Raw genomic sequence first — 72,089 nt, 5'->3', positions numbered from 1 at the left:
AATCTTGAGGTGAAGGAAGTTGTATTAGCCAAGTGCAAGTTCCAAGATAAGTTCTGAGAGCGCCAGCTAGATGACACTTCTGGGAATATCTTCCAGGTCACTCAGAAGACACCTAGCAAACTGCACTTGTTATTCCAAATCCCTTGGCTCCCTGCTGAGCAGAAGCTGCAGGAAACTGCCTGCCTGAGGAATCTGCCTTCCCATGGAATCTGCCTTTCCATGTGTGGTTGTCAAGACACACTTGTTGGCAAAACACATTGAGAGCAGGAATCAACAGAAAAGGTGACAATGACAACATAGCTGAGTTGAGAAAGCTGCCAGCTGTGGGTAAGAACCAAAGCAGAGCTCTTCCCATAAGAAATGTCAGCCTGGGGCATGGGGAGGTGGCTCAGTGGTGAGGCACCAGCCTTGCATGAGCAAGACACTGGGCTTACTCTGGCTCCACAGGCAGAAGGACATGAGCGTAGAACTGACCATAAACAGCAGATGATCAAATTTACAGCTTAAATTGATAATATTGAGGGTCAGGCTGTAGTGTACCTGATTGAGTGCACAAGGGCCTGGGTTCAAGCCCCCAGTCCCTACCTGCAGGAATAAAGTTTCACAAGTGGTGAAGCATGTCTGCAGGTGTCTCTCTTTCTCTCTTCCTCTCTGTCTCCCCTTTCCCTGACAATTTGTCTGTCTCTATCCAGTAAGTACATAAATAAGTATACTACTAAAAATAAAATAAAAATAAAAGTGGCACTATTAGGGCTTTGCTCCAATTTATTGCCACATCTTCTCCTTAACTGATGCCAGAAAATAGTTCACTTTTTTTTTTTTGCCTTCAGGGTTATTGCTGGGGCTCAGTGCCTATACTATGAATCTACTGCTCCTGGAAGCCATCTTTTTTCCATTGTTGTTGATGCTGTTATTATTGTTGTTGTTGCATAGGACAGAGAGAAACTGAGAGAGGAGGGGAAGACAGAGAGGGAGAGAGAAAGACAGACAACTGCAGACCTGCTTCACCACTTCAGAGTTAAATATCAAGTACATGTTCTGGAAGGAGATGTGGCAATAAATTGGAGCAAAACCCTGGGAGTGACACTTTTATTTTTATATAATTTTTAAATATTATATTTATTTATGTACTTACTGGAGAGAGAAGACAAACAAAATGACAGGGAAAGGGAAGATAGAGAGGAAGAAAAAAAGAGAGAGACCTGCAGACCTGCTTTAGACAACAACTTAATGGACAATATTAATGACAGTCTGTGTTTGCCTTTGAGGTATTTGTGAGACTTAATTAGGTGCCAGTATGAAATTCCTGAAGATCACTGGGTGAGGTCTAAGAGGGGGTTTCATGATTAAGTCTGCAGATCACCGCTTTCAGTTCCAATGTTTGCTTACAAGACAATAGCCCTGGATTTAAAACCACTCAGGTAACAGCTGCCACCAGAGACTCTCAGCGATGTGTTTCTGAGAGGTGAGTGTGGCAGCCGCATGGAGGCGAAGCAAACAGGAGCTGAGCTGTGAGCATGAAACCAAGGAGTCTGAATAACCCTGCCAGCCCCAGGCTGAATCACGCCTGCTGGTTAATTTGGATCTTATGCAAAGGAAGCTGGTCCCCAGAGAGGAAATGCTTTCTCATTAAATCCCAGCCAGGGGCCACTGGGGGCAGGGGGTAACGGGCCTCACAGCAGCCTTTGGAAGGGAGATATTGCTCCCAGGTAAACCTGACTGAACCAAAATGGAATCATTTATTCCTTCAATTATTCAGCAGGCTCTTATCGACACCCAGCTGTGAGGGGGCACAGGTAAACAGAGCCCAAGGTCCTATGCTGCCTGCCTGCAGTGAACACCTGTGTGTGTGCAGGCACGAGAGGGCACGGGGTCTGAACAGGGAGGACTGTGTCAGTAGCTAAGAGGAGGAAGAAGAGGAAAAAGAGAGAGAAGAAGAAAGAGGAGAGAGGCCAGGCACTGGTGCACCCGGTTAAGCACAGGTATTACCAAGCTCAAGGACCCAGGTTCGAGCTCCCCCACTCACCATCTGCAGGAGGTCCACTTCACTACAATGAAGCTGGTCTGCAGGTGTCTAGCTTTCTCTCCCTCTCTCTCTATCTCCCTGCCCCCTCTCAATTTCTCTCTGTTCTATGGAATAAGAAATAATAAGAGTGAGGGCTAGGAGGAGAAAGAAGAGATGAAAAATAAAAAGATGAAAGAGAAGGAGACGGAAGGGGAGAAGGAGAAGAAAGGGGCTAGAAGAAGGGGATGAGAGGAAGGAAGGAAGTAGAAGAAAGAAGAGAAGAAAGAAAAGAGAAAGAAGAGAGAATGATGAGAAGAGGGAGAAGGAGGATGAGAAGAAAGAGAGGGAGAAGGATGAGCAAAAGATGGAAAAGGAGAAGGATCTGGAAAAAGAGACAGAGGAAGAGATGGAAGAGAAGAAGAAGAATCTGGAGAGCAAAAAGAAGGAGACAAGGGAGGAGGAAGGGAGAAGGGGGAGGAGGGAAAAAAAGAGGAGAGGAGAGAAGAGAAGGAGGATCAAGAGAAGAAGAGGGAAAAGGAAGAGGAGAAGGATCTGGAAAAGGAAGAGAGAAAAGACAAAGAGAAGAGGAGGAGGAGAGAGAGGAAGACTGACAGTGGAGCCTCTGTAAAGGGGACAGCAGCCAGCAGAGGCAAGAGCAGCGCCACTGGTCCTGGAGGCCAAGCAGCCCCAGCAGGAGAGTGACAAGGTCCAGTGCGCACTAGCCAGGGCGGAGCCACCTTCCCTGTGGCTTGTCACTGTTAGCAAGTTCAGGAGAGTGACTCATGGGCTCTTCCCGGGAAGCTCAGTGAGGCCTCAGAGCAGGCCAGGCTATGGCTGGACTTGGGCTGGGGGGCAGCCTGGGGGCTCCAGTAGACTCTGCCTGCCTCTTCGGCAACCTAGCTTTGTGGAGAGACAGAGGGGCTTTGTTAAAAAAAATAAAAAAAAAAAAAAAAAACCACTTCCCCATGGCCCCCAGGGCTGCATTCATCCTGGGACTCTGGGAAGAACCAGGATGCTTCCTTCCAAGAGCCAGACAATGAGCAGTGACCTCAGTCCCCAAGGTTCCATGACGAGCATTACAGAGTCCCCCCAAACCTTCTAAACACAAGGCAATCCATGGCACCCCCACACAGAGGACACTGGACACTGACTGACAGTGGGGGTGGGGGAGAGCCAGCATCCAGGCTGCTGGTCCTCACCCTTCTCCCCCTCTGGCTCCATCAAGGGACAGCTTCCAGGCCACCACTCCCTCTCTTTCAACAGTGACCTAGTCTTGGGGGCTGGGTGGTAGTGCTTCCAGGTAAGAATGCACACGTTACCATGCAGGAGGACCCAGGTTCAAGCCCCTGTTCCCCGCCTGTGGGGATGGAAGGTGGGGTCTGTGAGTGGTGAAGCAGGTCTGCAGTTGTCTTTCTCTCTCCCTCTCTATCTCCCCCTCCAATTTCTCTCTTTCCTGTCAAGTAAAATAGAAAGAAAAATAAAGAGAGAGATAAATGGAGGGAAGGAGGAAGGGAGGTAGAGAGGGAGGGAAGGAGGAAGGGAGGAAGAAAGGAAGGAAGGAAGGAGGGAAGGAAGGAAGAAAGGGCTTCTGGGAGCAGTGGCTTCTCAGTGCAGGCACCAAACCAGTGATAACCTTGGTTGCAATAAAAAAAGTAAAGGAAAAAAAATAATAACCAGTGACCCAGCCTCATCACTTTCCTGTCTCCACTGCCCCTGAGAGAGGAAGAAGCTAGAAGATCGAGCAGAGGCATCTGGGCCCCACCCCTAGGTGGGGGCAGCATGCCCAGAGCCCTGGCACCTTAACCTTCAGTTGACCTGACACATGTGCTACCCCCCACATGCCCCAGACCTTCTCACCAGCTGCTCCAACTACTTTCAGAGCTAAGGACAGTGCCAACACATGCTCTTAAGGCCAAAGCCCACACCTGAGGGCCAAACCCTGTGTGCCAGCAACCGTGATGTTCCAGAGGAAGACACACAAAAACAGGTGCACACACTGACACAGGGCGACAAGATGCCTGTCTCTTGAGAACACTGGTGGCTGCAAGGATTGTGGAGAGATAGTAGAAATGCTGTGTAGGGTTGGAGTGAGGGTGGGTTGCCCACAGTCCCCTGCAGCCAAGCCCAGACACATACACAGTCATAGTGACAGGGAACATTGGACACAATGTTCTGATTTATTTCCTATCACAGAGGTCTCTGCGAAGGAGAAAGGGGAGATCAGTCCTGAAGGCCAAGAAAGATGTGGGTAGTGGTGCACCTGGTTGAGCACACACATGACCATGTATAAAGAATTGGATTCAAGCCCCCTAGTTCCCACCTGCAGGGGAAGCTCCACTGGTGGTAAAGCAGTGCTACAGATCCCTATCCATCTATCTATCTATCTATCTATCTATCTATCTATCTATCTATCTATCTATCTATCTATCCATCTATCATCTATCAATCTATTCTCTCTCCATCTCCTTCTCCCCTTTCCATTTCTCTGTCTTTATTAGAGAAAGATGGCCACTGATAGCAGTGGAATGATCATGCAGGAATTGAGTCGCAGGAATTGAGTCCCAGGAATAAACCTGGAGACAACATCAGAACCGGACACAGGAAAACTAAGGCTGGGGACCCAGTTCTGCCTTCTCCCTTGATAAATTGGAGTCTGGAAGAAGACTTTGTCTTCCAAAGACATCTCCTTTCTGACTTCAAGAACCCCTGAAGTTAACCTGGTACCAAAGACTTATTTTGAGGGTGGGAGATTTTCACCCCTACATAGTAGATCCTGTGAGGACCTACTTCCTCAGCCCCACTCAGCAGTATAGTAGCCGGTAGCATGGTCTGCAGGCAGTGGGCACCTGCCCATGTGGATGCTCCCCTACAAGATGAGGGTCAGGAAAGTCTCCCTCATTCACTTGATTGGGTGCCATTTGTGAAACTCACTCAAAATGCTGATTTCAAAAATTCAACAATCTTTCACCTTTTTTTTTTTTTTATCTCATCACGGATGGAGCTTGAAGGAATCATGTTAAGTGAGATCAGCCAAAAGGAGAAAGATGGATATGATCTCACTCGTGGACATAAGTTGAGAAATTAGAACAGAAAGAGGAAACACAAAGCAGAAATTGGGCTGGGTCTGGTGTATTGCAGCAAGTAAAGGGCTCTGGTGGGGGGTGGGGTTGTGGAGGAGTGTTCAGGTCCTAGAACATGATGGTGGAGAAGGACCTAGGTGGGGGGTTAGAGGGTTAGGTGGAAAACTGAAAAAATGTTACGCATGTAACAACTACTGTATTCTACCATCAATTGTAAACTATTAATCTCCCTAATAAAGGAATGTGTATATATATATATATATATATATATATTAAAAAATCAACAATCAGGTGAGTCAGGAAGCTATCTCAGCCTGTAAGAGCACCAGATTTTCTTTCATGTCTGAGGCTCCAGAGGCTCCAGGTTCAATACTCAGCACCATCTTATATTAGAGCTGAGCAGTACTGTGCTCTCTTGCTTTCTGATACCTCTGTCTCCCCCTTCGTCTTTTGTAATATATAGAAATAAAAATGGTTTTAAAAGAAAGAGAGGAAGGGGGGAGGAGAAAATGTCCCCATGAAGTCTTACTGCAGAAGGGAACCTTATTTTCCCATGAACTTCATTACTAATCAAGTCAGAACAATAAGGACAAACAAGATTAGGAAAACCAAATGGGTTTTCAATAGAATTAGCACCAGACAGGCTATAGGGAGGGGCTATCTCTAGCTTGTTGGAAGCTAGCCCAGGCTTGGGGAGAAGGGGGGTTGGGTGCAGGGGCTGGGTGGGTGGGTGGGTGGAGGGTATTTCTCTGTTGGCCCCATTGTCGCTTGTTCACTGAGCTGTGCTGAGCGTGGGCTTTGGAAGTGTGTGAGCTTCATGTGAACCATGAGCTAAGAGTTGAAATCCAGGACAAGACACTGCCTGCTGCCTTCCAGGTTGAGCTGTGTGGTCCCTTCAAGGGAAAGCTTCAGGAGCAGAGAACTTGAGGTGCTGCAGATATCTTTCTCTCTCTTTCGCCCTATGTCCCATTCCTCTTTCAATTTCTTTTTTTTAATCTATTTTTTATTTATTTATTGGATAGAGACCATCATAAATCGAGAGGGAAGGTAGGGATAGAGAGGGTGAGAGACAGAGAGACACACCTACAGCATTGTTTCACCACTTGTGAAGATATCCCCCTGCAGGTGGGGACTAGGGGCTCGAACCTGGGTCCTTACGCACTGTAACATGTGCGCTCAACCAGGTGCGCCACCACCAGCCCCCTCAATTTCTTTTTGTAATATCAGAAAAACAAAAACAAAAACCTTCTACCATGCAGGCATTGAGCTCCAAGAATAAATCTGTTGGCAATGAAAAAAACAAAGGTTCAGTCTTAGTTTAGTCCAGCTATTGTGCTCCACAGTCATCTCTTTATTTGGGATTTTATTTCTACTTAGACATATTGATTGAACTCTTTTAGAACTGGTCCTTAACATAGTGACTTCTATCTGAAATACGTATGCATACATATATACAGCACGCACACACACACACACACACACACACACACACACACACACACACACTTAACATGCCCGGGCCTCACACATACACAATTTCACCACTCTGGACTTTCTCAGCTCAAGAGACAGAGACAGGGTAGAAACAGAGAGAGGGTGACATGATGACATCTTAGCACTCCCATGTGACTCACCAGTAATGGCTTCAAAATGGCCTTGCCTCATGGTAAAACAGGTGTCCTGTCAGTTACCTCCTCAGCTCCATGGTTTTTATTTCTAAACACAAGTTATATTATTTCTGCTTCAAAGTTGACTAATACAGCAATAACCAAAAAGTCACTCTGTACTGAGTATGAGAGAAAATGAGAAAGAGATCCTAATCTAGTCCATCACTTACCTGCGGTCATGATAGGCCACCTTCCCCATGATGCTTTGCAAGGGGAAAATGATGGCTTTCTGAATGAGGCAAGTTTCTTCCTCCCTCTGTCCCTCTTTCTCTGCCTCATTCATGCAAGATCTGATATTTTAGTTGAAGGTAGAGAATAAGCAATTGTTAAGCCAAGAAGACATGTGTTGAAGTCAGAAAGGAGATGTCTTTGGAAGACAAAGTCTTCTACCAGACCCCAATTTATCAAGGGAGAAGGCAGAACTGAGTCCCCAGCCTTGTTTTTCCTGCGTCTGGTTCTGATGTTGTCTCCAGGTTTATTACTGGGACTCAATTCCTGCATGATCATTCCACTGCTATCAGTGGCCATCTTTTTCATATAAAGACAGAGAAATGGAAAGGGGAGAAGAAGATGGAGAGAGAATAGATTGATAGATGATAGATAGATAGATAGATAGATAGATAGATAGATAGATAGATAGGTAGATAGATAGATAGATAGATGGATGGATAGGGATCTGTAGCACTGCTTTACCACCAGTGGAGCTTCCCCTGCAGGTGGGAACTAGGGGGCTTGAACCCAATTCTTTATACATGGTCATGTGTGTGCTCAACCAGGTGCACCACTACCCACATCTTTCTTGGCCTTCAGGACTGATCTCCCCTTTCTCCTTCGCAGAGACCTCTGTGATAGGAAATAAATCCGAACACTGTGTCTGAGACCGCATGGAGAGTTGCTCAGCTTTACAGAAGGTAAAGCATGCCATTCACAAATTTCCCTTTTCTTTTTCTCTTACCACTCTGCCTCATACTGCTTTGATTCTTTACCCACTGTGAAGAGCCCAAAGGGACAGAAACTGATTCCTTTTTCACCCACATAGCAGCTGACAGTCCAAATAGGATTCGATTCCCTTTGCCCCTTTCTTCTTCTTCTTCTTCTTCTTCTTCTTCTTCTTCTTCTTCTTCTTCTTCTACTTCCTCTTCTTCTTCTTCCTCTTCTTCTTCTTCTCCTTCTCCTCCTCCTCCTCTTCCTTCTCCTTCTTCCTCTTCTTCTTTCTTCTTCTTCTCCTCCTCCTCCTCCTCCTCCTCCTCCTTCTTCTCTCTCTCTCTCTCACCAGGGTTATCATTGGGGCTCAGTGCCTGCATTACAAATCCACTGTTCCTGGTGTACATTTTGCCTCTCTCCCTCTCTCTCTCTCTCTCTTTCTATTTTATTGGCTAGGACAGATAGAAATTGAGAGAGGAAAGGGGAGAAAGAAAGATAGACACTTGCAGACCTGCTTCATCACTTGTGAAGTGTCCCCCTGCCCCAGTAGATGGGGAGCAGGGGCTCGAACCCTAGGTCCTTGTGCTTGGTAATACATGCTTAAACAGATGTGCCCCTGCCCCTACCCTTTTGACTCTTTAAACAGAAGCCACATGTATAAAATGATGGGTTTTGGAAGCTTCTGACCCCAAGTTGGTACATAGTGTGGAAACAGCTAAAATTTAAGGTGGAAGTGATTGTATTGAATACCTTGATGAGACTGACAATGGCTCCTAATCAGATGACAAACCTTACAGTTAGGCTTTTTCCCCTATAGATGAGGAGGTAACTCAGCAGCTAGAGTATAGGACATGTGAGCATTTAGTCCTCAGGTTCAATTCCTGGGGCCACATATGTCAGGGTGACACTCTGCCAGCTCTTGCATCTATTTCCTTATCAGTAGCTCTCTCATTAAATACATACATTTCCCTGAAAGGAGACCAAAACAGTTGAGTGTGTTCACATGCAGACTCATGTGGACACACACACATGTGCACATAACACCACCAGTCATCACACACAAAGATGCTGTGACATGATTCATGCTTTCCTGGGGCCTAGAAGCTGTTGGACTTTGTAGGCTATTTTAACTGATTAAAGAAATGTGGTATAAAGCATTATCACAGACAATATCTGAGAAGGTTTTCATAATCAAAGGAAACTCTAGGAAATCTGCTCTGTCAACTTTTGGAGCCTAGCAACTGGACCTCCAGCTCTTTGAATGGAAAAAGAAAGAGATATTTTAACTCCCCACAATGACAGACTATAAAACAACTAATAGCTCAAAACATCATTTCCCCCAGAAAACAACTGCTTTTTTGAGAACACAGCTAGAGAGGAAGCCAGGGAGGTTAGAAATGAAAAGATCTTTGAATAGCCTTTCAAAGGATGAATTAAACCCAAGCACGATTTCATGGAGAAGAAATAGCCACTAAGGGCAAAGCCGTCTTGGTGCAGAAGCAGAGGGGAGGCTTAAACTGTTAAGAGACACAAGGTCACCTTCCAGGCAAAGTCCCAATGTAAAGACCCACTGCAAGGTCTGTGGCCTGAGACCTAGTCCCTGGAGTCCTGAAGCCTCACACCACACAGGTATGTGACTCACCTTCCTCAACCCCTCACTTGTTTGTGCTTCCTTTGAGCTCAGCCTCTCCCAGGAAGGACTGAGATGACCCAAACCCTTGTTCACCCTGCACCTGTCCATCCTTTTCAACCTGGAGTGGTGCAAACTGGCTGCTGGCTTGAAGTGACACGGCTTATGGTATATCTGGAGGCCAGAGCACTCAGCTTTGTGAGTGAGCGCTGGGCTTTTACTAGATATGAAACAACCCATCTAGGTATTCAGTCATGTCTGTTAAAAATAAAATTAGTAAAGTCATGGACCCCATGGACTATACCTAAAATAGACTTCTTAGCTTCTTCCAACATCTTTCAACACCTCAAATCTGTTAAGTTCTTATGTTTAAGTTCCTGCTTAAAAAACAATTTTTTTCTGATTTATATCTTAATGCTTTTCAGCCACCAAGTTGCAGATGATACCATGATGCCAATCTGACTTCCCTGGGCAGACAGACTCACCAATGTGTCCAGGAACCTTAGTTCTCCAGAGCCCTGCACCACTGAGGAATGATAGAAACAGGCTGAGGGTATGGATAGACGTGTCAATGCCCATGTCCAGTGGAGCAGCAATTACAGAAGCCAGAACTCCCACCTTCTGCACCCCATAAAGAATTTTGGTCCATACTCCCAGAGGGATACAGCATAGGGAAGCTTCCAATGGTGGTACGGGATACAGAACTCTGGTGGGGGGAATTATATGGAATTGTACCCCTTTTATCCTACAATCTTGTTAATTATTACTAAATCACTAATCCCCCTCACACATACACACACAAATTCTTTTGAGTATTGCTCTCTCCTCTTTATTGACAAGAAATGTGAGACTTCAAAGTTAGTAATAGCAAAAATTAGTTATGGTGGCACCAAAAGTTGTCTCCAAATCCACTTCACTCAGTTCCCCAGAGAACCTGGATGAGGAGACTAAGCTGAGCTGGTGGCTATGCACATAAGTCATAGGAAGTGCAATCATCCCGTCACCTTAATTAATCCATACTATTCTATCTAACATCTAATATGAATGTGTGGTAATTGAACATTCACAAAACATATCCTTACAGAGAGAAATAAGATAGGAACAGTGAAAAGAATGAGCCAGGGAAATTCACTCTTAGTATAATTTAACTCCATCAGCACTGAAGCTAAGTAGGCAGCAGTTGACCAGTTGCCTGATCTGACTGAGGCCAGAGGGATACAGATTGTCTTGAAGAAGTGTATCTGTGTCAGATGGAAAAGCACTGAAACCTGGACTATTCAGTTTAGGGGTGTGAGATTGTGTTCTCACTCAGTAAGTAAACAGGTGACCTTGAGGAGCTCAACATTTCACCTCTATTATTTGCAATTGAGGGGTCTGTGATTAGTAAGAGTGGCATAGTCCTTGGGCTACCTTCTTAATATACTTAATATGTTCTCCCTAATGATAAGATAAAAAAAGAATATGGAGCCCCTAGAAAATATTTTCTATGCAGAACATGACATTAGGGTTACACAGTATTAAATAAAATTTGTAAATGCAGTTATAGTTGTGTTATTTCCTATATCTCTGGAGTTACTATATATATTAAGTATTTGGCACATTACAGTCAAAACAAAACTTTGTAAAGCAGAAACAACCAGTGCTAAGTTAACCACAAGTATAGAGAAGATGCTCTAATTTGAAAAAATATTTACTAATTGGGATAAGGAACAAGACATTGTAAAATAAGCCATTTTCACTTTTGTGGGTTTAGAGAAATGTTATAAAATTGTCTTCTAACATAAAATTCTTATATATATGCTTATATCTTTTGTAAGAAATAAAAAAGAAAACACTTTTTGGTGGTAGTAGTTGTACGCTGGCCTGAAGGCTTATTTTTTACCACTTGATTTTAAAGTCCTTGGATTTTCATTTCCAATTCAGTTTGATATTTTTGTTTGGAAAACTAAAATCATCTTAATTAGGACTATAAAAATTTGACAATGAGAAAGGGAAGGATTTAAGAAACTAACCATAATAGGGAATTCGACATTCCTCCAAAATACCCTCAAGGCTTTTTAGCAAATGAAAGATGTGCTATAAAATGTAATCTATGGTAAAAGGAGTGTCTAAAATATGAAATAAAGAAACATAAGTAAACTTTCTCAATGGTGGTGGAACTGTGAATACTCTCAAAGGCCCCTAACAACACTTTCCCTGGACAACCAGCTTATACTATTCCCATGTTTGGGCTAAAACTTCTGGCTTTGGACTTTTGTGAAGGAATTAGAGATATTTTCAAGAAGAAGAAATCTTGAAATTATTTCATCAAACAATCTCTTCTTGTGGAAGCATGAAACTGAGACTCAAAGTAACAAAAACAATAAGTTCTAAAATCATGCTACATTTCAGGTCTGGAGGTCAAGGTACCATGACAAAGAATGATAGCAATTGTCGTGATGGTGATGATAACAATGGTATGGGTGTTTATGGCTGTGGTGGTAATGATGGTAACAGTGATGGTGGTGGTGATGGTAATGAGGGATGATAGTGAATGTAGTGACGGTGAAGTTGCGGGGTTGCGTGCAGGAGAGAGAAGAGACCAGAAACTCCTGGCAGAGCAGGAACGCAAATCTTTATTCACGTGGATGCCCACAGCGGGTTTAGGCCACGTGGTGCTAGCAAAATGGCCGCCTCCCGCTATGCCCACCAGCCCTTCTCCAGGTGGGATGCGGAAGAGAAAAGAGAGGGTGAAACCAGAACAGCAGTGGGCTTTATAGGGCAAAAACAGGAAGTGGCAAGTCGGGATGGGATTGGCTAGGAAAGGGGGTGGAGAGAGGCAAAAGGCATGCTGGGAAGGTGGAACTGTTAGCAACTGTTACAATGGTTTAAACTGAATTAGCAATACCCTGAGTGGATAACGTGGTGGGGATCTGTAAATAATACTTGCATGGAAATATAGTGGTTTGTGGGCCCTGCCAGTGTTCAACCACATCTGTACAATATCCCAACAGATGATGGTGCTGATGGTAAAGATTATGACATGGATAGTTGTGGTGATGATGGTATGGATGGTGATGATGATGTTGACTGTACAAATGGTGATAATAGTGGTGATGATGGTGGTAGTGGTGACAAAGATAACGGTATGGGTAGTTATGGTAATAATGATGATGGTGGTGACATTGGAGAAGACAGTTGGTGGTGATAGTAGCTGAGTTGATGGTGCACCTAACTAACATGTAAAAATCTCGGAGAGCAACTTGAGGTTCCAAGAGACAGCTACTCTGTCTCAGCTATACAGCTGAGAAACCATCCAATTATTTCTGGATGTCAGAGCTCAGTAAACTGAAGCACAGCCTCTGCCCTATGGTGGCACAGCTTTCCCCCCACCGCCACCTGAGAATAATGGACATAAGAGGACACAGCTGTCTAATCAGCTGGAACCTTCTTCTACCCACTGGGCCCCCTGGCTTGCTTTTGCAAAGCTGGGTCCAAGACAGGGCAAGGCAGATACCCTTCCCAGTGAACTATCTCTATGGCCCCAGGCATGTGTATACTGGTGCTCCTTGTAGGACAGGACATGAGCTACATGTGACTCACTGGTCTCTGACCTGTGTCTAATGCAGAGACCTCAGTGGTAAACTACGGCTCTGAATTTCCCTGCTGTTGCCTGCCCAGTGGGTGCTGGGGTAGGATGCCCATCCTGTCCTGGGTGGCACCCTCCCCAGGCTACTGCAGGTACACACACCCTCCCTAAGATGCTCATATCGTCAGCCTCCCACAGACTCCTGTCCTCAGCCATGATGCCTCCGGGCTGAGGAGCTGTCTGCAGAGGACATTTGTCCTCTCCTCACCAGCTCTGACCACTCCCCATTGCTGGCATGCATGTATTTCCAGGGAATTTTTCTTCATTCAGCATCACACTGCTGTCTGAAGTCTTTTGGGATATGAATGTGAGAACTCAAGTGTCCATTTATTAAAGACATCACCCAGTGTTTGCCTGATTTGGTGGTTTTGTAAAACACACACACACACACACACACACACACACACACAAAAGCACATATACATTTACAGAAAAACGTGCCTGTGAATTGTTTCTTTTGCTACACAGGGCCTCCTACATGTGTGGCTCCACCCTCCCTGGACTGTCTGTCTCACTCTTTTAATCTTAGCTGTGGAAAGAAAGAAGCACCTCTGCTCTGTGCTCCATGGAGCTCCCTGGGCGCTGTCCATGGTGCTCTTCTGGGGCGCCAGGTCTTGAACCCAAAGTCTCCCTTCTGGCAAGACACATGCTCTGCTGGGTGAGTTATCTCCCACCCCTGCATCTGATATTTTAATAGTGGTTTAACACCAAAGCAACTGTCCTTATGAGTACAAGGACTCTGCTTTCTTAATTTGCTGAGGAAAAGGAGTTGGGCGGTAGCGCAGCTGTTTAAGTGCATGTGGCGCAAAACACAAGGACCGGCATAAAGATCCCGGTTCAAGCCCCCGGTACCCCACCCGCAGAGGAGTCGCTTCACAGGCGGTGAAGCAGGTATACAGGTGTCAAAAAAAGGAAAGAAAAAAAAAAGCCAAAAAAAATTTGCTGAGGAAAAGCAACCAAACAAATAAATAATAGATTTTTAAAAAATCAGTGAGAAAGTAAGTGAATATTTACTAGGAAATGTCTATGGTAATGGAACCCCACCCATAAGAATCTTGACAAGCAACGGTAGAAATATGTAATGTGGTCACAGACTGAGACTGAACATGACTTGTTTGCATCGTGTTCACTGATGACTATTGGATTTTGACAAGGCCATCCCCAGTGACACAGATCTACCCACCTGTGGCACTTTTTCAGCATCCCTGTGCACTCCTGCATCCCCACTGAGACCTCACAGTGGCACTGTCCTGCCTCAGGGCCACCTTCATCTGTGGACATGATGTGAGTGGAAGCAAGCTCCCAGAGACCCCCAACAGAAACAAGTGCATTGTTGGCACCTGGAGACTGCGATTATGCATGCAGACTGGGAGGAAGCCAGGGAACAGACGGGAGTGAGCGAGGAAGGGAAGAGTTGGCTGAGGATGAGATGCAGGGCTTGAATGTCCCCAGAGCAAGGAAGCCACAAGAAAGGACAGGACAACCCTTACATACTGAAAAGATGCAACACTGATGTGGACGGGAATGGCAGATTCCGAGACATGGACACCAAACTAGTGCTGGCACCTGCCAGCACTGGAGAGGAGAGAAAAGGACCCTGCTTTACAGTTACATTAGAAATAAAGACTGTGCACTATTCACGTCCACACACAGGCTGTAATAGATAGCAAGCCCCTCCAAGCCCCACACTAGAAAGGATGAAAGACTGACTTCTTCACAAAGGGGTTGTTTTGTGTTGTTTGTAGGAGGGTTGGTTCTACTTCCATTCAGATTTTTTTTCATTTTTTAATTTGTAATTAATAATAGGTTACAATATTGTAAGATTACAGGGTACTTCTACACCACACCACACCCACCACCAAAGCTCTGTGGCCCCACCCTCCCACTCCCCAAAGATAACCACCAGAGTTCTCACAAGTCTTACAGTTTGCTTACTTCTGTTTTATTTCTCTCTCTCTTTCAAGTTCTCTTTCAAGTGTATCAGTTCTCTAGATTCCACATATGTTTGAAACCATCCTGCAGTTGTCTTTCATCTCTTATTTCTTTTCATGAGTTCAGCTCTGGTGGGTGTGGTGTGGGGCACTGAGCCTAAGACCTCCAGGGTACAAGTCCTGTGCTCTGCCTGTCCCTCTGAAGGTTTCTTGAGCCCAAATATCTCAGCTCCTCAGGAATACACACTCTGTGGTGGCCAAGTGTGTTCTTGGGAAAACAACGCAAGCATTCATCACTACTTTCTCAACCACATCATTAACAAAAGAACCCTTTTCCACAATTATTTTAACAATAAATATATGCATAAACATTTATGTATTTATCATCAGGGTTGTTGCGAGGGCTTGAAACCTGCAGGATTCAATGACTTTTATCCCCACTTCCGGCATAGGAAGAAAGAAGGAGCAAAATAGAGAAGGAGAGCGGAAGAGATAGGATGGAAGAGAGAGACAGTAACAGTACTACTCCATAGCTTGTGAAGACTCCCACTGCAGGTGGAGAGCAGGGGCTTGAACTCGGATCCTCCTACATGATGACAAATTTGCTCTACCAGGTGAGTCTCCACATGGCCCCTAATCACTGGTGATGACTCGAAGTTCTGGTGTTCAGTAAAGAAGGCTACAGACTGAGCCGAGTGCTCCGATGTCTTGTTGAATTCATTTCACTGACTGCCTACAGCTACAGCTCTTCTCCGGTTCTGTGAAGCAGGAAGTGGAAGTATGAAGGGTGGAGGTCTCCCCAGCCTGCTCCATGATCAGGGGCCTTCCTCAGTCTTCAGACTCTCAAGTCCAAAGGGTCACTCAGATCCCACTCTGACCCCAGTGCAGGGAAGACTTCTGACCCTGGGGGCCTGCCAGGCCCAGGAGGGGGAAGGCGAGAACATGGATTTCCCCCAGCCCCTCATTTCCTCAAAGAAGCCAACTCCTCAGCTCCTGAGGGCAAACACCATTTCCCCCAAACAAAAAAAAAAGGCATTTAGGTGCCATGGAGTTGCCCAGAGGTCTGGTCTGCTCTATGTACAGATAGCTCCTCCTGAAGTGATCTCAGGCTCTCTAAAATAAGTGGCATTTTATTTCTTTTTAATTGTCACCACAATTATGCACAATTATGTCTGGGGCTTGGTGTCTGTGCAAGGAATCCATCATTCCCAGCAGCCATTTTTCCTTTCAGTTTTAATTAGATAACACAGAGAGAAATTGAGAGGAGAGAGGAAGACAGAGAGAGAGAGAGATACATGCCAACCTGCTTTACCATTCATGAAGCTTCCCCCACCCCTGCAGACAGAAACTGGGGGTTTGATCTGGGTTCTTGAGCATGATGATGTGTGCACTCAACTGGGTGCACCACTGCCCAGCCCCCAATAAGAGTCATTTTAATGGAAGTTAAAAACCCAACAAGCCCTGTAACAGAGCCTGTCTCAGCCCCTGACACTCTCTGCCTTCATTATAATAAGCAGAGATTTTCACAAAGGTGTAAAGAAGTAGATTCAACATATTCTTACCGTGAGCCACGTTCCCTGGATACCCCGGGATGGGTTTGCTATGTGAAGACCAGGCTCCTGCTGTAGCTCACAGCTCCTAGAGAGAGATTCAAAAGCGCTATTTCAGAGAGCCCATTCAAATACGCAAACACTTCCTTTTTGCACTGCTTCACAGCTCATGAACCCCTGCAGGTGAGGGTCAGGCGCTTCTACCTGGGTCCCTGAACACCGGGACATGTGCACTCAACCAGGTTTGTCACAGCCCAGCCCCCAGGAAACACTTTAAAATGAACTCTCAGCTTTATGCTGCTTAAGGAACTTTATATAATCTTTGCCTTTCCCTGTTCCTTAAAATCATTCATTTGGGTCCACCTACATACTAGATGTCAGGCTCAGGGAAAAACTAGTAAAGTCATGGGCATAGACCTACCAGTTTTTTCCAAAATGGAGACCCCAAATCTTCATTTGCAATATTCTGCCTTTAGGTTCATGATTAGTCAACAATTTGTTCTGCTTCATATCTTAATTCTTTTTCAGCCACTAGGTTCCAGATGCTACCATGATGCCAACCTGACTTCCCTGGGCAGACAAACCCACCGATGTGTCCTGGAGCCCCACCTCCCCAAATCCCTGTCCCACTAGGGAAAGAGACAGACTAGGAGTATGGATTGACCTGTAAATGCTCATGTTCAGCAGGGAAGCAATTACAGAAGCCAGACCATCCATCTTCTGCACACCATAATGATCCTGGGTCCATATTCCCAGAGAGATAAAGAATAGGAAAGCTTCAGGGGAGGGTATTGGATATGGAGTTCTGGTGATGGGAACTGTGTGAAATTGTACCCCTCTTATCCTATGGTCTTGTCAATATTTCCATTTTGTAAATAAATAAATAAATAATAAAAGCATTCTGGAAATTTTTACCCAGGAGTAAACAATATTTCAGGCAGGCACACAGGTCCCAGCCTTCTCAAGGTGCGAACCATGGCAGGACTCTTCTCTGAAGCATCAGTATTTTGCACCAAACCACAAAATGCAAGATGGCTTTCACCGCAGCCATCTGCCTGTTGCTATGATCATCCTGTCAACTCCAGTCTGAAGCACAGACAGATGGACAGATAGAAGAAGAGCACCGCCTCACTCAGCATCTCTCCAGTCTGGAACTGGGAGTCACCACAGTGACAGTGGTCCACAAAGCTCTCCACTCACCTAGTGTGAGGCCAACAAGCTGTTGGGTGTGACTTAGGAGACAGGTGACTTAGCCAAATGCTCCACTCTGCCACCTGCCTCCGGGAGGTTGGGCATCCTCTCCATACTGCTCACACGCTCATTCTGAATACTGAAACACTGGCATAGTTCAGGCTACCCTGCCCTGCTGAGGGGGAGGATGGTCACAAGAGGGCAGAGAATGCCTGAATGTTTTTAACTGTTTTAATAGGAGGAGCATCTTGGAGAAGGTGCCCAGCCAGCAAGAGCTAGCACCTCTCACTCATCCTTGGGAAAACAGCCATTCAGGGCTCCATATGGCCATGGTGTCTAAGGCTCTTAAAGCAAGCAGGAAGGTGATGGCGTCTCTTTGGTATGATTCCAGGAACTGATGCCAGAGAATTGGAAACAGCTGGCAATGCCTCCTTGAGAACCTTGGAACCCATGGAACCCATGAACCAGAAGCCCTTCACCCAACTTCCAAATGGCTTCCGACCCACACAGTCTGTGTCTCTTAATACACACATGCACCTGTACCCACTGGCCCCTGTCAGTGCCATGCCAGTCCTCACCCCTGTTTGCACTGTGGTCACAGAGCTGACAGAGAGAAGCAGCCATCACAAACAGCCTTCTCCTTGAGCTGCCCAAGAACTGTGCCCACAGCATGGCTGTCACTGAGCTCAGTCACCTCCAGGGGTGACTGAAACAGTCTCTTAAAAGAAAAGGATGAGGGGACCTGCCCTCTCCTCCCTGGGGCCAGCAGCAGGTGTCCAGTGTGGGAAGCTGGGCTGTGGCGTGTCCCTGGTTCATCTCAGGGAAGAAGACTCTTCATGCCAGGTATACACACTCCAGCCCCAAGTCCCCACATTTAAGCCACTTCCTCATATGCTGTTTCAAATCTGTCCAGGTCAGCCAGCAGCTGTGGGGACCACCATCACCCACCCCGTGACTCTGGGCCCTGCCCTGTCCCCACAGTCTCCAGTGCTGACAGTACTTCCTGACTGGGTAGAGAGAGCACAGCTGGGCTGTGCAGGCTACAAAAGAGGTGAGTGACAGCAGCTATTTGTTGCCTGTCTCTGAGGTAAGGTCTCCTAAATTACTGACTTTACACAGAGGCAGTCACAGACACACTGGGGACAAAGAGAACCAAGCCTGGTGACACCCAGCACTGACACAGATAATCCTGTGGTGGAGTGGAAGGGAGAGGATGTGTCTGGCAGGAGAATCTGGGGGCCCTGAGACTCAGCTAGAATGTGTGTGATTCCCAGAGCCCTGGTGGTCCCATAAGAGTGCTCTGTATGTAAATTTTGAAGGAATGAGTGAATGAATGAATGGATGATTGCTCAGACTGAAGCTGTCCTTTCCAGCTGCCTAACTTCCAGGCATGGAGGTATCCACACCAGACAGAGGAAGAGGACCTCAACAACCCTCTCCCCTACTCTACCCTAAACACCTGCAGAGGTCTGGGAGGAGACCATACTGCAGTGAGGACACTGGCTGAGTGTCTACTCAGGACTTGCTGTCCCATCATCCACAGGGACAGAGAGCCTGCTTGGGGGGATAAGAGAATGTGGGAGGGACAGATGCCCAGCTCAAGCTAAACTGGGTGTGTCCAGAAGTCAGTGGCGAGCATGAACCCACAACCTCGGGGCAGGTGAGGGGCAGGGGTGGGCCCTGGGCATCTTCCAACTCACACAGTTAGCAGAAGACACACATGTCACCCTGGGTGGTGGCAGAGACAACTGCTATGACAGCCACATTCCCACTCACAGGGAGGCAGACCAACCTTTCTGGCTCTACTTTCTCATTCTGTCTTTCCATCCCCTCCGCAACCTTTCTTTTACTCACTCACTAACTCATTCACTCACTCACTCACTCACTCACTCACTCACTCACTCACTCACTCACTCACTTTTTCTTTCTTCTTATTTGCAAAGCCAGGGACTCTTGCATTCACCATTCCACTGCTCCCAGAGCAATGTTTTTTGTTGTTGTTTTACTCAGAGACAGTATAGTGGCTCTGCAAGCCACTTTTCATGCCTGAGGCACCTAAGGTTTCAGGTACAATCTCCAGGGCCAGCATAAGCCAGAAATGAGTAGTATTCTTCTTTAAGAAAAAGGGGGGGGGGGAGAGAGAGAGAGAAACACAAAACCAACCAGCCAATAACAAGCAGAGAGACCACAGCACTGGAGTTCCTCCTGGTGCATCTGGGTTCAAACCCGGGTTTCCTATGGCAGGGAATGTAGCCACCGTGGTGAATTGTCTCCAGACCTACATGAATCCTCATCTTTGTCATGATTTTTGTCAGTTTAGGGAGGACCAGGAAATGGATCATCTTACCTCTCCAGAGCTCCTGCAAATTATAAACTATCAGATGTCAGAGAGTCAGTATTCCTTGTTTCAAGAGTGCAGGTCCAGTGAAAGCACACACAGTTCTTGTGTGTGAGAGAGAGGAACTAAGAGTGATTAGTTTTTCTTGTATAGATTGCCTGATCTTGATTAACCTTTAAGCTCTGGGGGTTTTACAGTGATTTAAAAATAAACTAATACTACCATTTCAGGTGAGTCAATAATTAGGTCAATATTCTCAAGAAGCTGGGGTGGAAAAATCTCATTCCAGGGGGCTGGGCAGTAGAACACTCAGTGAAACACACACATTACCATGATCAAGGATCTGGGTTCAAGTCTGTGGTCTCCCACCAGCATAGAAGAGGCTTCACAAGTGGTAGAGCAATACTACAGATCTCTCTCTCTCTCTCTCTCTCTCTCTCTCTCTCTCTCATAGACAGAAAGAAAAAACAATGAGGAAGAACAATGAGGAAGAACAGTCACCAGGAGCTGAGCAGTTAGTATAAGGCTCTGAATCCCAATGATAATCCTGGGAAAAGGGTGGCAAAAGAGAGAGAGAGAGAGAGAGAGACTCCTTGCTCCATCACTGGAGCTTTCCTCAGAATGGGCTCTGAAAGTAGCTGGGGGGGGGGGGGGGGCGCTGTGTTGAGTCAGGACTTGTGTGAAATGCAAACTGTCCTTTGAGAAGGAAGTGAGTTTGGTGTTCAGAGCATTTTTTTTTCCCTACATGGTTATCGCTGGGGCTTGGTGCCAGCACTACAAAGTCACAGCTCCTGGAAGCTAACACCCCCCACCACCACACACACAACTGTATTAGATAGGGCAGAGAGAAACTGAGAGGGGAGGGGGAGATAGACAGGGAGAGAGAAAGACACCTGAAGACCTGCTTGATCGCTTGTGAAGAGTCCCCACTGCTAGTAGAGAGTAGGGGCTCCAACGTGGTTCCATATGTATCCTTGCACTTGGTTATACGTGCTTAACCGGATGCACTACTGCCTGCCCTCTGGTGCTTATGGCATTCTCAAAGCAGAATCTCACAGCAGAGTCTTCTCCACACACTTCATCAGGACAGGCCCACCCTCACTGCTGGGAGGTGGACTTCTAAGCAAGGCCAACCTCAAGCAGGATAAGGATGGTGGATTTGCTTCTGAAAGGACTTCTGCAGGAGCACTTGGCAAGAAAATGGGGCCTTTTTCTGGTCACTAGCTTCAATGCTTGTCCACTGAATACCATCAGCCCCACTCAGCACCACGAGACACTTTTACTCTCAGTCCAAGACATGCTCTGGGCTGGGCGCGGTGCTAATTCGCCTGTTGCTCTGTCATTTACACTGGTGTCAAAGTATAATTGTAAGAGCCTGTTTATTAGCCTTACATGTGATTGATTATAAGTAACAAATAAAAACGTATAATCACACATGCAATGTAGTGTACATCACATCACATGGTACAACTATATAGTCTGTGTGATGTATTTATAATTTGCATTTTTAAATATCTGTATGTATACTATTTAATTATACAGTGTTACAGAAAATATAAAGACTGGGCTAGGTGCCAGCACCAGTGGTAGCACAATAAACTTTCATGCCTGAGGCCACAGAGGTTGCAGGTTCAGATCCCAGCACCAATATCAACCAGAGCATGACAATAAAAAAGTGAATATGATACATCGCATGTAACATTTACACACACTCTGGAAGGAGGTGCTACTATCTAACTCATACTCTTAGCAGCATGGACTTGTCACAGTTCCGAACGGCACAGGATTCTGACACATGGTAGCATGCCATTATACAAAGATGACACAGTATCTCCCCCCAGGCACAGCCACCACTGGAAGATGATGCTGGCCTTTAGAAGATGAAAGGAACAGAGGCAGGGCTGCAGGCGGACCAGACATCCTGAGTCCAGTCCTTCCCTCCCAGCCTGTCTTCTGTCTTATGTTATCTCTTTTTTTTTTTCCAGATAGAAGGTAAAAAAGAGAGAAGGAGCAGAGGTACCACAGTCTTCCTGACTTACTCCGTGCCCAGCTCTGACAACAAGACACATCTAAGAATGGCGGGGGGAGGGGGAGAACTTGCATCAATATTAAATACTGAAAGGACCATCGCAAGGTCCAGTGAATGAGATGTTAGACTCTCAAGTCCAGAGTTTTAGCCCTTGTCACATGTGCTAGAAGAATACAGCCATTCTCTCCCTTCTCTCTGCTAGCTCAGATAATCACCCTTACCTCACCATGAGGGACATGTGGGTGGGACAGTCCTGGTGACCAGACCAGACCACACATGGGTCAGGGCACAGGGCCAGTGCACACTACTGCTTTTCCAGATAAACCCAAGGTTTCCAGGATGGTGGTGTCTAAATTCATTAGGAATAAAGGAAAGAAGAAGGAGAGAAGGGAGAGGCAGAACTGACTGTCTACAGCAGTTTAAGTCCAGCCTCTGCTGACAGAGATATCAGAGCTTCCCAGCCCTTGAGTAAGGCAGGTGCAAAGGCATAAGAAAACCAGAAACTGAGACCCATAGATATGTTCCAGGAGAGCCCTGGGAGCTTTTGCTTTTTGTTGCTTTTCTATTATTTCACAAAATTTCAGAATTTTTGATGCCAAGTCTAGAAAATAAGTAGGCCCTGCTTTTCTCTAGGGAGTGAATTCATGCATTCCTCATGGGTGACCTAGAGAGTGTGAAAAATCTTCTTTCAGGAGTCAGTGGTAGTACAGTGGGTTAAGCGCACATGGCGCAAAGCATAAGGACCAGCGTGAGGATCCTGATTGAGTCCCCGGCTCCCCACCTGCAGGGGAGTTGCTTCACAAGCGGTGAAGCAGGTCTGCAGGTGTCTGTCTTTCTCTCCCTGTCTCTTTCTTCCCCTCCTCTCTCCATTTCTCTCTGTCTTATCTACAATGATGACATCAATAACAACAATAATAATAACTACAACAATTAAAAAAAACAAGGGCAACAAAAGGGAAAAGAAATAAAGAAAGTAAAGAAAAATCTTCTTTATAAAACAAACTCAAATGCTGAGCATCTCATCAAGTGAAATAAAGCACTGGGGGTCGAGCAGCCACACACCTGGTTGAGCACACACATTACAGTGGGCCAGGGCCCAGGTTTAAGCCCCTGGTCTCCATTTGCAGAGGGGGAAGCTTCACTTGTGGTGAAGCAGTGATGTAGGTATCTCTCTCTCTCCCTTTCTATCTCCTCCCTCCATTCTCCATTTTGCTCTGCCTCTATAAATAAATAAATAATGTCCAATAAATAAATAATCTATTAAAGAGGAAGAAGTCACAGACCTCCCAGAAGCAGAGAAAGGTCTCAAGGGCTGGAAGGGGTCTGGGAGATACTGGTCCCAGGACATGGAGTTGCAGTCTAGAGATGAGTGAGACTGACCTGGGGGTGCGCACACACCTCCCACCCCAGGTAAGGCTGCCTGAGAATTGCATCTTTTCATCCTGGAATTTGCCCAAAGTACTCCAAGAACAGCACACATGATACACGTACTAATTAGCTTAATTGTGGTGATCATTTCACAAAGCCTAAGCCTATGGGATCATCAGGTTGTGCAACTTAAATGCACACACTTTGTATTTGTCAGTTATACCCCAATAAAGCCGGTGAAAAGAAGATGTTTCAGATTTTTTTTAAAGCGACAGATAATGTCTCCATGATGATAATTATTATTTTAGACAGAATGGGAGCCTTGTTCTTTTAAAATAAAATTAGAAAGCTAATTGCCAAATCGTGATTTAAAAGATGAGAAAATAGGTAGCTAATCATCAGACCATAAAGAAGTCATGCCACAACTCAAATTGAAAATCAGAACTGCTTGGAAAAGATGTCATGAGATAATCAGACACTAAAGGAGGTTGCTGGGAAGGGAAGGAGAGACTCTAAATGTTAGGTTAACTATTTAATTTTAAATTTATGATCATTAGATGCTCATTCATATTCACTGAAATGTAGAGCAGAATATGCAAATGAAATGACAACTCTCAAAATATCTTTAATGGAACCCAATCATAGCATCTCTGCAGGAAACCCTCCAGAAACCTATTTGTAAGTCCTATCACTCAAAGATCAAAGGGATACTTCACCTGCCCCTCTGAAGACCCGCTCCCTCTGTGTCCTCACAGAATCAGATGAACAAGGCAGATGCTAAAGAAACTCAGTGAAAGGGACCACCATGTGAATTCTAAGCATAAATTGGTCTACTGGTCGAGCAGTGCTGGCTTCTGACCTCCACCTCTGTCCCAAACTGGTGATCAAATCACCCAGTCTCACAGAGGGTTTTAACATAGATGGAGTAAGGACCTCAGTACCCTTGGTTGGAACCATATTCACCAGACAGGTTTATCCTGGGCATGGGGGCTCAGAAGAGAATTGTAATCCCATCAAAATGTATGGTGAGGCAGGTCTGGGGGACACAGAACAAGAGGTAGGCTCAGATAATAAGACTCACATTTAGGGAAAAATACCATACATCTTATAACCATGTTTTGCAAAGCTTGAGACATTTCACCTTTGTGCAAGGCCACTTCAGTTTTCTGTGAAACCGTGCAATTACCTGCAGAATTCCTAGACAAAGAGCAAGAAATGTGGAGGTAAAGAGGAAGAGACGGAGGAGGAATGAAAGAAAAAATTCTGCCTGGATTACGGGAAATCACCACAACAACTTATCTTTATAAATATTATGGAAAGTTATTCAGGTCTCTAGTCCTCACTGGCTTTCTTCAGAGAGAGAGAGAGCGAGATTTTCAATTTATTTATTGTGGGCATTAATAGTTTACAGTCAACAGTAAATACAATTGTTTATACATATTCTCAATTTTCTGCAAAACACTCTCACCCTCCTTCTAGGTCCTCCTCCACCATCATGCACCTGGATAACCCCAACCCTCCACCCAGAGTCCAAATGAGTGACTGAGAAAGTTGTGGTCTATGTACACGGTGGAATACTACTCAGCTATGACGAATAATGAAGTCATCTTCTTCACCTCATCTTGCGTGGAGCTCAAAGAAATGATGTGAAATGAGATAATGCAGAAAGAGAAGGATGAATATGAGATATCACTTACAGAGAGAGAGAGATTTATAGAATTTAAGTTAAAGGAAAAAAGTAAGTATAAACCAATATACTAAACTCTTTCTTCTGCTGTACAATAGGTCTGCCAATTAATGTGACATGAAAATAGTGGCAGTGGTCCAGTCCAAGGGCTCTTAACCCAGGTGGAGCTCACACACACTTGAGAGTCTGAAACAAGCAGGGGTACTTTCTCCAGGAACACACACACACACACACACACACACACAAACATACTCAACACAATAACAAATGTCTCAGAAATCACCTCTGGGACCACAAGATTATTGTACTGTGTGGAACATCAGCTTTGCCATGTGTGTGGCCTAGGTTTGAGTGCAAGCACCACAGAAAAGGAGCTATCACTCTGGGGGAAGCTCCGGTTCTCTCTCTCTCTCTCTCTGTCTCTTGTCCATCTGTTTCTATCAGAATGAAAGTGTCTGCCCAGAATGGTATGACAGTATATACAAGAGATGCCAGCAAGCAACACCAAATAATAATGATAATAACAAGTAAAAATAAATAAGTGAATAAATAAATAAATAAGTGGTAAGAAAAAGAAAAAAAGTCCACCTCTAACCTCTAACCTAGGTCTAATCACTCAACTGCAATTGCCCTGTGAAAAACCTAAAAGCAGAGGACTAAAATCTGTAGTGACAGTTTAGCTCAGTCTGGCTGCAAACTACCCAGCAGGGACAATAAGTTTTAAGATTTTGCAGTTGTCAGACAAAGAAATAATTTTTTTTTAGTATTTATCTATTATTTTTATTCTGATAGGAGAGAGACCTGCAGCAGTCCTTCACCACTTGTCAAGCTTCCCTCCTGCAGGTGAGAGCCAATGGCTTGAACTGAGTCCCTGCACCTGGTAACTTACGTGCTTAACCAGGTGTACCATGCCTGTCCAAACAAAGAATTTCTTTCTACTCACCTTGGCAACAACAGCAAAGTGTGTTCACTCTGCCAGGTCATGCGGAACTGGGGAATTAGGGAAATGGAACTGGAGATGAGCTTCCCACCGTAGCACCTCAGACAACGAGTGAGAGAGGTCAGCAAACCCTTCTACAACTGCAGTTCTCGGACTTTCTCAGCCATGTCCCGACCCCCATTCTATGTCCAAAAGAGAGTGAAACAATCATACCCAAACACAAATACAATCCAGAGAAGGTGTGATCTCAATGTAAGCTGACTTAGTGGGTCCTGGATGCCACCAATTAGAGAAAGGGCAGTGAGCCAGAAGAGGGAGTCTGGAATTAGGTGTCCACTCAGCATGTGAGCATACACCCCAAAGTGGTACAAAGTGACTCTGAAAAAAATACAGTCTCCTCAGCCAACGTGTCTCCACAGAAATAAAAGCCTTGGGCTAGGGATATGGCACAATGGTTCTGCAAAAGACTTTCATGCCTGAGTCTCTAAAGTTCCAGGTTTAATCCCCAGCACCACTATAACCCAGAGCTGAGCAGTGCTCTGTTCTCTCGCCCCTCTTTTCTCTCTCTCTCTCTCTGTTTCTCTCTGCATTTCTCTCTCCCTCTCTTTTTCTCATTAAAACAAAAGAAATGAAGAAAGGAAGGGAGGGAGGGAGGAAGGAAGGAAAGAAGGAATAAAGAAAGACCTTTAAGGCAAAAGACACTTTTTCTTTTTTTTTTTTTTTTTGGCAAGGCCACCTGGAGTGGAGGTGACAGTGTGTGAACCAATGAGGAGGCATCTGCTAATCTCCAGACAGTCCCTTCATCTCCCACCCAGAGAGCACAGCCTCCCTGGGCTCAGAAGGGAACCTGCCTGAGACTCTAACCTGCAGGCCTGCTGTAGCCACAAACACTTGGGAAAACACTTGACCCCAGAGACCCAAGTGTACCAGGGAGTGGACTCAGCTCTGAGGAGCCCATCCTCTCTGGGTATCTTTTGCCTTGAAAAATGCAGGTTCTCACACAACGATTGCCACCTCAACATGCTTCACTTCAGACTGTGTCCAGAGACTTCACGTGTGGAATAACAACCCTTCAGCTTCATTACTCGGGTGAGACCTTTCCTTTCATAGTATACTCTAATTCCATCTCAGGTGGTTCACTTTCTAACAAAGTCCCAAAACCTAGATATACACCAGTTTCGGTGAGAGAGAGCATATGTTCACACGTATCCGTAAACTACTGCAAAATATATACCTGAAAGCAGAAGTACACTAGAGTTTGCAGTGAGTACCCCCCTAACACTTCCTCTCCACTATTCCAACCTTTGGGTCCATGATTGCTCAACAATTTGTTTGGCTTTGTAGGTTAACTCTCTTTTCAGTCACCAGGTTCCAGATGTCATCAGGATGCCGGCCAGGCTTCCCTGGACTGAAGACCCCACCAATGTGTCCTGGAGCTCCGCTTCCCCAGAGACCCATCCTACTAGGGAAAGAGAGAGGCAGACTGGGAGTATGGACCAACCAGTCAACGCCCATGTTCAGCGGGGAAGCAATTACAGAAGCCAGACCTTCCACCTTCTACAACCCACAATGACCCTGGGTCCATGCTCCCAGAGGGATAGAGAATGGGAAAGCTATCATGGGAGGGGGTGGGATATGGAGATTGGGTGGTGGGAATTGTGTGGAGTTGTACCCCTCCTACCCTATGGTTTTGTTAATTAATCCTTTCTTAAATAAAAAAAAAATTTAAAAAATAAAGGAAAATGCAGGTTCTCAAAACCAATTTAAAAATGACTGTTTAGATACTGTAAGTTAGATACAGCACTCATGACAACCTCAAAACAAAATATAGAACAAATACAAATAGGAAACATATATACAGAAGGAAGACCATTATAGAACTACTATCCATAGGTGGAGTCGGGCGGTAGTGCAGCAAGTTAAGCGCATGTGGTGCAAAGCGCAAGGACCAGCATAAGAATCCTAGTTCGAGCTCCTGGCTCCCCACCTGCAGGGGAGTCGCTTCACAGGTGGTGAAGCAGGTCTGCAGGTGTCTATCTTTCTCTTCCTCTCTCTGTCTTCCCCTCCTCTCTCCATTTCTCTCTGTCCTATCCAACAATGACGACATCAATAACAACAATAATAACTACAACAATAAAGCAACAAGGGCAACAAAAGGGAAAATAAATAAATAAATATTTTTTAAAAAGAGAAAACTATCCATAGAAAGTAAGAAACAGAAACAAACTTGGAGTCAACAAGAGCATAAAACAACTATGGAACAAAAATCAAAATGGCTGTAAGAATTTTTAGCCATTAATCAATAATCACCCTAAATGTGAATGGCTTAAGTTCATCAGTCAAAAGACTCAGAGTGACTGAATGAATTAAAAAGGCGAGACCCATCTATTTTGTGTCTCCAGGAAACACACATCCAAGAAAAAGACAAACTGAAGCTGGGCGACAGGCTCATACTAGGTCTTCCAATCTAAAAATGTAAACAAAAGGGCAGGGACAACTATTCTAATACCAGGAAAAAAAACAGACAAAGAAAGTGAAAAGTGACAGACATGGACATTACATCTTGATCAAAGAATCAATCCAATCACTGTGTGTGTGTGTGTGTTCCCAATATATGTGCACAGAAATATATATATATATATGTACTGACCTCAAGAGAGACATAGATACAACACAGTATTAGTAGGAGACCTCAACACACCACTCACAGCAAGAGACAGATTATCAGCACAAAACATCAACAGCAAATAGGAGCCTTAAATGAAATCATAAATGAGATGAACTTACAAATATATTCAGAAACTTTCTCACACACACACACACACACTATTTTCATAGTGCATATGGAACATTTTCAAATATTGGCTCTGTGTTGGAACACAAAAACAGAATTGGTAGAGAGCTACAAGAGAGCTAGAAATATACAGTTTAAAAAAATGGGCCAAAGAACTAAACAGTTTTCTAAAGAAAAGATACATATGGCCCACAGATACATGAAGAAATGTTCCACTTCACTTATCATTAGAGAAATGCAGACTGAAACTGCACTGAGCTATCATCTCACACCTGAGAGAATGGCTTACTTCAAAGAGGCAGAAAATGTCAGGTGTTGGAGTGGTTGTAGAGAAAAAAAAGGAACTCTGCTACACTGCTGGTGGGAATGCTGGTACAGTTCCTTTGGAAGACTATATGGAGAGTCCTTAAACAAATAAAGATAAAATTACAATTACTTTATGATTCAGCAATATCACCCTTGGACTCTAAAAAACTTGTTTTAAGGGGCATATGCACCCCTATGTTCATACCTGCATTATTCACAATAGCCAAAGAGTGGAGGCAGCCTAAATGCCCATCAACAGATTACTGACTAAAGAAGTTAGGGTATATATATTTCTTTTTTTAATTTCTTTATTGAGGAATTAATGTTTTACATTCGACAGTAAATACAATAGTCTGTACATGCATAACATTTGACAGTTTTCCATATAACAATACAACCAGGGAATATATATCTCATGGAATACTATTCTGCAATCAAAAGAGATGATATTGTGTCCCTTGAGATAAAATGGATGGAACTGGAGGTGACTGGCTTAGCTAGATAAATAAAGAGATGAAAGACAACTACCAGATGGTTTCACTCACATATAGAATGTAGAGATCTGATTTACATGAACTTGAGGAACAAAAAATACAAAAGGAAGCAAATTGTGTCTAAGACTAGTGAGAGCTCTGGTGGTTATCTTTGGGAGGTGGGAGGTGGGGACACAGAAGTTTGTTGGTGGGTATAGTGTGAAACTGTAAACTCATGATCTTGTAACCTACTATTAATCATGAATAAAAAAATTACAGGATTGAATAAAATAAAGGAAACTGTAGATTCTGGGGTGTTTGTTTCTTATACTGTGAGCTTGTCATATGCCTGAGGTCCATGTGCTGAACACCCTCTGTTGGTCGTTTTTTTTTTTTTCTTTCTTTCAAAACCTAGGTCTTATTCAAGCATGCTTTCAATGCCCTTAACCCTTTTCTCTGTTCAGAGAGACAGAGACAAAGAGACTCCATTATGCCAGAGATTCCCCTGATGTTATGGAACCCCCATATGGTAGTGGGACCTGAACTTAGGACATGCATACAGCAAAGACCAGCCTGAGTCCAGTGAGCTGGCTATCTCTATGGCCCTGTAAGAGCATCTGTATTCTGGCAGAGGCTGGTGGTAACTTCGGGACTCAATGTGAGGAGCCTGACTGACCAGAGGACATCTGGAGACAGCTTTTTCTCTTGTCATTTTTTACACATCAGCGCTCAGAGTTAACAAGCTTTCTGATGGACATAATGATCAGATAACAGAAGAGATTAGGAGGGACTTGAACAAATGGTATCAGGCATGAAACACATTGGCAGAAACCATAATTAATAAAGAATGAAAGGTGACACCACTGGAAAACAGAGCCAAGTTGCCTTAGAAACCACACTCGGGGCTGAGACAGGATCAGTGTCACCACACCAGGAGCCTGGGAATCACACAATTAATCCTGTGTCAACCCACAGCCCAGGCCAGCTCTGCAGACACTGCAAACTGCGGGTGAGGTGGAGGCAGCTTGTTAAGGAGAGAGAACTCTAATGAGCTCCCGGAGGATGGAAGATTGGAGCCACTTTAAAAAAATATTTTATTTGTTATTTATTGGATGGAGACAGAGATAAGTTTAAAGGGAGGTGAAGAGGGAGAGATAGACACCTGCATCACTACTTCACCATTCGTGAAGCATCTACCTGCAGGTGGGAATCAGGGACTTGAACCTTGGTCCTCGTGCATTGTAACATATACACTCAACTGAGTGCACCACTGCCCAGGCCCTGGAACCATTTTGTTCTCCCTAAATTTTCATTCTACGTAGGAGGCGTCACTGACTGACATGAGATCACGGCACCATTAAGTGCATCAATGGAGCCAGGAGGAGCCAGGCTGGTGTGGAAGATGCTGCTGGGCAAAATGCAGAGTGAGAGAAGGATCAGGACTTCACCTGGAAGAGAAGCACCTGTTCTCCTTACACTCCAAACACACCTAGGCCTCTCCAGAGCCCCATAGGCACTGAGGAGTCACCAGGTTGTACCAGCCACCTGTGGGCTTGGCAAAGGTGCAAGCATTTTTAAGAGATACACAGAGACCAGGTAACCACCCAGGTTAGCATCTCTTCCTGTGACACATTTCAACATGTCCTGCTGAACACTGGACATGGGAGTACACTACTGGGTACAAGTTGACCAGGAAAACAGTTCATACTTTTTTTTTTCTGGTGATGGGTTATATCTTGCAAGAACAGTTCTCAACTCTTGGGTTAAGTGTGATTTCACTCCAAAGCATGTCACCTGGACAGGGGCTAAGTGTATCTTCCAAAGATCCCACCCCCTGAACCTGACCTGAAGTTTCCCCCAGGGAAACAAATTGTCCCCCAGTGATGTCAATGAATGTGGTCTCCCTTCAACTCATGACACTTCAACCCTAAACACCACCCTCAGGAAATACTGTAGACTCCAGGGCAGAAGTGTGGAAAAATAAATGGATGGATGGATGGATGGATGGATGGATGGATGGATGGATGGATGGATGGATGTGTGGATGGATGGATAGATGGATGGATGGATGGATGGATGGATGGATGGATGGATGGATGGATGGGTGAGTGAATAAGTGAATGGGTAGGTGGGTGGATGGAGAGGTGTGTGGATGAATCAATATGTGGGCAGTAGATGGATGGGTGAATCTATGGTAGATGGGTGGATGGATGTGCTCATAGATAGATGTGTGGGTGTATGGATGAATGAATGTGATGGATGGATGGATGGATGGATGGATGGATGGATGGATGGATGGATGGATGGATGGATGGATGGATGGATGGATGTGTGAATGGATAGATGGATGGATGGATGTGTGGATGGATGGATGGATGAGTGAATGAGTGAATGGGTAGGTGGGTGGATGGAGAGGTGTGTGGATGAATCCTCTGGGTGCATTCATCCCCTAACAGATAGAGAAGTGAGTGAGCATATTGCTGCACCAGCATAGCAGAGAGTGACTATAGAGCTGTCCATGACCTTTGTTGGGGGTGACTGTGGGAGCCCCACCTGCACTCACAGCCCTGACTGACCAGCTAGAACACTGTCTGCCACATAGCTGGGAGCAAACCCACAGAGCACAGCTCCAACAATGTCATGTAGGGATCCAAACAGTGAACATGGGGTCTCAGGAGGAGAAATATGGGGAAAGTGGAGATGACAAGGTACATAGGAGAGTGTGTGGCATGGGGCATATGGTGCCCAGGCAGAGCAGAGACTGGCAGGTCAAAGGCCACACACTGTGCAGACAGAATTCCTGGCACTTCCAGTTCCTCTGCCATGCTTTGGCAGCAGCAGCTCCACACACAGCATGTCTTCCATGAGCTTTTCCGCTCTTATTTCATAGACCAGCAACTAAGAGTGTGGGAGGATCTAGGATGAGCCCATATTTCGGCAGTTGTGAAGACCTAGACACCCAAATGTCCACTGACAGATGACTGAATGAAGGAGCTGCAGGGTAGGGGCTGGGCAGTAGCACATCTGGTTAAGTGCATGTGTTTGTCATGTACAAGAACCTGGGTTCAAACTCCTGGTCCCCACCTGCAGGGGGAAGGCTTCAGGAGCAGTGAAGCAGCGCTATCTCTCTCTCTGTGTTTATCTCTCCCTCTGCATCTCTTCTACCTCTCCAGTTCCCTTTTGTTCTGTAAAATAAAATAATGTCTGAAAAATTTTTTAAAAGCAAAAGCTACAGGATAGACACTTCGTTGGATGCTGTTTCATCATAGTAAAGATGACAGTTCAGGACAAAAATGGACAGAAGTGGAGGTGACTACACAAAGTGAAACAAGTCAGGGTGGCTTCCTTCTTGAGATCTCCTGAGGAGATTATTAGCCTGGAAGAGTCTACCTAAATTAGGCTGGCATGCTTCTCAGCTCTCACCACAAACATCCCTGATCCTGACAAGAAAATGTTTTGACAGGACTAAGGTGCCCTTCTTGTCATGTTTTCAAAAGGGTTCTCTCCTTGAAGTTGCTCAGCTAGTGCTCAGCTGATGCACTGTCCCCCAAGAATGAGAAGAAGCTCAAGGGAAACATGGGGAAGAAATAGATTCCAGGCACTTTGCGGTGCAAACCTTCCTCCAAGGGGAAGCACAGGGGTGCTTATATTTTCTACAGGAGACAATAAATACCCATCATCTCCCTCACCACCTGCTCTTATTCAGCTCCTCCAGTTCAGTCCCTGAGAAACACACAGTCACTGCTTTCTTCCTAGATGGTGTGTGTGTGTGTGTGTGTGTGTGTGATGTTTACTGCTTGCAATAGCTTTCACTTCTGCTTTATGGACTGTGATGAAGAATTTTTTAAAAGCAGTTTAAGAAGAGAAGCAGTTACAGAAGCCAGAATGCCCACCTACTGTACCCCAAAAAGAAATTTGGCCCATACTCCCAGAGGGGTCAATAATAAGGGAAGTAAACCAGAGGGCTCTGCACCTCCATTCCACCAAGACTCAAAGTGTTTGTCACTGGGAATCTTGTTTTTGTACCATCACTGAAAGGGAAGAAAACCTGGAAAACACCAAAGGAAGTCAGGCCATATATGTTTTTATCTGAGAGAGAAGAGGGAAAAAGGAAAGACACTCAGAAGTAATAGAAGGTATAGGTGGGACATAGAAAGGAAGTGAAGGCAGGATCACAGGGAAAAATGGACAAAATAGATATATAGATATAGGTAGAGATGATAGAGATAGACAGAGATAGAGACCATGCAAGGATCTGGGTTCAAGGCCCCAGCTCCCCACCTGCACGGGGGATGCTTCACAAGCACTGAAGCAGGTCTGCAGGTGTCTTTCTTCTCTCCCCCTTTCTAGCTCACCCCTCTCTCTCAATTTCTCTCTGTTCTATCCAATAAAAAAAAGGCCTCCAAGAGCAGTGGATTCATAATGCTGGTACCAAGCCCCAGCAATAACCCTGGAGGGAGGGAGGAGGAAAGAGAAAGAGAGAGAGAGAGAGAGAAAGTGTTATAAAGTCAGCATATGTCTGTGACATTGGAAGAACGACTAGAGTTTCCACTGGAGGAAATGGTGACACAGAACTCTGGCAGTGAAAGCAGTGTGAAATTATACCCATATTATCTTATAATTTTGTAAATCAATATTAAATCACCAGTAAAATATTAATAAATAGTAACTTATCTAAGGTCAAGAGGAACTTAGCCAGTAGAGCAGCCACCTTACAAGCCTCAAGCCCCACATTGGGCCCTCAGAATCCCACAGGGAGCTCCAAGGATGATGGAGCAAAGCTGTAGGAGCTCTCTCTATCTGAAATTTAAAGAAAAATAGAAAGTGAAGACGAAAAAAAAATGTGGCCTGGGAGTGGTGAAATCACACATGTTTGAGATCCCAGTGCTAAAAGAAAAAAGAGAGAAAGGAAGAAAGAAATAGAGAGAGAGAAGGGAAGGAAGGAAGGAAGGAAGGAAGGAAGGAAGGAAGGAAGGAAGGAAGGAAGGAAGAAGAAAAGAAAGAATTAACTCAGCTTCTGCCTTCCCAGGGGCCTCTGCTTTTTACCCGTTCTGACTCCCACGCTCTCTGACTGTAAGGTCCCGGGAAGGGCATTGTGATGTTCAGCACTCACTCCCAGCACAAATGCTTTCTCTGCCAGTCACACACATCACCCCATTACCCACTCCAAAGAGCCAGTTGCCACCTTCATGCCCAGTGTCAGGATCTGACCCGAGCTTCTCAGAGGATTCACCTTTATCCTTGAGGCTCAAAACACAAGCTGAGCAGATGAAAGCTTGACCATCATCACGTAACAGTTCATAACCAACACGGACCATTTTAGCTCTTTCAATTCAACATTTGTACTTTCATCTCTGGCTAAATTCTGCTACTCGATGCAACTAATATAATTTGAAGACTTTGGTGGCTCTGATAATAAGAATAATTAGAGCAAACATGTCTCTAGTAATTGTGACATGCCAGTCACTGTTCTAATCATTTGGAGAATAATGACACACGGACTGATTGCAACAGTCTTCCAAGATGGTTCCTGTTCTTTGTCCCTCATGCCACAAAGTAGTTACTGCACAGCTGGGCATGTTTTGAGCAGAAGCACCCAGGCTCCCTGCTGCTGCATCCTTCCTCCTCAGAAAGAAACCTTCCTCTGCAGACTTCTGTGAGCTGACTGGGTCTGACCAGAGAAGCCAAGTCACTGATGGACCTGGAGAAAATGTTGAGTATTCCAAATGCAGAAGCCAACCTGTCGGACCCTACAGGTGACTCCTAAAGCCTGAAGCACACAGGTGTAAGTGAAAGTGGGGTGCTGGGATCCAGGCACAGCTTCCACCTGCTGATTCCAGGTAGGACTTGGGGATCTGCGTTCTCTCTCTCTCTCTCTCTCTCTCTCTCTCTCTCTCTCTTTCTCTCTCTCTCCTGCTAGACCAGAGCTGAACTCCTGCCTCTTGTGGTCCAAGCAGAAAGCCTCTCCAGCAGTCTCTACTGGTGAGAACAGATGCTAAGGGGCTTCTCCTGCAAGCGGTGTAGCTCAGACTTTAAATAGTGGGGTCCCAATACACATGTCATCGCACACTCCATATTCAGAGGACATCACTTTCCACAAAATCCCACATCCTGGCCTGTGCCTGTCACTGCTTCTTAGTTTACAGTGGCTATAATGGAACATGGGACTTTCACCAAAAACTCACCTAGTTATCTCCCCCCACCCCAGCACTGGGGAATGAATCAAGGGCTTCTCTCATGTGCGATCTTTCTGAGAAGACTCCCTGATCCACTTTTCAAAAAAGCGAGATGAGTAGAGAGAAGAGAGAGAGAATGCGGCAATGCATGGGGGTCCCTGGTGCCCCCATGTTATTGCCATTTAGAGAGTGGCTCAAACCTAGGGCCACATTCATGCAGGGCAGGATGTGCAGTCTGCCTGCTAAACTGGCTCCTGGTCCCCAGAAGTTGGCTGGATATGATGGGGTTTTCCAGCCTAATGTAGCATGTAGAGTGGCAGCTGGATGAATGACTTGGGTGTCTGTGTCCCTGCCCCCTGGCACATGAGGGCCGACTGCCAGCATGTCACACTCGAGCTTTGCAGCTGGGATTGCATTCGGGGCTCAGTGAGCAAAGAAGGCTCTAGAAGCCACAAAAGGCAAGGAGCAGATTCTCTCCCAAGGCTGCCCAGGAAACCACCACCTACGGTTTCCCACTTCTGACCTCCAGAATCATAAGGGAACAATGAGTCCTGTTTAAACCACAAAGCAGGTGGTGACCATTTCCAGCAGTAGGAAGTAGACAACAGGCCAAGTAGTAGCTCACACAGATAGTCTGCTGCTTTGTAACGTGTGTGACCCCAGGTTCAAACCTAGGCCCCACACTGAAGGAAGATTTGGTGCTGTGGCTTCTTTATTTCTCTTTGTCTCTACTTTAAAAAGGAGAAGAATGAGGAGGAGGAGGAAGAGGAGGAAGAGAAGGAGAAGAATGAGGAGAAGGAGGAGGAGAAGAAGAAGACTATATCACATAAAAATGTAGAGGCAAGAACTTCTGTTTTATAATAATTTGGGAGGGTCTACTCTTGGGTCTTCCTTTGAGTTGGTACAAATCACATACTGCCTTCATTCTAATTCATCTGTAAGGAGTTGATGGGACATTACCTTTGTCAGCCTCCATGAAAAGCCCTGCTGCTTCTTCTACAGAGTTAAGTCATCGGTTAAGATTTATGTCACATATGCAGTCACACGGAGCACATAAAATATCTCCATATAGAAATTAGTAAGTATTAAGCTGTAATGGTTTAATATGTACTGTCAGTTAAGTATGGCACTTCTGGTCTCATTAACTAAATATTAAATCATCAAATCTGGTTCCTCAGTGGTTTGCTCATCAACATTCCTGGGACCCGAAGGCTGATAAGATCCCACAGGGAAGACCTGAAGAATTGCTGAGCCATATCTCTGTGCCAATCAATGCCAAGGACCAAAGATTTCCGTGAGAATTGCCTTTCATTTTTACCAAGAACATACTTTTACCAAGCTGACTTTTATGTGGCCCACACAGCTGTCATGACAGTTAACATGACAAGGCTGGCAGACCCTGGAGGTGGCATAGTGGGTAGAGCACATGCTTTACCAGGCACGAGTTCCTGAGTTCTATCCCTGATACAATGTGGCAGTACAGTACAGAGCTCCAAGGATGGTGAAGTGGTGCTTTGTAGTCTCTCTTCTCTCTGAGTGTGTCTCTTCCTCTCTGTTCTCTCAAATTACAGAATAAAAAAATTGGGTCAGGGAGGCAACTCAGTGGTCTCTCTCTCTCTCTCTCTCTCACACACACACACACACACACACACACACACACACACACACCAAGGTCCTGGGTTCATTCTCCAGAATGTCATTGAGAAAAAAAAAAAAAGCTGAGGTGTAAATAAGAGATTTACCTTACACCAAAGCAGGTGAATGTCTAAGTTAAGGTTCACTGTCTGGGCACACTCAGTGGCTCATTGTCATGAGGAAAGCAATAATGACTTCAGTCTTCAAAAATCAAATCCACACTTGAGGACTCAGGTAACCCTAATTCTATATTCCTAATATTGCAATGCAACTTAGCTCTTTCTCTTCTGTGAAGAAACACAGGCAGAGGTCAGTAGGAATCCCTACACAACTCCAACCTGGAACTAGCAAATATGTCCATCTTGTTACATTTGTCTAGGAAGTCACTCTTTAAAAATAATTGAGGGGTCAGGCAGTAGTGCAGCAAGTTAAGCGCACATGACGAAAAGCTCAATGATCTGTGTAAGGGTCCTAGTTCGAGCCCCCGACTCCCCACCTGCAGGTGGGTCGCGTCATGAGTGGTAAAGCAGGTCTGCAGGTGTCTATCTTTCTCTCCCCCTCTCTGTCTTCTCCTCCTCTCTCCAGTTCTCTCTGTCCTATCCAACAATGACAACAGAAATAAATAACAACAATAAAATTAATAACAACGATAAACAACAAGGGTAACAAAAGGAAAAAAAATGGCCTCTAGGAGCAGTGGATTCATAGTATAGACACTGACCCCAGCAATAACCCTGGAGGCAAAAAAAAAATTAATAAATAATAAGTGTAAGAAATTAAATGAGTCCCTTTATATTCTCCTTCTAAATTCCATTTCTCCATTATTATTATTATTATTACTATTTTGCCTCCAGGGTTATGGCTGGAGCTTGAGGCCTGCACTATGAATCCACTGCTCCTGAAGGCCATTTTTCCCATATTTTTTTTGCTTTTGTTGTTATTATTGTTATTGTTGCTACTGCTGTTGGATGGGACAGAGAGAAATCAAGAGAGGAGGGGAAGACAGAGAGGGTGAGGTCGTTTGTGAAGAGACCCCCCTGCAGGTGGGGAGCCAGGGGCTCGAACTGGGATCTTTACGTCAGTCCTTGCGCTTTGCGCCATGTATACTTAACCCGCTGCACTACCACCTTGCCCCTCCTTTATTTTTTATTTTATTTCATTGTGGGGGAATGATGGTTTACAGCATAGTCTCTAACACACAGGCACAGCTTCTCATCTCCCCTTGACTGGTGTCTAGGAGACACACTAAGACCCTAATGTCCCTTCATCCTGGCCCTCTCCCTCCTTCCCCAGAGTCCTTTGCTTTGGTGCAATACCCATTTCTCCTTGAATCCACAGGAGAGTCAACGTAATTAGTAAATGTGTAACTCATGCATTTTCCTGATTCTCTCCACTTATAGTACAATGCCGAACATTTCAGTTTACCTGACCTGCTTTGCACACGAGGCGATGTTTTGAGAGCATTCTGTCCCCACTCCTGTCCTCTCTGAGAACACTGAGGCCCAGCTCACCTGGGGCTGCTCCCAAGAAGCACAGGTACTGGCCTGCATGCCCTCCCCTCCTCAGGCTTCCAGCCAAGCTGCTCCAGCTTCTGCACCTGCTCATAGCTGCCTGACCATGACCGAGCACTTTCCAGGAGTCACAGGCAGAGCACTGGCTGGAAATCTCGGGCACAAACCTCAAGTTTACCAGCTATGAGAGTGCCAGGTCTCCGGATGTGTGCAGAAGGGATGAGTGCAGGGCTGGCTGCCTGAAAACAGCTCCTAGAACTTCAGCTCAGCCTTCGCTCCCCAGAGGAGACTGCACCTTGAGTCTTGTCCTGAGCACAGAGAAACACAGGCCAGAGCAGGGGGTCTTCTCTCTGCTGTCGCATTTCAAACCACAGGACTGTAAAAAGTTGGTGTTTAGGGTCACCACTGTGGGTGTACCCCCCAATGACACCATTCACAGGCCTAGGAGGTGGCGTTGTAAGTGCAACACTGAACTTGGAATCATGAGGTCCTGAGCTTGATCCCCAGCAACCATGTGCCACATTGAGTCTCTCTCTCTCTCTCTCTCTCTCTCTCTCTCTCACCCCCCTCCCTCCCTGCCTCTCTCCCCCCTCTCTCTTTCTCTCTCTCCTCCTCCTCTTCCTCCTTCTCTCCCTCTCCCTCCTCCTACTTTCTGTCAATAAGTAAATAAAAATTTTTTTACAAGATGCCCCTCACATGCTGGGCCTGCAGATAAGTGTTGCCAATTCCTCCAGAAACTGTACCCTAAAATGCTATCAACCTATCAACCAACCATTAGAAATATAGGTAGATGGTGGTGCGCCTGGTTGAGAACACATGTTGCAATGCGCAAAGACCCAGGTTCGAGCCCCTGGTCCCCACCTGCAAGGGGAAGCTTTGCAAGTGGTGAAGCAGTGTTGCAGGTGTCTCTCTCCCTTCTCTATCCCTCCCTTCCCTCTCAATTTCTGGTTGTCTGTATCCGATAAATGAATAAAAGTTAATTTTTTTTAATTTTTAAAAAGAAATACAGGTAGATACAGACACATATAGATATAGGTGTAGATACAGATACAGATATAGTTGTCTTTTTTTTTTATAACTCCAGAGTTTCATTATTTCAGGTCATTGTTGTCGTAATAGAAAGAATGAGACAGGGAGTCAGGGTGGTAGCACAGTGGGTTAAGCACAGGTGGCACAAAGCACAAGGACCAGGTAACGATCCCCGTTTGAGCCCCCAGCTCCCCACCTGCAAGGGAGACTCTTCACAAGCGGTGAAGCAGGTCTGCAGGTATCTGTCTTTCTCTCCCCCTCTCTGTCTTCCCCCTCTGTCTTCATTTCTCTCTGTCCTATCCAGCAACGATGACATCAATAACAACAACAATAATAACTACAACAATAAAACAACAAGGGCAACAAAAGGGATAATAAATAAATATTTTTTAAAAATTTTAAAATAAAGAATGAGACAGAGATAAAGAGAGGGAGAGGAAGAGAAAGAAGAGAGAGTACACACACCAGGTGGTGGACAAACCTGGTTGAGTTCACATGTTACAGTGCACAAGGACCCAGGTTCAAGTCCCAAGTCCCCAGTCCCCAGACCCCAGTCCCCAGTCCCCACCTGCAGAGGGAAAGCTCCACGAGTGGTGAAGCAGTGTTGCATGTGTCTCTCTGCCTCTCTCCCTCTCTATCTCCCACCTCCTTTCAATTTCTGGCTACTCTATCCAATAAATAAATAAAGATAATCAAGACAGAGGGTAAAACAAACTACAGCACCCAAAATCACAGCACCCTAGCTTCCTTTAATGCACGGGGGGCCTAATCTGAGTCAGGCACATGGCAAAGCAGCACACTACCCAGCTGAGCTAATTTTTTGTCTTTGGCATAAATTTCTCAGTATTATCTGATTAGTACTGTCCTGCTAAGGGACAGTGGTCACTTATAAGTATGCTTTATTATCTGCATGGTATGCCTCTTTGGCAGCTGGCCCACATGTCCTGCCTTCTCAGATTTCTATTCTCTCTGCAAACACACACACACACACACACACACACACACACTCCCCCGCATCCCCACATCCCAACCCCCAAACACACACACACACACACACACACACAGTCACCCTCTTAGAACACCAGTTTCCACCACTTTAGGCTGGGAGCTGACAGATGTGAGGACATGGATTCCAAGGAACACCTAATGAAGAAGAAGTGGAAATTCTGAAAGCAAAGGTATATTGGGAGTCATAAGAGGCAAAGTCAGAATGAATCCCACTATGAATCAACCAACCGCTGGCGCTCTGTCAAAAGCCAAGTCATTAAGCTTGGGTGCGAGATGCCTCAGTGCACAGAACGGTGTCAGAATTAATCATCTCATGCGTGAGCAGCAGCAGGTGTAGCTGTCTGTCCTCCTGGAGTACACGCATGGCATCAGCACATCCAGGACAGTCGTCAGGGACACCACTTTGCCAACTGGTACTTCAGGAGGGCAGAGCCGAGGAGGGTGGGCATCAGGTGAAAGCAGATTCAAAAAAGAGCAGCAACCTATCACAGTGAGCTCACACGGAGTGCTTGACTCTCTGCTTTACCTCCTTTAATTTACTCCTCTTCACTTTACTTACTCCATGCACATAATTAATCTCTGAAGAGAGCAACTTCGGAAGCAGGTTGGAATATCTCACATGCATCCGTAGAGACTGCTTTACAGACTCCGATCATGCAAGAACTGCTTCCTGTTGAGCTCTGAATAAGCTTCATTTTCTCTCTCACTAAGTGTGAGTGGAACTCCAGAGCCATCGCAGACAACAAGGATGCTCTACTCGACGTGCCACCCTGAACGGGAGTACCCATCTCTAATCGCTGGGGAGCCAGAGACGACCCGACTGCCCCTGTGGCTACAGACAGACTATGACCCACATAGTCAACGACTGCCACCTCTCCAGATTCAAAGGAGGTCTCGAAACTTTACATCAGGCTCAACCTGACGCTGTTGACTGGCTATGGAAGAAGGGCAAACGCTAGAAGATTACCGTGGAGAGTTCTACTTAAATATGTCCTTCACCTGGGGGCAGATGGTGCTGCACCTGGTTGAGCATGCACATAACCATGTACAAGGACCTGGGTTCAAGCCCCTGTTCCCAACTTGTAGGAAGGACACTTCACGAGCAGTGAAGCAGGTGTGCAGGTATCTTTTTTTCTCTCTCCCACTCTATCTCCCTCTCTCTCTCAATTTCTCTCTGTCCCATCAAATAAAATTGAAAAAAGAAAAAAAAAATGGTCACAGGTTTTTTTTTTTTTGGTGGATTCGTAGTGCTGGCACTTAGCCCCATATCCCTGGTGCCAATAAAAATTAAAAATTAAATGAGATGAAATAAAATAAAGATACCTTTCATTTACTTCACATGAAGCAGAGGAAGAGTCTCACATGGAGAGACGTCAGGGCAGCCTTCTGGTACATGTGAAGCCAGGGGTGGAGCTGGGACTCGTACACTCTCTCCCTCTGGGGTGACCTGGAAGCCACTTACTGGGCCCGGGATGTTTGCAGAAGCCTGATGTTGTCCTGTGAAGGCTCCTGTCCCTGCTGTGATGCTGCCCCCTGCACCCAAGATTCCCAGCCTTAAGAGACAGAGACCTTGGCTTCTCTGTGGTTTGGATATGAACCCCCCTCCTTCTATAGTGTTACCTCAACCAAGCTCCTAACTGTCTGAAATGATCCAGGGTCCTCTATCAGCTGGACCAGGATTCCAGGGCCCTTTGTGAACAGGGATAAGACTCCAGGGTTCAAGACTTTCCAGGGCTGTAATGAAAGCCAGCCTGCACTCTGAGCTAACACAGGAGGATGCAGTAGTGGTGATGGAGGGCATGAGCCATAGGACAGGCTATTCCAGGGATGGTGCCTTTAAGGAGAAGGGGCAGCCGGAGCTTCTGTGAGGCCAGGGGAGCCCTGAAAGGATGGTCTCTAAGGAGACAGGCAGGAAAGAGGAACAATGACACTTACTGAATGGGGACTGAGGAGACAGCTCCTTGGCCCGGGCAGTGGCAGGGAGGCAGGGACAATTCCAGGAAGCCGGTGCCATCACGGTCACAGTGAAAAGTGAGGAAGGGAATGTTAACTGTGGATTTCAGCCCTAGGCAGAATGGAGGAGAAAGGGCAGAGACTCATGGGGGAAGGAGGTAGAGAGAGAAAGAGTGAGAGAAAGAGAAAGAAGAGAGGAGGGAAGGGAAAGAGAGAGGGGGGAGAAGAGAGAGAGAGAGAGAGAGAGAGAGAGAGAGAGACTTCACAGGCCAGAGGTTAGAGGCTGTAGGTTGAACTGCAAAGCAGAGCAGAAAGCTCACTTGGAACCCGGCAGAGCAGGACTGACAGAGAAGGACTGAGGTTACAGGTTCTGAAGCTGACACCTGTTTGGAAATCTCACTTTTCTCCTCACACAGGAGCAATTTTCCTACTCAGAGTGGCTGTCTCATGCAGACAGACAGAGCAGGAGGGAGGAGGTAGAGACCCTAGAACGCCCGAGCTTCCTCCACTACCACACACCTCCCACAGGTTGCCAGAGCAGCAGAGACCCCACTCCCAAGGAAAGGGCCCTCCCTCCTCATCACAGCACCACACTGGGATTCTACTGCTCCTGGCTGACTTTATATTTCTTTTAATGAATTCCATTAATTAAATGAGAGAGATGGAAAGAAATAAAGACAAGGAGAGACACCACAGCCCATGGGGCTTCCCCCATTTCACCGTGGTGCCCACCTTTAGTGCCAAGTCTAGGTTCAAAACTGAAGCTAGATGTATGGTAATAGGCTAGGAGACTATCTCCCCATATTCATTATTTTTAGTTCACTGAGGGCATAGGGACAGAGAGAGAAGTAGAGAGAGGGAGAGACAGGGCTGGGGAGGTGGCACACCTATTAGAACACTCATCTCACAGTACACAAGGACCCCCGTTCAATCCCCTGGCCCCCACCTGCAGGGGGGAAGCTTCACAAGCTATGAAGCTGTACTGTAGATATCCCTCTCTTTCTTGCCCTCCATTTCCCCCACCCCTCTTACTTTCTGTCTCTACCATATATTATGGGTATAGGTGTGGATATATGAAATTATAAAATAGAGAGGGAGAGATATCACATCATCGTTCCTCCATCCATTGAGCTTCCCCAGGTGCTGTCATGTCCCCATGTGGTTCCAGGATCTGCACCCAGAGCTTCACACCTGGTAAGGCATGAACTCTACCAGGTCAACCATCTCCAAGCCCCCCATCTCCAAGTACTTGTCTAGAGAATAAGCATCCTGTGTGTTTCTCTGGGTGTCATGTGAAGCACACACCTACTGAGGTCTGAGGTCTAGGGAGGTTTGGCCCTCTGATGAGGCCCCACACGTGATACAACAAAACAGTGGTCTGAAAGACCACAGGATAGTGACAGTATGTGGGGAGCTAGAGCTCCAGGGGTGACGGTAATAAGACGCTTAGGCACACCTGCTATGGGCAGAGCAAGTCTTGGACAGTGCCTGGCTCCAGAAGGCCAGATAGAAGGGTATGTGTGGTGGGAGGAGGCTGGGGGCTGGGGGCTGGGCAGTGATACACCCGGTTAACACGCTTACCACCATGCATAAGGACCCAGGTTCCAGGCTCTGATCCCCACCTCTAGGAAGGACACTTCACAAGTAATAAAGTAGGTAGGCAGCTGTCTCACTATCTCCCTCTCTCTCACCCTCCCCTCTCCATTTCTTTCTGTCCTATTGAATAAAATATAAATAAATAAATAAATAAATAAATAAATAGGAAAAAAATACTTCCAGGAGGAGTGGATTCATAGTGCAGGCACCCAACCCCAACAATAACCCTGGAAGCCAAAAAATAAATAAATAAGGCGGGGTAATGTGTGGTGGTGGGAGGGGCCGGGGCTGCTGCTGTTCAGTCTCTAGTTCACCAGCAAAGAGGGCCAGGCTCCACAGGGTTTGCTGATAAAAGATCTATACTCTTAGAGAAGCACCAGCAACAAGAATTAAAAGTGACCATTTGCGATTGGGTATAGCTGAGCTCTGAGTTATGGTGATAAGGGAGATTGAACCTGGGACTTTGGAGCCTCAGGCCTAAGAGTCTCTTTGCAGAACTTTCTGCTGTCTCCTCAGGCCTCCTTTTCAATTTCTTAGTGACTCAGCACCACCCACTGAGACTTGTCAGCTGCCTTCTCCACACAGGCTGAACAGTTGAGACTTCTTGTCCTCTTGCTCACCTTGCAAAATGACATGCTAGAGAGTGCTGGGCACTAAGTCCCCAGACTCTCAAGCTGACAGGACACTGTAGGCTCCCTGCCATGCTGGACTGGCCTTAGAGAGAGACAGGAGCTCTGTCATGCAGCAAGTGGAAGTGACAGCTGTGGTCCAGTGTCGCCTCATGCTGGAAGCTAGCTCACTGCTCCCTGTGGGTGGGGCTGATGTTCTGAGTTAATAATGGGTGAACATGCATTTGCTCTCACATTTCAGTCTTTGGGGTGTGGGGATGGCTATGTCCTTCTGTTGTGGGGGAGGGAACACACGTTGTGGGGGGTATTCCCAGTTCCCTTCCACAGGGTTCATAGACTGACTCCTACATGGAAGAGTCACAAAGAGCCAGTTGTGTTTCAGGAAGAAGATGAGCATTTATTGGGAGAAAGTAAGGACAGACAAAGAAAGTATAAGCCATGTAGACATGTGAGAGAGAGAGAGAGAGAGAGAGAGAGAGAGGCCCAGAGCCTCCTGGTCTTCCCACTTTCTAGTCCCTTCAGAGGAAGGGCAGGACCCTCAGGGGATGAGCTTCAGCCTTTGTCTCCAGGTGTCTCATCTGTCTCCATCTGCATGTTGTGACCTTTGCAGTCAGAAAGGGAGGGAGCCGGATATGCAGACACATTGGGCTGCTGGCCCTGCCTCAGGGCATTCTCCTGGCTTCCAGAAGGGTACAGGGGGAAAGTGCTGCTTTACCTAACCTGCCCTCCAACACATCCTCTAGCTTTCCATGGAGTGACACATCCTGTACCCATGCAGCCACCCAACAGGGAATGTCACTCAGGGAAGCAGCTCCAAGCAACCAAGAAGATGCCAGAATGCCACCTTCCAGGGCCATGTGTTGTCCTGTCATTCAGGGAGTACAGCCTGCACCCTGCCCATCACAGCACACAGGGGACAGCGCTACAGATGCAGCCCTCTGCCCCCAGGACCACTCTGGGCTCATCAGGTGACCAATGAGGGGCCCTCCTTTGAAAACCAGATTTCTATGAAGGCGATAACCTTTCCAGTTCCTTTTTCCCAGCTCTGAGGGGGAGGCAGCCAATGCCAGGCTGGAGCAGACTGTCTCACTGCTAAATACAGTAATGGGCTTTTAATAGCTGCTGTCCAAAATTACACTGGAGAAAAATGGTTTATTAGTAATAATAATAGCTGGCACTTTTATCTCCAAAGCACTTTACAAATAATAGCTCATTAATCCTCCCACTGGCCCGGGTGGTAGCGAGAGGCCCCCTGCTCAGGGACTCTCTCCACTGTCACCTGAGTGCCTGGTCCCCATTCCAGTGACTACCACCATCCTTTCAAAGGTAAATTGATTCAGACCAGCCCCAATTTATGAGCTCTCACCTGGCAGAGACACACGAGATAGACCTGGATGGCTCCATGCAGGTGCTCTAGATGTTTCCAGAAAAACTCACCCAGTTCCAGACATAGTCAGCCCAAATCAATTTCCTGCAGAAACCTGTGCACAAAAAGGTGTTCTGTGGAGACCATTCCCTATGAGGCGCCACGGAAAACTTCAGGGACAAAGGCAAAAAGAGCAGCTTCATGGGCAGACTTTCTCTCTCACCCACTCACTCAGAACTTCTCTGTGGAGAAGTAAGGCCACTTTCCTGCAGTTGCATGCAACCTGCTGTCTCCCCAGGTGCACTCCGAAGGTCACATTTGGAAGTCGCTGCCACCATAACTGTGTTGCTTAAGACACCAAGTGTGGTGCTCAAAGAAGGCGTGGCCCAGCCATGCTGTCCTGTGTCAGGAGATGTGATTGGCTGAAAGTAAGCACTTTTGCAACTGGCTGGCACACAGAATAGAGACGCTGGGAGATTCCTGTATTTCAAGATGCTGTTTAATATCATCTATGTTTGAAAAATTCATACTTGCTTCTAAGTATCCCAAGCCTCGGGAAGCTTTCTTTCTGATGGTGGGGACTGGAGGCTTGAGACCTGGGCCTTTGTACTTTGTAATGTGTACAATCAACCAAGGACACTACTGTCCGGGCCCCCATCCTTCCTTCCTTCCTTCCTTCCTTCCTTCCTTCCTTCCTTCCTTCCTTCCTTCCTTCCTTCATTTATTTTTATCACCTTTATTTATTTATTGGATAGAGATAGCCAGAAATCGAGAGAGAAGGGGGGATAGAGAGGAAGAGAGGCAGAGAGACACCTCCAGCACTGCTTCACTACTCGCAAAGCTTTCCCCCTGCAGGTGGGAACCAGGGACTCAAGCCTGGGTCCTTGTGCATTGTAACATGTTCGCTCAACCAGGTGTGCCACCACCCAGTCCCCCGGCCTTATTTATTTATTTATTTATTTATTTATTTATTTATTTCTAGAGCATGGTTAAGCTCTGGCTTATGTTGGTGCAAAGGATTGAACCTGGAGCCTCAGAGCCTCAGGGATGGAATTCTACCTGAGGATTGTTAATGCTGGCTGATATGCAGCTCAAATGCTCCTGGAACTAAGCTTAACACCTGCAAGCTGGGCTTTCCCTCACACCACCCACTCTTCCTTCACAATGTTTTATTTATTTATTTACTTTGATTCCAATACAACCTCCTTCCTGATCCTTCATTTAACACCTCAAGATCAAAGGGAGAAACCACCAAGACTCAAAAGTAGATTCACCTGCAAAGTCCCATCACTTATTTCCCCTGAGGTCCTGCAGACCAGAACAATGACACTCCCCTGCCATTGTCACACAAACATCTGGCTGAAAATGAAATAATACACAGACAGTGAAACTCGTGCCAGGCCCTCCCTAGAATGAAAGCTGTTTCCTGAGAACACAGAACTTATGAGGAAACCTCAGAGGTTCCTGGAACTTCTGTTCTCTGCAACCTGGGCCTGTGACCCAAAGTGATCTAGGAGGAGACCCACCCAGGTCCAGATCTGTGGAAGCCGCCTGCCTGGGCTCTGGTTGCAGTGCCCTGGGCAGGGAGCACTGGAGAGATGCCCAGGGAGTCTCACCTCTGCCAGGTGAGAAGGTGGGTGCAAGGGAACACCCATTCCCAGTAGGCCACCTATGCAGGGATTCCTGCACTCCGTGTGGCACCAAGGCCACAGTTGTCACACAGATAAGCACACACTCCTCCATCCACACCCCTCACCCACAGGGAGAGACCATCATGTTGGATGACAAAGTCAAGGTGGCAGAGGGCAGCTGGTTCTGCTGGGCATCTCTACAGGTCCTCCCCAGAGCTCTTAGAATGTATAGGCCTGAGGTTGGGGCTGGGGACATGGCTGAGGGCAGTACTGGAGACTGGACTAGGGGCGGGGTGGGGGAAAGGGCTAGGGAATGAACAGGGAAGGGGTCAGGTAAGGGGTTGGGGCTGAGGCTGGGGATGGGGATGGGACCAGAGGTGGAATTGGGGATGGGGCATGGGCTCTGGAGCTGAGGAAGGTGCATAGGCAGGGGGTTGGGGGGATTGGGGTGGTGGTGGCTGGAACTGGAGGGACTGAGAAAGGGGTAGGGGCTAAGGTAATGAGGAGTTGGGGAGGGGGCAGGAGCTGGGAAGCTGAAACGTGGGGTACGTTGGAGAAGGGCCTGGGCTGGGACTGGGAAATGAGGGGCTGGGGAAGGGGCTGGGGACAGTGATGGGGATAAAAAGCTGGCCGCAGGCATCTGGGGACAGGGCTAGGACTGAGGTTGGGGGCAGGGCTGGGTACAGAACTGGAGCTGGGGAAAGGGCTTGCCCCCTGCTAAATGAAGACACCAGTCCCAGGGAGCCTGACAGGTCTTGTCCAAGGTCACAACACACCGTGCCTGACCCTGTATGCGAGTAGACTTGTGGTGGAAGGCATTTTCCCTGGGCTTCACACCTGAGGAGGCTAGGCTGGTGTGCTCCAACAGCATGGAGTATGGGAGTCTGCCCAGTGCTAGGAGGGTGCCAGAGCTGGCTTTGCTTCTTCATGGACAGCAAAGGGTAACCAGCCTGTGAGGAAGAGAAAGAAAGCAGGCAGGAGAGGCCCTAATTCATGTGGGCTCTGTTTTGGTCACATCTGTGCAGGTATTGCACTATTATCACCTGCCAACCTCATTAGTTTCCCTATTTTTATTTTAACATTTTATTTATTTATTTTTAGATAGCGACAGAAAGAAACTGAGAAGGCAGTGGAGAGATAGAGAACAAAAGAGACAAACACCTGCAGCACTGCTTCACCACTTGTGAAGCTTTCCCCTTGCAGGTGGGGGCCAGGGGCTTTGAACCCAGGTTCTTGTGCATCATAATGTGTGCATTCAACTGGCTGTACCACCACCTGCCCCTCTTTTTTTTTTTTATCCAAGGCACCAGACTGATTCCTCTGCCTCCAGGCCAAGCTTTCCATTGCTTATTTTAAAGAGAAGGAAGAGGAGAGGGGGAGAGAGAGAGAGAGAGAAACATCACAGCACCATTCCACAACCCATGGAGCTCCCCTTGGTGGTGCTGCTCTCACCCAGATCAGGAGCCTGGTGAAGGCACAGTCCTCCAAGTGAGCATCTCCCAGGTCCTACTCACACTGTTTGGTTTGGAGGCTGATGCCTCCCTAAATGTTTCAAATTACCAGCTCTTCCAGCATCCCATGGTCCTGAAGAAGTCATCTCAATTATGAATACATTATACAATACCAAAATACACATTGCTCACACACACACATATACTCTGAGGAAGTTGACTTTCAAAGAAGTAAACAAGTTGTTATCTTTCAATAAGCCCAAATCAATGTGAAGATGAAATAAGCATTTTACAGGGCATGAAGGAAAAAAAAAATGGTAAAGAGAGGATGCTTTCTCTTTGTATTTCCCTGATCTGAACACAATGGGAAGGTAAGAGGTGTCATTTTTTAACCACCACACATAAAATCTCAATTAGCCATGGTCTATTTGTGTGCTGACTAAAAACATTCGTTAACAAAGCAGAATTTTCTAGTTTACTGGATAAATATACGGGCAGAAACTGCAGAATGATGTTAGGTTGCCAAGCAACACCGCTCTACTCCCTCTGCTTGGTGATCAGCTCTGCTCATTTATCAAGCTCCCCAGCCCACTGCCGCAGAATTCCAGCCTGCCTGGCCCCGTTTCTGGGAGGAATCATAGTGACTTTGGGCAACACAATAACACTTCTTCTCACCAGACAAAACTTGGATGTTCTTTTGATCAAAGGGATGTGTTAATTCATTATTCTCTCTACATGGCGCTAATGAGAAAGCTATAATTAACGACACTACTGCCTTGCACATAAAATAAACTGCAGTAATTAGTCATGTTTAAGGTGTGAACCGGCCTCCGAAATTAGAGAATACAGATGCTTCCCTCCAAGAAAAAATCGAAGAGAAAGGAGGAAGTATCTTAGCGAATTCGAATGAGAATGCTTACAATGACACCCCCCTCATACATATACACAAATGTGGGGGGGAGGATTCATGATCACGAAAATGCAAGAGATTTCCTTTGATAGCCGAGATGATGACCCAGTGCCTGTTCTGCTTGTAGGTAGATGGCAAAGAGTGGTGAAGAATGGAATCTTTTCTTTGAAAGAAGGCTTAGTACAATATTTTTTTTGTCAGGGCTGAATAGAGAGAATATTATGCTTTCACTCGTTAGCTGCGTCAACTTAGCAGATTGGATGTAAATCACCATAATAATTGCAATATCCTCCAACCGAATCAGTCAGAAGGAAGCTGTAATCAAAATCTTCATCACGGAAAAATTTGGCTTTTGTGGGTCTGGTTTGTGAAGATCACAGGGAGTCCCAATCACCAGCAGAAGAGCCACAGACCACTGTGAAGAAGGACTCCCTGGAGTCTGCAGACAAAGTGGCCCTCCCTCCTACAGGATGTCTCTGCCTGCTGGTGAGCTGCCTGGGTTCAGGACCCCAGGCCTCCTCTAGAGTTGTTTTTTCCTCCTCTGCTGCCCTTTGTCCTGGGCCTAAGGGCACCTCTCTATGGGCTGTGCTGCTCTGATTCCCAGGCAGAACCCAAAACAATGAGAGGCCAAGTGTTTCCAAAATGCACTGAACTCTCTGGCACTGCTGACTATCCCAAATCAAAAGTGCCAGATCATGTCCAGTCAATGAAGCCACAGGCCAAGGACTTGGAGGCAAACTGTCATAGGAGTCCCTCGAGGGGCCTCATAGAGAGGACTTGAAGTAAGGGGGTGTGTCCTGGAAGTGTTCTGAGCTGACAGCTCCCAGAGCTTCCTGCAAATCCAAAGCTGTTCAGTCTCCCTCTGACACTTAGATTTCCTTAAGGGACAAATACCCAGCAGAACATTAATCAGTAACATGTTCTAGCCTTACAAATTTCTCTACCAAAAAAAAAAATCAAGCAACTGAATTATTTCAATGAAGCAACTATGGGTTAAGCACCACACATGTGCACACACACACACACACACATAAACATACGCACACATGCACACACACTTCACAAGCAGACTATGGAAATCCAGCTCCTATTCACCCAGGGAATGTTTTCCTAGGTGAGGTCCAGCTGTGCAGAAGTCACACAGAGTTTGGTGAGGGGGGCGTTTTTGTATGTCACCTGTTCCCCATCCATGACTGAGACATGCCTAGATTTTAGCAGACCTTTGATTTTTTTTTTTTAAATGTGCTTTAAACCGGTTCCTCTAACAGAATGGATTGAATTAAGGAACATCAGCGTGGGAGCTGTTCTGAGATCTGGGGGTCACACAAGCTTGACAACAGGTGGGCAGGGCTCTACCTCGCCATCAGGCTGTGCTGTGCACCCCCTCCCTTCCTTCACCTCCTAGACAGAACCCTTCAGGAGAGACAGCCCAGAGAGGAACCTGGAGAAAGCCCATGGGTCACAGCAGCCAGACCATCTCTAGCAAGCACCTTCTCACTGAGGACAGATGTGTCTCTTCACAGCAGGGCTCCCCAGACCGAGACCAGTGAGTGTCCATGAGCCCCTACAGCTCTGACACACTCTGACCCCAGAACCTAGTGTGTGTGTGTGGGGGGGGGAAGCTGACCAAGGGCTGGAGGGAATATAGGGACCCACCCACCCACAGGGTTTAGGGACCCACCCACCCACAGGGTTTAGGAGAGCCTTCCGGCAGAGCCTTGGAACCAACCACCCTCATTACTGCTCCACCAAGATCCAACAGCCTGGGTTTCTGTCCCTCACCACCAGTCTATCCAGGAACAGTAAAACAGACACTAGCACTGGGAATGGCAACACCTACCTTCTGGAAGGCTCTAGAGTGGCAAGGCAGTGTCTTCCCTGTTGGCTCCCATGGAGATACCAGAGCCCAACTCAGCAGCAGCAGGACCCCCGCAGGGGAAATCAGAGCCCCCAAAAGCTCTGATAGCTCTTGCACTGTGTCACCCCTGGGTGCAACAGGAGGGGTGATGCTATGATGTCACCTTTGGCATTTAAAAGGTGCAACCAAGACTCAGAACAGCACATGGCATAGCACAGAGCAGAAATGCTGGAGGGGCTCTGAGAGACATCCCCCCCACACACACACACACAATTCAGTGCAAGTGCCCCCACCCATCCAGACTCCTCAGTGCCACCATCTCCTAGTACATCCCAGGCAGGCACTCACACTAGGGGGGGAACACAGGGCTCCCCAGGGAGGGGAGTCCCCTGCCCACCCGGCCCCTTGCCCATCCAGACCCCTGCACTCACCCAGAAGCAAGCAGGGCTTGTGGTTGCCTCTCCCCCAAAAGGACACACCTGCCTGCCTCCTGGCTACAATCTGACCACTCCCTGCGACAGCCTGGCACCTCAAGGACGGTCTCAAAAGCAGGGAGTGTGGGGGGTGGCAGCCTGTTCACCCTCATAGAGTCAGATCATCCGCGTGGCCAGCTGCCACACCTGTCACCACCACCACCCAAAACCACACACAGTCAGGGCCACCTTGTTCCCCAACCTCGTCCTCAGGATGCAGCCTGGCACCCCACCTGGTCCCCAAGCCTGGCACCTTGGCTTGTCCCCGAGGACAGTCCAGCATCCCGCCTGGCACCCGCGTGTTCCCGCGGACAGCCGGCCTACCCTGTCCCTCCCGCTGCGGGCTCACCTGGCCGCTCCCTGCGCACCTGCGCGGGTGGTAGCTCTGGTCTCCTGGGACCCCGCCAGGTCGCTGTGAGCTGGGCGGCTGAAGGCGCACGGAGGAGCCCTGGCCCCCTCTCCAAGTGGGGCTCTAAATTAATCACCGCCCCGCTCCTCCTCCGCGCAGAGAGAGAGAGAGCCAGAAAGGGAGAGGGAGAGAAGGAGCGAGAGAGGAAGAGCGGCTAGAGGGAGGGAGGGCGAGAGTGGGAAGGAGAGGGGGAGGGCGACCGAGAGAGGGAGAATGGGAGAGGGAAGGGAAAAGGAGATGGAGAGAGAGAGGCTGGAGAGAGAGGTTAGAGAGAGGGAATGAGGGGGAGAGGGAGAGGGCGAGGAGGAGAGGTAGAGGTAGAGGTAGAGGTAGAGGGAGAGGGAGAGGGAGAGGGAGAGGGAGAGGGAGAGGGAGAGGGAGAGGGAGAGGGAGAGGGAGAGGGAGAGGGGAGAGGGGAGAGGGGAGAGGGGAGAGGGAGAGGGAAAGGGAGAGAGAGAGAGAGAGAATGGAGAGATGGAAAGGGAGGCACAAAGAAGGCGCCCAGCCTGACGTCCCCTGTCCCCAATTCTGCTACCCGGGAGCCATGACAACTCGCCACCCGCTCCCCCGGGGGCCCTAGGCTTCCTCCTGGTCTCCCTCTGGCCAAGCTTTCTTGCCCCCAAGTCCCCGCCGCCCACAGGTCCCCCTTCCAAGTCGGCGCGAGAACACACCGGGACCTGGACCCTGGCTGGAGAGGGGCACAGAGCTGCAGGCCACCAGCAGGTGGCCGGAAAGGAAGGGGCACCCCCCCCCCTCCCCGCAGGGCCTCAGCCAGTCACTCACCAAGGCAGACTGGACGCTCCAGGGTCCCAACCCGCGGGGGCGCTGGCTGGGGGACCTGCCTCCCCAGACCAGGACAAGAGCGCTCAAAGAGCAGCCAGAAGCGTGACACGTCCGCCACCCAGTTGTCTGCTCAAAAGCAACGGCCGGGGGCGGGGTTGGGAAAGGGGTTTCCGGGGCACCACGCCTCTAGAAGGATGCTGGCAGAGGCACAGGGCACCCCTCAGGGAGCACACCCCACCTTCCTATTTTGCAGGTGGGTGGGGAGAGGGTACTGGTTAGACCACGCCCCTCTACCTGAGCTCCCCTCTCCTGCCCCACCCCACCCCCGTCCCGCCAGTAACACCCTGGAAGATGGAGGTAAGCAAGAAAGCAGAGTGGGTGGGGGATACATGTGGGATACAGGGCGCTCGTGGGGACATCCCCTAGTTTGAGCGAGTGTGCCCTGCTTTCTGCGCTGCACCCGCCCCATCTCCCCCTCCACCCCAAGCCCTGTCCCAGACAGGGGGCATCACTGAGTACTCACCTGGAAAGAAGATCATCCCATCCTTGCTTATGTCAGTCCCCAAGGTCAGTGGGGGTGGGGTTAGGAGAGGGAATCCTGTTCCTTCCCCCCTCCACCTGGGACAGAAGAGGTCCCTCCCTGTAGACAGTGTGAGAGTGGTCCCAACAGGTACAAACAGATGTCCCTGGTTCAGGCCTGCTGGGCGGACTGGACCTTGTCTTCTCAGAAAATGCTGGCTCCCCCACACTCTCCTCCCCACGCCAGCTCCCCTACACTTTCTCACCCTGCCTTCACTGTCACTCTAAGTTCTCTAATCCCCCCTCTCCCTAAAGCTCTCCTGCTGACTCCAGTCCCTGGTGGGTGAAGAAGAGAAGGAACCCCACGCGCTTGTTTCTGCTGTGGAAGGAAGGCTTAGCATTGCCAGTGAAATGCCCACTTTTACTTGAGGATCCCAGGAGGGACCATGGGGGAGCTGCAGGCATTTGCCCTGGGATGCAACGTTCATTCAGTGTTCACCCCAACCCCCACCCCAGTCCCCCATCTGATCCTCTTTCCTGGCTTCAAAGTCACCCACACTGGCAATGCTAAGCCTTCTCTTTGATGATCAGTGAAGGGGGCTTGAGACTCCCCGATGGCCGTGAGCTTGACCTTGTGGTGGGCTTGCTTAACCCCCCCCCAGCTCACAGACAAAGGGGGCATTTAGAGCTGGAGCTGAGCTGGATGCCACCCCACCAAGGGCAGGCATGCTCAGTGCCTGCAGCTCGGGCAGCTGAATGCAATCCTGAAGAAATGAATCAGAGCAGCTTTCCAGGCAGTGATGATGGGAGGCTGGGAGCAGGCCTCAGTTCCTGTGTGGGCTGGGTCCCTTTTCCTGCAAGTGAGGGCAGGCCCCCTCTGAGTCTCTCACTGGGGCCTGAGTCTTCTTTCTGCCTGGGGCATCATTATTCATGTGGCATGTGTCCCAAAGGAGAAACAAAAACAGAGGAGTGAATAAGATCCCAGCAGGGGAAAGACTGAGCCTTAGGGGAAACATTTCAGAGGGCAAGAAGCCTCAGAGGAATCTGGCCATGTGGGGGATCCTGCAGAGAGCAGCTTCTGGGTAACCACTCCCTCCCTGGAGCAAAAAGTGACCAGTCGGCTACCCAGCCGGCCATATCACAGTGGCTCTTCCACCTGGGGTTCACTATCGCTAGGCTCCATATTAATAATCTAACAATCATCTGTCCGTCTACTCCTGTCTTCCTATCTACCCATCTATCTGTCTTCTCTCTGCCTATACACCCATCTACCTACTTATTTATCCACTGCTCTGTTTATCTATCCATCTGTCTTGCTGCCTTTTTTTTTATCTACCGTAAATTTCTCTGTGGTTTATCTATAGACATCTTCTGTCTATCTAAATAAGAAATATCAATCTGTCACCATGTATCGACCTGTCTGGATATGTATCTGCCTATTTCTAGCTCACCTTGTATTTCCCAGGTTCTGTTCTAGATGCAAGTATACAGTGAAGAAGCTTAAGAGACGAGACCAGTTGCTTCTTTTGTGATCAAATATCCCAAAATATAGTCCTTATCTTGTGTGAGAGCCTGGGTTAAAAAGTGGTGCCAGGGTGTCTCTCTCTCTCTCTCTCTCTCTCTATCTATCTCTATCTCTTATCTATGTCACTCTGTTTCTCTCTATTGAATAGCATAGCATAGCATAGCATAGGATAGAATAGAACAATGAGAAAATTATCCCATATATGTATATCCCATATATATCCAGATTCAGAAAGTGAGTATTCTAATTTTTTTTCTCTCTTTCCTTCTCTTCTTTCCATTTTTGTTGTTGTTCTCAGTGGGCCTTTACCACTCTGGGTCAAACTTTTAAGATAGAGATAGAGTCAGAGAGACAGATGGGAAAAGGGAAAGACACCACAACACCAGCTTCCCCAATTGGAACCTGGGTCACTCAAGGGCAATGCAGACTGCCTCCCAGGTAAGCTGTCTTGCCAGCCTGACACGTTTTGTTTTTATTTTTTAATTATCTTTTTTAAAAAGAGGATTAAAAAATTTGTTTATTTATTTCCTCTTGTTGCCATTGTTGTTTTATTGTTGTAGTTTTTTTTTTTCAGATTGAATTAAAAAAATTTTTTTTTGTTGTGGTTATTATTGTTGTTATTGATGTCATCGTTGTTGGATAAGACAGAGAGAAATGGAGAGGGGAGGAGAAGACAGAAAGGGGAAGAGAAAGACAGATACCTGCAGACCTGCTTCACCACTTGTGAAAGGACTCCCCCGCAGGTGGGCAGCCGGGGACTCCAACCGGGATCCTTACACTGGTCCTTGCTCTTTGTGCCACATGTGCCTAACCTGCTGTGCTACCACCCGACTCCCCAAAAAAAGTTTTTATTTATTTAGTCATTAAGAAGATAGATGGAGAAAGAGCCAGACATCACTCTGGTACATGTGCAGCCAGGGATTAAACTCAGGACCTCACATTTCAGAGTCCACTGTGCCACATCCTGGACTACTTTTTAAAATTATCTTTATATACTTATTGGATAGAGACAACTGGAAATTGAGAGGGAAGTGGGTGATAGAGAGACAGAGAGACACCAGCAACACTGCTTCACCACTCGCAAAGTGGGGACTAGGGGCTCAAACCCAGGCCCTTGAGCATTGTAACATGTTCACTCAACCAGGCATGCCACTGCCTAGTCCCACGTTTGTTTGCCCCCCCCCCCAGGCAACGCCACTCTTCTGCACCTGTGACTGCACACATCTGAAGCATCCAGAGCCTAGGATAGCATCCTGTGCCCAGCACACACCATTGACCCAGACTGCCTCATTCAGAGAAAGAAATATGGGTGGTGAGGAGGGAAGAGAAAGAAGGAAGGGAGAAGGGAGCCAAAGCCAACCTTTGAGAGAAAGGAAGCATTCTAGCCAACTAGAGGGTGCATGCTCAGAGCCCTGCATGGCAGAGTTAGAGGAAGCTGGGAGCTGGCACATCCTAAGAAAGTTGGGGAGAAGCAGGGCTTCTGCACACACACACCAAGGGCAGGCAGAAGAGGGACTCTTCAGGCCCTGGGACCCAACCCTGCAGGCTCGCCCAACCAGAGCCAGTGAGTGCCTGCCCAGAGCCCATTCTGTGCAGCCCGGAGTCTCCTACCCATCCCATCCGCCACCCCTGCCCACCCAGCAAGCAGTTCCAACCTCACACATTTGTCCCCCAAGTGCTGGGCACAGGCTGGATTCCTGGGCACAGGCGTCACCAGAAACATGGCAGTGCTAGCTCTGAAAGGCATGGCCTTAAGTCCTGATCCAGGGGGCTTGTGCCAAATCAAAATCCCCCATCAAGCTCCACACGCAGAAGGAAGGGCAGAGCTGAGGGGAGAGGACCCAACCAGCCTGTCTGCAGTGCGCATGTCTCTGTGGCTGCCTGCTTGTGCCCATTCTGGGCCATCACTTGGTGGCTTTCCCAGAGCCAGGGCAGCTGGAGGATGGTGTCTTTTGGCCAGGCCAGGAGCTGGTGATAGGGCGTCCTTCCTAGAAAAACTGCTTTGCAGAAGAGCTGTCATTTGGAAAGGGCATTTCAGTCTAGCAGCTCAGGAGAGTCCCAGGCCCATGGGGCTTCCTGGCCAACTGCTGGAATCCAGGCACAGGGAGTGAGGGAAGGAGGAAGAACCCCTTCAAAGGCACCCCTGAGTTCAAAGCACCCTTCAACTCAGATATTCATAACATTGCAGAAGACCACGTGAGCTCCAGAGCTAAACTGGCAGTGTCTTGTAATATGAGAACAAAGGGATACAGATTAAGGATCAAAGAACAATCATTCTGGCAGGAATAAAAAGGTGAAGCCTCACACTTTCTGCCAGGGATGGCTCCTTGAGGTGATTCAGCCTCCCTGGGTCTTAGAATTAGATCCTGCCCCAGATCCTCAAGGCCTGGGGGAACACTTCGGCTGCTAAGGGGATTCTTGGGTTATCCAGTCTCTCACTTTAAGGCACCTGTTCATGACTCCTGGGGGCCAAAGGGTCTCTGCTTTCTGATCAGAAATCCCCACTCCTCTGTGTGGGTGACTGTCACCCAAATCCTCCTCTCTGGTTGGTCTGATCCCCAAGTCCCAGGAATTGAGTTATGGGAAGGACTTCTACATACTGGACAAGTCTTGGTGATATTGGAGGATGGGGATTCCATCAGAACTTCTCTATTATTACACAATACATCATCTTTTCACTCTGGAAGAAATCACAAATATTATTTCATCCCTTAAGTGCTTTTATGCTTGAGGCTGAGGCTCAGAAGTATTCTCCAGGCCCGATGCATGATGCACAGGCTGAAAAATATCCTTAATCTCATGTCACTTTAGAATATGGCATGCCACTGTCTTCTTGGAAGGTAATTTTATTTTTTCCACTTCTGTTGCAGCAAACAAGGAGAACATTGAAGAGAGAGGGTGGATAGCAGAAAAATAAGGCATGAGCTGTGTGAAGGTCTTGGCTGATTTTTTTTTTTTTTTTTTTTTTTTTTTGTGCATGTGGTCTGTTTGATTTGGAATTAACTTTGTCCACTCTTGGTATAAAGAAAACATTGGGGGGGGGTGGATAGGAGAGAGTGGAAGGTCTGCTTAGCAAGAGAGCTCGAGGCAACCACTCCCTCCTTTCTCCACCTCCCTGCCTGTTTTAATTTGTCTTGGGCACCAAGCCACCTGCTCAAACACTGCATGTTCCAATCTCACCCATGGCCAGATTCGGCTAAATTTTTCCTAAAGAAACATAGGAATACATGCTGTTGGTGGCTTCCAGTGTATTCCTTTAAATATATGTCTGTGTTACTTACTTATTAATTCTAATAAAAGAGAGATAGATACAGAGAGAGGGAGAGACCAGAGCACCATTCAGCTCTGGCTTCTGGTGATACTAGGATTTGAGCCTGGGACCTCAGAGTCTCAGGCTTTATAACTAGGCGACCTATGATGTTTCCAGTTGCTGCTTTTCTTTTCTTTCTCTGTCTCTCTGTCTCTGCTCTCTCTATCTTTCTGTCTTTCTCTCTCTTGCCTCCAGGCTTATCACTGGAGCTCAGTGCTGGCACTCTGAAGCCACTGCTCCTGGTAGCCATTTTTTTTTTCCATTTTATTAGACAGGACAGAGAGAACTTGAGAGAGGAGAGAGAAATAGAGGGGGAGAGAGAAGGACACCAGCAGAATTGATTCACTATTTGTAAACCGTACACACACACACACACACACACACACACACACACACACACACACCCGTGCCAAGCACATGTGAGGAGCTGGGGACTCAAACCTGGATCCTTGCCAGGTCCTAGTGCTTCATATTATATGTGCTTAACTCACTGCCTAGCCTCCCAACTGCTTTTCTTTTTCTTTCCATTTTCTTTCTTCCTTCCTTCCTTCCTTCCTTCCTCTCTCTCTCTCTCTCTCTCTCTCTCTCTCTCTCTCTATCAAAAATATTTTACTTAGGATCCATTCCCGAGGAAGATTCTGCCCTTAGAACTTTTTGTTCAGGAATAAAGATGTGCTAGATTAGCATGTACTCCTGGTCCCATCAGATTGGCAGAGAGCCCCCAAAATCCAGTTGACAATGAGCCCCTGCAATACAAAGTCCTGGGTACCCCAGCCTCTTGGAGAGCTCCTGGTAGTGTCTATAGTAGGTTTTCTCTGTGCTGGGACCTGCCTGTTCATGCTCTGAGTTTGAGTTTGTGTAGTCTACATGTGTGGGTGTTTTTTTTTTCCTTAGGATATGATGGTACACTGGAAGAGGGAATTATTTTCTCTCTCTCTTTTTTCTTTTGTTTGAAGAGTCCTGCATGAATTAGTTCTCTGCATTCAGTATTTGCAGGTCATAATTCACACATTCAATTGACATTTTATTCCTGCAAAATAAACAAATTAATTATCAGGCCCACATTTAAATCACAAATTACTAGTATGTGAGACAATGTGTTGGCACAAAGCAGAATATGTCACTGGAAGTTCCTCCTCCTCTTTCTCTGCTTTCAGTGGCTGGTGGGGATCTACAGATCTGTTTTTTCTTTCTTTCTTTCTTTTTACCCAGTGTGGTAAACAGAGAAGCACAGGAAGGCAGGGAGCTCTATCCTCAGCTCTGTGAGCTCTATTCAGGCTCTAGATCATATTTTTGTCCATGAAGAAGGCAAGACTGGTCTTATCTGACAGGCCCTGTGTCTTTTGCCCCCATTTGCCTTTTGCTTCTCATGGGGTGTTTCCGCAAGTCCAGGCTGAAACACTGTAGCACACAGAGCAGGAATGAGAGCTCCATAACCCTGGCATGGCCCAAATACAGGGTTCCTCTCACCAGGGGCTTCCTTCCTTCTGTCCACTTTCACTGGGCTTGTATAGTCTCGCACAGAGGCGCTTCCTGCCTCTCACACAAAAGGCATCTTTAAAGTTGACTAACATCTGGAAGATTTTAATGTCTCAAATGTGAGTGAAGGAGGGAACTTGGTAAGGCAAACCTTACAGCCCAATGTCTCCCCTGATGCTTCAGACACAGCAGCTGTCCTTAGAGCACACGGAGTCTGGAAGTTTGAGGAAGGCATGCAGAGCAAGTGACAAAGAACTCAGACCCAACTGGAGGCCATAAGGAACATACTCTGCTGATGAAAGAGCCAGCAGAACCCAAGTGTCATTATATTAACCAGTTTGGAGACAGATGTCATTTCAGACGTTATAAACTCATGCAGCCATTTTAGGAAGAAAAGATGACACTGTGTGTTTGCATATTCGAATTAAATGATAAAAACCAGCAATTAGATTCAATCAGTCTGGGCATGCCTATCAACTGGTGCCTAGGATATCCACTCACAAACTTCTGCTAGGCAAACGACCTAGACCACAGAGCACTTCACCCTTCCCTCTGTGCTCACAATTCATTCCTGGACATGTCAGGCCCTTTATTGCCAGACTGAATTCTACAGTGCTGCTATTCTGAGAATTTCTGATTTACAGACATGCCATTTTTCCAGTATCCAACTTCAGAAATCATGCTGTGAACTCTGTGATAAAACTACAGTTGTGGGGGCCTGGTCAAGTGCACATACTACAGTGCTCAAGGATGCAGGCTTAAGCCCCTGGTCCACACCTGCAGGAGGAAAGCTTCATAAGTGGTGAAGCAAGGCTGCAGGTGTCTCTCTGTCTCTCTGTCTATCTCACCCTCCCCTCTCAACTTCTCTCTGTCTCTATCCAATAATAAATAATTTTTTTTTTTTAAGACTACAGTTGTTAGCAAAAGTTGGTGCTATGAGACATGATTGCCAGCACTGCTATGGACTCCTATGATGGTTAGCTTCAGCCCTCACCCTCATGCAGCTCTACTGTCAGAAGTGCATATAAGACCCCAGCTTTCACTGTGGGAGGTGATGGGATGTGACCTAGAGTGGACAGAGGGTAGATCCTCTGGAGGAGAGAAGGGAAAGCAGAGGTGCATTTCCTGGGCTGCAAAGTGGCAAAAGCACTGAACCCAGCTGTCCGGGGCAATCAGGTCAAACAAGGAAACACACATGCAGACAGGCTGAGGAGTGAGAATGTGCAGCCAGACCTCCTGGGAAGTGAGAGAAGAAACCTGTGGAGGGGAAATGGGGTGGGGTAGTCATATCCCTGTACATAAGCCTGGAACCATCTCTTCTTTTCCATGGAAAATTATGCCATTGCCACTGCCGCCACTACCACTTCACCACTACCATTACTCCTCCACTCCCCTCTGGCTTCCAAATTTTGCTTAGCTGGGTGTCAGTCACCCACTACCAAAAAGTTTAAAGTTAGATTTCAGTGACACTTACTAGCTTCATAGTATAATAGAAATTCACATTATTTAGAGAAAACAGAAGAGTCTTGATCCCCCTCCACCCCACCCCACCCCACCCCACCAGCACTGCTGAGCTCTGATTTATGGTTGTGTGGGGAATTGAACCTGGGAACTCAGAGCCTCAGGCATTCAAGTCTATTTGCATAATCATTATGGTGTCTTCCTTACCCAAGAATCCTGAATTTATATAATGCTGAGACAACAATCTAGAATGACTCAGCATCTGATGAGAATATGATCTCTAATAAAAGAACCAATGCCCGATCTGGGGGTGGAGGGAGAGTAATATCCGAAAAAAAGTTTAATTAGCTTCATGGTGGTTTGGAGATAATAAAAAAGAGTCTATGCATTTGAACTACAGCAATAGAATTTTCCAAGACCAGCAAAACACAGAAAGAAAAGCTTAAGGAGAAAAAAAAAATCCTTAAGTTGTTAAAATGTTTTAACTGTAGTTCCCAAACATGGAGATTGCTCATAAAACTAGAATTAAAAAAATAATGGGAAGAAAATTTACTAAATTTGGTGAAAATCCAAAGTGCACAGCTTCAAGGGTCTTAGCAAACCTACATTGGGATAAATACATAGAAACCCACTTAGTGACCAATCAGCAAGTTGCTACAAGGACTGAGATAAGGAAAGAATCTAGAAAGTAGCTAAAGATAATGACATTACCCCCTTTGCAAAGAGCAAAGTTAAAGTGCAAGAGGGAAAACAACCTAAAATTCTACATCCAGTGACAATAATTGGATGAATGGGAAGCAAATAGGGGATCAGGTGGTGGCACACCAAGTTATATGTACATAGTAAGAAGCTCGAGGACACGTGCAAAGATCCTGGTTCGAGCTCTTGGCTCCCCACCTGCAGGGGGGTTGATTCACAAGCAGCAAAGCTGGTCTGGACGTGCTTATCTTTCTCTCCCTCTCCTCTCTCAATTTTTCTCTGTCCTATCCAATAGTAATAATAATAATAATAATGATGATGATGATAATAATAAAATGGAAAAGATGGCCACCAGGAGCAGTGAATTTGTAGTATTGGCAAGAAGGCCCAGCTATAACTCTGGAGGCAAAAAAAAAAAAAAAGAGCAAATAAAGAAGATTTCAGACAAAAGAAAACAAAGGATTTGTGGCCTCTAAGATACAAAATAAAAGGACTGAACACGATTTCTGAGGGTGAAGGAAAATGATCCCAGATGAAAACCTGGGACTTTAAAAAGAAATGAAGAAACTAGAAATGATGTTTTATAGATAAGCAGGAAAGACTTTTTTTTTTTGGTTCGAGCTACTTCAAGCATATACAACTGATTATACCCAAATGCTCACTTCTTGCTCCCAATAAAAGGATTCCCCCAAATCAAGAAGAAATGCAGGACATCACATTTACATAAAGAGGTCATTTCAAATCTGATGCTGTTTCAATAATTCATACTTCCAGAAAAAAAAATGTATCTCTCCAGTGCTGATTTCATCAAGTGCTGTATGATTAGCACAACTCACAAAGACTGCTGAGTCTGTGCAGTCAGACCGGCCTCATTAGATAAAAACGAGACGTCTCTTCTCAGCTCTAACGTCAGCCTGGTTACTTTTCTAGGAATAGATCAGTAAATTATGATTTAGACACAGGGCCTTATACTGACTGGAATGCAAAAGACTTTCACCCATTTGCAACTGAAGGCAAAGTGAAATAAATGTATCTAGTCCACTTTAAAGCAAAATCAAAGAATTTAGAATCTATCTAAATTTGAAAGAAATAGAAACCAATGCCCTGGCTCAGCATGCTGTGGCTTTACTGTTCTGTAGGCCCCAAAGAAAGCCAGCTTGGGTAGAAACAGGTAGGACTGATATATTGATCCATACCTCAAAGGCAGGTCATTGATAAGGATTTCTATTATCCATCACACTTTTTTCATCTGCTTAATCCAGTGAAAGAGCCCCTGGATTTTAAAAATGAGGCTAAGAATGAAAGTCACCATGGTCTAGGTGATCATTATTCAAGCTCTACACACAATCATTATGAACTAGGAAAAGATTTTCTCCACCATTTCATTCAATAACATGTCCTATCTGTTCTTTCATGGAGAATATAAGCAAAAAAATATATGGGGGTGTGATCCAAAATAGGTGGGAGGGTAAACTTGAGGAAGAAAGAAACAGCACTGGTGATCATTTTGATCTGAAATAATTATCTGTCCTCCAGACATTATAAATGCATTGCACAATGCATTTTTGTTAGTTTCAAGGTACTTGTAAGATTGTTTTTTAATTTTTTTTTCTTTTCTTCTCTTTTCTTTTTTTCAGCTCTGGTTTATGGTGGTGCTTGAGATTGAACCTGGGACTTTGGAGCCTCTAGGCATGACCATTATGCTATCTACCCCCACTCTGTACTTGTAAGTTTTAACAGGTCTGTTAAAAGATAACACAGAATAACTAAAAACATAATTCTTAAAATGTTATATTCTTAAACTTCTTTTCCTACAGAATAAATATCTTAAGGACACTTTTTAATACAGATAAAGTTATCACAGAAATCTGATACAGATACAGAAAATAAAATATTTTATCAAGTGTTACTCAAATGAAATAGGGTTTTATTAGAAGGGGCAGGGGGGCTGGTGTTATCTAGTAATCTACTATGCATATAATTGCCAATTCACTCTGAATTTTTAAATTAGAGTGAATCCACAGTGCCCACCAAGATATCTAAATGAGGCAGAATAGTCAACTTTATGCTGTTGAAATCGTTTTCACCTGGTTGTGTTACCATGTTCACTCAGGATCAGTTGGCATGTCTTTTCTTGTGCATCTCTGCAATAATGATTTAATCATCAATTTCCAGTGCTAGGTTTGGAAGGTCACTTAACATCTTCAAAAGTTTATGATGAAAGCAAGGCATCTATATATATGGCCCTCATTTGAGGAACAATGAGATTTGGAAAAGAAAGACATCCCCACGACAACCTGCTAGCTCCCCTCACAACCACACCACATCCCCACACAAGCCATGACAGGTGTGAGCAGAAGCCCTAGTGAAGGAAGGGAAGGACATGAATCCTGATTACTTTTCTGTCTGTTCTAGTTTCTCCTGATCTTTTTATTTATTAATTTTTCCCACCAGGGTTATCACTGGGGCTCATTGCCAGCACTACAAATCGCCGGCTCCTAGTGGCCATTTTCCCCACTTATTGGATAGGGCAGAGAAAAATTGAGAGAGGAGAGGTAGAAAGAGAGGGAGAGAAAGACAGATATTTTTAGGCCTTCTTTATTGCTTATGAAGTGTTCCTTAAGGCAAGTGGGGGACGGGGGTGGGGGTTGAACCTGGATCCTTATCTGGGTCCTTACTCTTTGTACTACATGCACTTATCCGGGTGAGCTACTGCCCAGCCCCCATAATTTCTTCCTCTCACTTAGTAGGTCAGACTTTTGTGATTCTCAGCTTCTTCTTTGGGACCGGGCACTGATTCAAAGGGACACATGCACCCCCATACTCAGAGCTGCATGGTTCACAGTGACTGGATAAAGTTGTTGTGAAATATAGATTCAACAAAATTCTGCAAGGACTCAGCCATTGACAAGCTGGCATTGTGTTACTTGAGATAAAATGGCTGGGACAGGAGGTGATCGTGCTAAGTGAAATAAATCAGGAAGTGAAAGACAACTACCAGATGGTTTTGCACTGATTTATTTTAGAAGGAACAAAAACAAGTGAAGTAGTAAAAACAAATAAACTAAAACACAAAACGAACTCTTAGGTCCTGCAAAAACCATCAGAGTTACTAGACAATAGAGGGTAGATTTGAATATTTATTTATTCCCTTTTGTTGCCCTTGTTGTTTTATTGTTGTAGTTGTTGGATAGAACAGAGAAAAAGAGAGAGAGGAGGGGAAGAGAGAGAGGGGGAGAGAAAGACAGACACCTGCAGACCTGCTTCATCGCCTGTGAAGCGACTCCCCTGCAGGTGGGGAGCTGGCGGCTCCAACCGGGATCCTTACGCTGGTCCTTGCGCTTTGCACCACCACCTATGCTTTACCTTCAGTGCTACTACCTGACTACCTTTATTTATTATTGGATAGAGACAGAAAGAAATTGAGAAGGGCAGGGAGATATAGGGGGAAAGAGACAGAGAGACACCTGCAGCCCGTCTGGGGAGCTTCCACTTATAGGTAGGGGCCAGGGCCTTGTGCACTGTGATGCATTCACTTTATGGTGTGTGCTGCAGCCTGGCCCCCAGGGAGAAAGCTTTGCAAGTGGTGCAAGTGCTGCAGGTGTCTCTGCTTCTCTTCCTCTCTATCCCCCCTCCCCTCTCCATTTCTGACAGTCTCTCTCCAATAAATAAATAAAATATAATTTAAAAATTAAGAAAAAAGTGAAATTTTGTGAGTGTGAACACAGGGTCAAATCAATAAAAAGTAAAATAAATCTATAGAAAATTCCAGAAATAATGGGTTCATAAGCTTTCCATTGCATGCATCCTGAGCAGTGTGAGGACACCTCAAGCCAGCTCAGGAGAGGGTCCTCCCTTGGTCCAGTCACTCTGCACTGCACTTGGGGATGTGGCTGTGCTCTGACACTGCCTCACTGCCTCCCCCCACACAGGTGTCTCACTGTCACCTCATCGGGAGCATGGTGTCACTATGGTCCACTCTGTTGTGCTCTGTTGTGTTTCATTATCAGTCACCATCACTCACCTCTCCTCAGCCTAATTTGAACTTAAGATTTTTGTCATAGACATCTGTAGAAAGCAGTTCTGCAGAATCTCGGCGCTGCCTGTATTCTCAGGGCCCAGTGGGGACTGAAGTACCTCCACTGCAGGTCTGGGAGAGGGAGCAGAGGGAAATCCGTGTCCATGTCCGGACCTCAGCAGTGAACTTTTCCATTTCCAGTGACCAGTCTTAGTTTGATGAAAACACATCTGGGCAAAGACATATGTGGGCTGCTGTGGTAATTTCCACCATTGAAGCACTGCTGGCTAGTCACAGGGAAGAGAGAGAGAGAGGTAGATGAAACCCGAGTTTTGCGTGAGTGGCAGCGGTGAAGTAAATAAAGAGTGATTATAGCTGTTGGTTTTGATGAGGTTAACACCCTGCCTGGTGACCTCTTGAGAAAAATAAGATGGAGGCGCTCTAATGGATTCCTCTTAATCTAATGGAGAAGTGACATTGAATGATGGTGCCTAATTAGCATCCTCAGCATAGCCTGTATTTGTAGAGACACCCCCACATCCTCTTCAGTCTGTGTGATGGCAAGGCCAGCACCTTCTCTGTCACAAGGATTTGAGAAAGGCAGGTAACAGCAGGTGGGTTTAAGGGCACCAAAAAGGATGATGCCTCCTCTGACTTTCTACCATCAGGCCCCGGTGACAAGGTCTTCAGGACCAGAGAGAGAGAGAGAGAGAGAGAGAGAGAGAGAGAGAGAGGAGGGAGGGAGGCAGGGAGAGGGAGAGGACAGCACAGACAATGCTGGATCCAGAATCCTTTTGTGGAATTACAATGTTTCAGCTTAGATCGATTTCTCATCCGATGTGTGAATCGGGCCAGCACAGAGCAGAGAAGGACTGGCGCTGGTTGCAGACTGTTTTCAAAGCTTGTGGCATAGCCATCAGGAGGAAGAAGCAATGCCAGACCTTGTCCCTAAAGAAACAGCTTGGTCAGCACTGATCTCTGGGAAACTAGAACAAACAAAAGCTACACAGAAAGGAAGAATCGGACTCCTGCCTCCATTAATCCAGTGCAGAGGTGCCCTTCGGTTAACACAACCCCTCAGTGTGGAAATCTTTGAGCTGGTTTTCGTCTGTAATTTCTCTAGAGAGCTCTGGAAGAATGAGCCGGTGGGGTGGGGGCAGTTGGGTGGAGAGAGGTGAAGGGCTAGCTGTTCTGACCTGGGCTTCAAGATAACCTGCTATCAGGAGCTGAATCCACACTCCGCATTTTCAATCCCTTATCTTTACAGCCCTGGAGAGCTGGAAAACCCCTAGGAAGGGCCAGGGCAGACAGGAGAAAGCAGACACTGTCTCCCTGGGGAGGGCCAGGCTTTCAATTCAGACTCCCTCTGGCTCATGGAAATGAAGCATCTTGCCCAGCCAGCCTCTTCCTCCTCCCCCTAGGATAACCTCATAGCATTTCTGGGTTTCATTTTCTCCACTGGGTGAGCGGTGATGTGAAGCCACAGAGCCTGTCAGATCTCAAGCCAATTTCAAAGGAGAGCCAGCTCCTGCAGGGAGATTTTGCTAATAGGTAAATCCCATCTTCAAATGTCACCACCTGTCTTTAGAGGAAAGAAGAGAGTTGGGGGTGTGTGTGGGGGGGATGTGAGAAGAGGCAGGCAGGAGAGAGGGGAGGATAAGAGGGAAGAGGCAGGCAGGAGCAAAGGAGATGAGAAGGAGAAGCAGGCAGGAGAGAGGCGAGGATAAAAGAAAAGAGGCAGACAGGGGAAAGGAAAGGATGAGAGGGAGAAGCAGGCAGGAGAGAGGCAAGGATAAGAGGAGCCAGCAGGGCTTCTGTCAGGACAAAGCTGCTCCTAGCTTCTGAAAGCACTAGGCCCACAGTCCCCTCTCAGGATAGACCAGTCAGAGCCTGGGGACCCTTTGAACCAACGCTGGCTCTGGCTTATTATATGAGAAAATTCATTGAAGGTAGTACCCACAATACCTTGTCAGCTTCTCTAGTCAGGTGCATTGCTGGACAGATATATATTGACATATAAAAACATGGGTGGTGGAATAAGAAGCATTAGTCAAAAGCAGCTATCTGTGCACTTCATGATAGCGTGATTCATATTATTTTCAATCCTTCAGGATTTAGGGGACTATTTAACTGCTGTGTTCCTGGCTGGTTTCAATATTGGCTACAAACAGGTTATTATTGTTGTGAGTTATGTTGTGAAGTACAGACTATTACAGATTCTGTCTATCACACAGAGAGATGTTTAGAGGAAGAAATTGGCATTACATGCATCTATATATCAAATAAAATACTATCATTGAGAAAAAAAGGAAGAACAGAAATATTGCTCTTTAAAAATGTTTTCATTTGGGAGTCAAGTGGTAGCGCAGTGGGTTAAGTGCACGTGGCGCAAAGTGCAAGGACCGGCATAAGGATCCCTGTTCGAGCCCATGGCTCCCCACCTGTAGGGAAGTCGCTTCAAAAGTGGTGAAGCAGGTCTGCAGGTGTCTATCTTTCTCTCCCCATCTCTGTCTTCCCCTCCTCTATACATTTCTCTCTGTCCTATACAACAATGACAACATTAATAACTACAGCAACAATGAAAAAGAACAAGGGCAACAAAAGGGAAAATAAATAAATTTAAAAAGAAATGTTTTCATTTTTCTGGCAAAGCCACCTCTGAGTTAGAGATGAGTAAGGGATGAGAAGGTTGATCAGAATTAATAACAGAAATGTCATTTAATGGGAAAATCATCTGTTTTGACCTGAAGTGAACACCAGTTTCAGATACCTTCAAATTCAATTGTACTGACAGTCATAGGCATCACTACATGAATCATGTACTTGTACTGAATTTATCCTGAAATGTTTGAGAAACCAAAAGAAAATGAAGGTCGCTGGTGACTGGTTAATAAAGTAAGCGGAGACAAGGGCAGAAAACATAAGTCACATTCCATGCCACAAGTCACTCACCTCCTGTGCTCATAGTGGCACTTGCAATCTCTTCTTTTGTAGCCCCACCTGTTTTCTTAATCAAGGTTTATTTATTTATTAACATGAGATGAGAAAGAGAGAGAGAAAGAGAGGAAAAGGAGGAGGAGGAGGAGGAGGAGGAGGAGGAGGAGGAGGAGGAGGAGGAGGAACACACCATGCTGGCATATGCAATACAGGGGACTTGAGCTCAGGACCCCAATCCAGCAAGTTCTGTGTCCTTTCTGCTGTATACCTGCCTGCCTCTTCATGGAAGCTCCTATGCCCTTTGCTTACACTGAACTTGGCAACTAGAAAAGCAAGTCCCAAGGACAGTAGCTGTGAGTCCCCCTGTCACAGCAGCCAGATAGAGCCCCAGGAGTGAGTCCTTGTTCCTCTGTATCATCCTGATTCTAATTCAGGGTACCTGTGGATAGAGGTGTGGCTTTCTGAAAGAGAGCTATGAAAAGAGTCTAGGAAGAGAGAGAGAGAGAGAGAGAGAAAGAGAGAGAGAGACTATAGTCTTAACCCCTTAGTCTTTCCAGTCAGCCTTCTTTGGCAGGTGTTCCTCATCTCCTGGCTAATAGTCTAGAGGGAGAAAAAAAATCACCCCTTACTGGGAAGCAGGGAGGAAGAAATAAGCTCACGTTGGTTCTGGGTTGTTGTTGTTGTTTTGTTTTTCTTTTTGGTTCTGAGTGTTTAAGAAATGTTACTGACAGTATTTGGGGATTCCCAGCTTTCAGACAAGGCTAGGGTGGGGAACAAGAAGGAACACTCCATCACTACCTCTCTCTTCATTCCTATAGTCTTTTGCCGTGGCTGGAGGTTGGGTGGTGGTACACCTGGTTGAGCACATACCTTACAGTGCACAAGGAGCCAGGTTCATGTCCCCTGGTCCCCACAAGCAGGGCAAAGGGGAAAAGCTTCATGAGCAGTGCTGCAGATGTCTCTTTCCTTCTGTCTCCCTTCCCTTTCAAGTTCTATCTCTAGCCAAAATAAAGAAAGAAAGAAAGATTTCATCTTGGCTTCATGCTCTGTTCAAGTGTTCCCTATGCCAAAAGACGGTAAGACACAGAGTAGTGGCCGCCTGCCCCAACCCAGGAGAGAAGAGGCCCCTGTCCATACAGGGTCCACAGGGACTCAGTTCTGATGCCAGGGGGCTTCTTGCTCCAGACAGGCACTTGTATTTTTTTTTCTTTTAAGATTTATTTTAACTTTATTTAATTTAACATGACAGAAAGAAATTTAGAGGTCAGGGAGAGAGAGAGAGGCAGACAGAGAGAGAGAGAGAGGAGAGAGAAATTTCCTTCACTACTTATGAGGCTTTCCCCTCTGCAGGTGAGGACCAAAGGCTTGAACCTGAGTCCCTGGGTATGGTGACATAGACACTTAATCAGCTACTCCCCCCGCCTGGCCCCTACTACTTCTAATTCTTAACACTCACCCACTCATCAACAGATTTCATGAAGCATGCAATGTACCATCTTTCATCATTTGCAGATGCGAAAAGAGAAAATGTTTTTGATTAAGTGCTTAGTAAACTCTCTGAGCTCTCTGTCCCCTCAATGCTCATTCCTGACACAATCTCCACCTAGAACAGCCTTCACCAAACCAATTGACCCAGCAGGTTCAAATACCAACTTAGTGATCAGGAGAAGAACCACTGCTCTGGGGAGGAGAGAGAAAAGCAAGGAGAAAGGCTGGTTCTTGAGCCCTTAACAGAGGAGCCATCCAGGACCACACCTGAATGTTGGTGGCTGGCACTGAATTTGACAAGCACACACTCATTGCCCGGCATGACCCAGACTTTGGAAAACACTGGAGTGAAACATTAGAAGCATGATTGTATTTTAGGTCTAAGGAGTTCAAAACATGGACAGCAGACAAGAAAAAGAATTAAAATTATAAGAAAATGAATAGAACAAAGGGTGAAGGCAGAGGATATGATTGTTCACAAAAATCACCACAGCAATGATTATAATTGCTGGCTTTAATTGAGGGTTTATCATGTGCCTCACACATTAGTGAGTGTAAATATTTGGACTTCATTCACTTTCCAGAAGGAGAAACTGAAGCTGAGTGGGGGTAAGTAACCATCCAGGGGATGTAGTTGGCTTTAACCCAGTAGATCTGAGCCCATAGAGTTACACTCCTGACAGAATCTATTTAG

At 46.4% G+C, this 72,089-nt stretch overlaps 2 long non-coding RNA genes across 2 annotated transcripts in view; one reads left to right on the top strand and one right to left on the bottom strand.

Annotated features, from left to right (window-relative positions):
* The window catches only part of LOC132535228 (uncharacterized), a 4,266-nt gene extending 3,519 nt beyond the window's left edge, over nt 1-747 (top strand). The window contains exon 2 of the long non-coding RNA XR_009547002.1: nt 97-747. This is a non-coding gene — a long non-coding RNA (uncharacterized LOC132535228). The remainder of the gene's footprint in view (nt 1-96) is intronic.
* A 15,609-nt stretch (nt 748-16,356) lies between these two features.
* Nucleotides 16,357-54,206, bottom strand: LOC132535227 (uncharacterized). The gene is made up of 3 exons (XR_009547001.1): nt 53,960-54,206; nt 46,445-46,559; nt 16,357-16,503 (listed from the first exon to the last, which is right to left on the bottom strand). It is a non-coding gene; the product is annotated as an uncharacterized LOC132535227 (long non-coding RNA).
* Nucleotides 54,207-72,089: the final 17,883 nt, after the last annotated feature.

Source organism: Erinaceus europaeus, chromosome 21 (assembly GCF_950295315.1).
Source record: "Erinaceus europaeus chromosome 21, mEriEur2.1, whole genome shotgun sequence".
Lineage (NCBI taxonomy): Eukaryota > Metazoa > Chordata > Mammalia > Eulipotyphla > Erinaceidae > Erinaceus > Erinaceus europaeus.
Note: the sequence above shows the minus strand (reverse complement) of the source record. Positions and strands in the feature narration are given on the sequence as shown.